Source organism: Elaeis guineensis, chromosome 3 (genome assembly GCF_000442705.2).
Source record: "Elaeis guineensis isolate ETL-2024a chromosome 3, EG11, whole genome shotgun sequence".
In the NCBI taxonomy this organism is placed as follows: domain Eukaryota; kingdom Viridiplantae; phylum Streptophyta; class Magnoliopsida; order Arecales; family Arecaceae; genus Elaeis; species Elaeis guineensis.
Window position 1 is genome coordinate 104,452,034 of NC_025995.2, and position 64,531 is coordinate 104,516,564.

General features: G+C 41.8%; 3 protein-coding genes and 1 long non-coding RNA gene across 10 annotated transcripts; 2 read left to right on the top strand and 2 right to left on the bottom strand.

Annotated features, from left to right (window-relative positions):
- Nucleotides 1-28,671: 28,671 nt before the first annotated feature.
- LOC105041263 (LEAF RUST 10 DISEASE-RESISTANCE LOCUS RECEPTOR-LIKE PROTEIN KINASE-like 1.2) lies at nt 28,672-45,143 on the top strand. 7 transcript variants are annotated; one of them, XM_073254222.1, is made up of 5 exons: nt 28,675-29,669; nt 31,409-31,604; nt 42,815-42,850; nt 43,547-43,813; nt 44,020-45,143. In XM_073254222.1, exons 1-5 carry the CDS (start codon nt 29,385-29,387, stop codon nt 44,952-44,954), a joined length of 1,719 nt encoding a protein of 572 aa, XP_073110323.1. In that variant the 5' UTR covers nt 28,675-29,384; the 3' UTR covers nt 44,955-45,143. The 7 variants fall into 7 exon arrangements, with proteins under 7 accessions (XP_010916447.1, XP_073110323.1, XP_073110324.1 ...); XM_073254223.1 differs by having other exon boundaries at nt 31,463-31,604; XM_073254220.1 differs by lacking the exons at nt 28,675-29,669; nt 31,409-31,604 and adding exons at nt 34,256-34,394; nt 37,714-38,490.
- Nucleotides 40,221-41,069, bottom strand: LOC105041262 (uncharacterized). Its single transcript, XR_831362.4, has 2 exons — nt 40,827-41,069; nt 40,221-40,729 (listed from the first exon to the last, which is right to left on the bottom strand). It is a non-coding gene; the product is annotated as an uncharacterized lncRNA (long non-coding RNA).
- Nucleotides 45,144-48,452: 3,309 nt separating the features above from the next.
- Nucleotides 48,453-48,929, top strand: LOC105041261 (uncharacterized). Its single transcript, XM_029263760.2, has one exon. The coding sequence runs from the start codon at nt 48,453-48,455 to the stop codon at nt 48,927-48,929; it is 477 nt and encodes a 158-aa protein (XP_029119593.2).
- Nucleotides 48,930-50,721: 1,792 nt separating this feature from the next.
- LOC105041260 (16.9 kDa class I heat shock protein 2) lies at nt 50,722-51,584 on the bottom strand. Its single transcript, XM_010918143.4, has one exon. It carries the CDS (start codon nt 51,385-51,387, stop codon nt 50,917-50,919), a length of 471 nt encoding a protein of 156 aa, XP_010916445.1. The 5' UTR covers nt 51,388-51,584; the 3' UTR covers nt 50,722-50,916.
- Nucleotides 51,585-64,531: the final 12,947 nt, after the last annotated feature.

Below are 64,531 nucleotides of genomic sequence, written 5' to 3' on the forward strand. Positions count from 1 at the left end.
CAAAAAATCAGATCCAAATATGATATTTTGAATAACCAAAGATCTCACCAAGATGTGCATCTCATTTTCTCATAATAAAATTTAAATATTTTATTTATTTTTTAATCTAAATTTGAGTTTCATATATGATCCTTTTATAGGTTCAACGTTCGAAAATATTTCTTTCTTGTATGATGTAATTTTTTCTTAGTCTACATCCTAACTAACTTTCTTCTGATAAATTCAAAATTTATAATGATCAGATAATTAACATCAAAATCAAAAAAATTATCATGATCTCCACCTATATAAGTTTAGTATTCTAAAATCATCGAGTATACTCAACACAATATATCAATACCTCCCACTTCATTTCAAGGTCAATACTTCTCATACTTAGGTCCATCCTACTAATTAAAATTTAAGATATAACTCATCAATTCTATTATAGACATCATATGCCACTTATACATTAAATTTCATCATAGTATCTATTGATTCAAAATTTAAATATTAAATTTTTTCTTTTATGTCTATCATGTTCTTCATGATCATAACCTCAAGTTCAAATATCACTAAAGTCACAATCTCGAGTAATTATAATCTTAAGCTTAAATACCACTTAAGTCATATTCCCTAGTGATCATATTCTAAACTCTAATATCATTCAATCACATCCTTAGTGATCATAACTTTAAGCTCTGATATCATTCTATCACACTATTGCTTGTAACCTAAAGTTTTGATATTACTTATGTCACAGTCCCTAGTGACTTTAGACCTAAGTTATGATATTGTTCTTATATCATTCTATCACATCCTATTGATTATACATGAAGTTTTGATATCGCTTCACAGTCCCTAGTGATCTTAAACTTAAGCTCTGATACTACTTTGTCATGCCCCAAACCCAACATCCAGATTGGATACGCGATGGCTGCATACTTCTTAGGGTAAGTCTTAAAGAATATACAAAGCCTAAAATAATTTATTACAATCTTAACATCTATAATATCTAATTTCAATAATAATTAATGAAATCTACATAATTACAAATAAAATTTTTTCAATCCTCTGATTAGGTACCATGACACTCTATCTATGCATCCGCTCACTCGCAAATCCATACCATAGACAATTATGAGCATCCTACAATTCTAAGAAGAAAAAGAGAAATGAAGGATTGTGAGCTTTACAATCCAGTAAGAATTCTACATATATCACACCAATATAACAGTATAATTTAAAGATAGCAATAAATATAAAATTTTATATCAAATATTTAGAATAATACAAACATCCATATAAATACATGTCAATTATCTATCTTGTCAAAAGATAAGTGTTATCATATATCAACTAGTGAAAGCCCTTTTTTTTTAGCATGAATTTTATGTCATGTCATCTATTTCTCTTAACACATATCCAATTTTCTTAATCTTTTCTTTCCGACTTTGGACTAATCAAGATTGTGCCTTAATTCTTGGTCTGATCCAAAATTCCATGTGTATGCCCGTAGAGACTATCCCAGGCATGAGCTCCTAACGGACTGTCCTAGGCATAAGTTTCTGATAGACTATCCTAGGCATAAGCTCTTAGAGATTATCCCAGACATAAACTCCTGACCAGCTATCCACACAACGAGGCTAGTCCAAACCATATCTTTTTATTTCATGTTGAATTTGTCATATCAATTTCAGTTTGAGATGTGATTAAAACAAATATATCAGATCCATATAGTCATACTGTCAATAACTGGTGCACATATATCAAATCAATACATAATATACTCATGCAAAAAATTATACATGAAACAGTTGTATTTCAAATATGACAATTCCATCCATCCAAATCTAACGATATAAATTCAACGATATAAATCCAACAGTAAAAATAACATATATAATGGTGATCATATGCTGTGATTCTTACCTCTATCAGTGATCGATCTAAATACAGAAATCAATGAGCTCCTCAATCTACGAATCTGAAATCAAGATATTTTTCTTGATACCTTCTTGTACAATAATTGCATCTCTACATGATCAAGATTAAACATAAAAAATATGTGCGATTAAGGATAAAAAAATTATAAAAATATACCTAAAGTCACAAGTTCAGGATCTCTCCTAGAAGCAACCAATATCTGGATTTGTCTAAGTATCTAAACCCTCCACTAATCAATAAGATTTCTAGAGAAAAAAAATCATGAAGATAAAAAAAAAAATTTAGAGAGAGAAAGTCATCTAGCAAGGATCAAACTAGGTCAACAAATTGCATGATTATCAAAGCAAGTCTAGATCTCTTGAAAACTTCATATCAAGTTCATAGTGGGGTACATGGATCAGATTGAGAGAGAAAGAGAGAGAGGATAAAGAGACATAAAAGAGGAGAGAGAGGTGGGAGAGAAAAAATCCTCTCTTTATTTTTCTTTCTTTCATCTTCTTCTTTTCTTTTTTTTTTTCTTTTCTTTTCTTCTTTGCTTGGCCGAATAGGAGAGGAAGGGCGGTGGTTCTTGGTGGTTGGTGGACAGAAGATCGATGATAGGTGGCGATAACAGGCTGCCAACGGCGGCGGAACAAGAAACAGTCGACGGTCAGTGGCCAGCCAACAAAAAAAAATAAAATTTTCAAAAAAATAAGGGACCTATATTTTTTTTTCGTTTCTTCGATCATCAATCGATCACTAGCAGCCATGACCTTTGAAAAAGATAGCAGGTAGGTGGGGGGTTCACGATCTAGGGGTATGGCACCATAGATGGGGGCGTCGGTGGTCGAAAAAGGAGGAGGAAGGCTCGTTCAAAATAGGAAAAAATATAGATTCTCTTTTCTTGATTTTTCAGCAAAGCAGGTGGTCGGCGACAAGGCTTGGGGCCAAGAGAAGATAGGAAAGAGAGAGAAAAGAAAAGATCGGGCCCTTATCTTGACTCTGATGAGGCCTCACAATGAGGTTTCGTTGATCTTTTTCCAATGACAATACCAAGAAGGATGCGAGATGTCCTAAACGACTCATGGTGATTGCATCAAACAATTCAAGATGAAGATCTAAGGGAGGGAATAGAGATTTTATAGATGGGATCTAGGGCTCCTGGAGTCCCAATCCTATTCTGATTCAAAGAGGGAAAACGGACTCTATCGGGAGTCCTCTTCCATTGAGTTCTTTCCTTCTTCTTTTTTTTGCTTTAAAGGTCGTGCAAGAGGAAGAAAGAAATGTCTTGGGCTAGGTTTTTACATTCTCCTCCCCCTCAAAATAATTTTATCCTCAAAATTAAGTTGTGTTGTTTGAGGTAAATACTTCAAAGTATACATTCTTCATATCATTCTCAAACTTTCAATAATGTCTTGCATATTATTTATTTCTTATGATCTTGATATAATAAAATTATTTAAAATCTCAAATTCATTCTTTTTATATTGATTTCTCAATTTTTTTGAAGAATAGTAACATTTGACCTTATATTCAAATATCGAAGTTAGTTATCCACTATATTCCACTCAAAATTTATAATTATCTCAGACTATCTATGATAGAAAATAAAGAAAGACCGAACATCGAGCACTCTTTACAATCATCGATTTTTTTTTTCTTTTGATCTTTCAATAAATTTAATAGATGGACTTTCATCTCAAAAAAATCTCAACCTTTTATGTCAATTCGAGTAACAATATTAAATTTAAAAAAAATAAGATCTGTATCAAGACATTCTAGGTTTGAACTAACAACTGAACTATCAAGCTATTAATAATAAAGTTGAGATATCTAAGATTTTTTGGCATTATCTATAATGAAATAACCTACTCGCAAAACTTACACGATTATGATTAGATTAGGTTAAAAATATTAGTAGCATCCTTTCATTATCAATAAAATCCTTCCTTATTTGCAACTAATGTATTCTATTATAATATCTTTTGATTTAAAAGATTAATATGTCTAAGTAATTTAAACTACCACACTTTTACTATGCACTCTGATCTTAATTTACCAAATTATATAAATTTATCGAGAGATAAGAATATCCTTATATGTTAGATCAATCAAAGATAGATCTAATTTTCAAATTTCATATAAAACTTAGAGCAAAACTTTAAGTTTCTTTATCTTTACTATCCCTTGGGCATAGCACATCAAAAATAAATCTTGATCCACTTTCTATATTTGAAATCATTGCATAAGCTTCATCACTCCTCAAGAATCCAACATATCCAGAATTAATTGAAGTTAACCTTGAATTTACCTTACAATCATTTAGATAATTTTCAAACCAATATTTCTTTGTAGAAGCATTAACTCCAACTTAAACAAACTAAAAAAACTTGAGTCAATATCTTTGTAAGTACAATCAACTTGGTCATTTCTTATAGAGCTCCCTTCATCACAACTCTTAGCATCAATCGATAAATCCATACAAGATCTTGTCCCCTATATGTTAAGACTTATATAAGTCATTCAAAATTTAATAATAACAAGATATCTTAGATCAGCTCAGAAATCTAAATTTTAATTTGAATAATTAATATACTCCACTATCTTCAACAATCATAAAAAAAATTAAGAAATCTAATCCAAAGATGGTAACACGAATTATTAAAAATTTCATCATAATATATATACATATTCTAACAAAATTAATTTTTTTATTCAATTTAACAACAATATTAAAACACCCTAGATCCACTTAGAAAAATAAATTTTTAACTTAAAATTTAATGCAACTTGAAAGATTAAGAAATCAGATCCAAATATGATATTTTGAATAACTAAAAATCTAACCAAGATGTGTCTCATATTCTCATAATAAAATTCAAGTATATTTTTCATCTAAATTTGAGTTTCATATATGATCTTCTCATAGGTTCAACGCTCAAAAATATTTCTCTCTCATATGATGTAGTTTCTTCTTAGCCATATCCTAACTAACTTCCTTTTGATAAATTCAAAGTTTATAATGATCAGATAATTAACATCAAAATTAAAAAAATTATCAAAATTTTTATCCATATAAGTTTAGCATTCCAAAATCATCGAGTATACTGAACACAACATATCAATACCTCCCACTTCATTCCAGGGTTAACATTTCTCATACCTAGATCAACCCCACTAATTAAAATCTAAGATATAACTTGCCAATTCTATTATAGACATTATATGCCACTTATGTATAAATTTTATTATAGTATCTATTGATTCGAAATCTAAATATTAAATTATTTCTGCTATGTCTATCATATCCCTAGTGATTATAGCCTCAAGTTTAAATATCACTAAAGTCACAATTTCGAATGATTATAACCTTAAGCTCAAATACCACTTAAATTATATTCTCTAGTAATCATAACCTAAACTCTAATATCACTCAATCACATTCTTAGTGATTATAACCTTAAGCTCTGATATCATTCTATTACACTATTGCTTGTAACCAAAAGTTTTGATATTACTTATATCATAGTCCCTAGTGACTTTAGACCTAAGTTATGATGTTATTATTATATCATTCTGTTACATCCTATTAATTATACATGAAGTTTTGATATCGCTTTACAGTCTCTAGTGATCTTAAACCTAATCTCTGATACCACTCTGTCACGCTCCGAATCCAACACTTAGATCGGATACATGATAATTGCACACTCTTTAGGACAAGTCTTAAAGAATATACAAGGCTCACTACAAGAAAAGAGAATTTTTGCGATGAATTTATTGATGACGAAAATATCTTTCATCACCAATAAAGATATTTATGATGAAAAACTAAATTCATCGCTAATAATAAATTATTTATGATAAAAATTATTTTTCATCATAAATAGATGCATATTTATGATGAAAATAAAATTTTATCATAATTACATATTATTTATGATAAAATTAATCATCATAAATAATAAAATAATTATTTTAATTTTAAATTTTTAAATATTCATGATGAAAATAGTTTCATCGTAAATAATAGAAGTATTTATGATGAAAAATTAATTTTCATCGTAAGTACCTATTATTTATGATGAAAACTTTTCGTCACTAATATTTGAAAAAAATAAAAATTTTAAAAATTTAACAATTAAAGATTATTGGCGATGAAACTTTTACGTCATAAATAATCTAGTATTGATAATGAAAATTAAATTTTCATCATAAATATTAAATTATTTATGATAAAATTTTTTATCTCTAATATGTAAAAAAATAAAAAATTTTATAAATTTAAAAATTATAAATTATTTATGATAAAAATATTATATTACAAATAACAGAGTATTGGCGACTAAAACTAAATTATTTACAATAAAAATTGTTCGTCGCTAATACATGAGAAAAAATAAAAAATTTTAAAAGTTTAAAAATTATAGATTATTTATGATAAAAATATTATGTTGTAAATAATGAGTATTGATGATAATAACTAAATTTCTGTCACAAATACTATATTATTTACGATGAACAGTTTTCATCGCTAATATATGAGAAAAAATAAAAAAATTTAAAAATTATAAATTATTTATGATAAAAATATTACATCATGAGTAATGGAGTATTGACGTCGAAACATTAATTTCCATTGTAAATACTCACAGTATTTACGATGAAAAAATTTATCACTAATATGTGAAAGAAAATAAAAAATTTTAAAAAGTTAAAAATTATAGATTATTTACGATAAAAATTTTACATTATAAATAATGAAATATTGATAATAAAAATAAAATCTCCATTCTAAATACTATATTATTTACAATAAATTTTTTTATCACTAATAAATGAGAAAAAATAAAAAAATTTAAAAATTTAAAAAATTATAAATTATTTATAATAAAAATATTACGTCACAAATAATGGAGTATTTATGATGAAACATCAATTTTCATCGTCAATAATCCACTATTGATGATGAAAAATTTTCATCACTAATATTTAAAAAAATAAAAAATTTTAAAAATTTATAAATTATAGATTATTAACGATAAAAATTTTTTTATTGAAGGATATTTAGATATATTATAGTAAATTTTTTATATTTATAAAAATAAATATTTGATAGTTTTTAAAAAATAATATGTGCACAAGAAAAATATGTAGAATATTAAGATCAATATGTAGTAATATATGAAAAAAATAAAATTTAAAAAATATTTAAAAAAATATATTTTTTAACAAAGACTTAATTGATTTCAATTTAGGATCTATTTGAATGGTTGGATCTAAAATATTATGAAACTCAAAAATTAGTCCTAGACAGTGGTAAAATAGGCCAAGCTCAACTTATAATTCTGTATATTTGGTGGTTGGCTCATGTATCTCATAAAATTTTAGGCCCAACTATCTAAACAAATGCTTAATTAGATTCAAAGTTGCAAGCCACAAGCACATGCTGGCCACTTCAAGGCCTAGATGGGATCATCCAACCCAAATGTATCCGATTATACACAATTTAAAATACTAGGGATCTAATCAAAACTTTAACCTGAAAAATTTCAAACTGATGATCTGGTTCTTTGTCTAATTCATGGTTCTGAAGCTTAGAAAAATACCTACATTAAACATAAACAACAGAACAAGCAGCCAAGCTAAACAACACTATCCCTGATAAGGTTTTAGTTAATAATAGATATTGCCGATTAAGGTGGAGCTATGTTATGGAAGACGGCAGCATCATTACCCTAAAAGAGCAACAACGTCTGAAAATTACCTTCTGCTGCCGACGTTCTTGAACAGCAAGGCTGGATGCTGGAAAAAGAGTTTTACATTTATAATTACTTTATTCTACCCATCTCCATCTTATCTATAACGTAAAATTTGGGGATCTCAAGCTGTATGCTTTAATATTATTCCTCAAAACTTTTAAATATCCTCATATCTATCGACCATTAGAACCTTTTGAAATTACCACAATATTTTTTTTAAAAAAAAAATTAACATAATTTTTTTAAAAAATGAGAATTTCTTTTTTCAGTAATTATTAGCAATGAAAAAAAAATTTTATCGCTAATAATTTAATTAATGATGAAAATTAAACTATTAGTGATGGAAAGTTTTCGTCGTTAAAAATTTATTAGCGACGATGCCCATGTTTTCATCGTAAATAATATTTTTGGAGAGAAAAATTAATTTTTTCAGTAGAATTTCTTTTGATGGAAATCATTAGTGATGAAAAATAATTATGTCATCAATAAAATTATTAGCGATGAAAAATTTTTTCATCGTAAATTATTTTTTTGTTTAAATTATTAGCAACAAAAATTTTTATTAGCAACAAAAATTTTCATCACTAATACATCGCATCCCGTCAAGTCCCATCTGAAACCTATTTTCTTCCCCGATGCCCCCCCACTATGCTTTCGCGCGCTCCCTCCCCCCCGACGTCCCCATCTCTGCTCTGCCCCTTCTCCCGACCATCGAGTTCACCACCGTCGCCGTCATGTCCGTCGATAAGGTAAGCTTTCTTTATTTTTTTGGGGGGGGTTTCCTCGAGCCACTGGTGGGCCGTCGGAAAGGGGGAGATGCCAGCGGGGATGGGGCTAGACCAACGGCACCCGCGTCTGCCACCGGTAATCCATCTTTGTTTTCTTTTAATTCTTTTGTCGGGCCATTGGGCCGGCATGGACAATGTCGGGGCCCGATCGGGCCGGCATGGATGGGTGGGCCGGGTCGGGCCGGCGTGGACGGGGTCGGAAACGACGGGCACGAGAATGGGGACGGGTGGGCCGAGGCCGGCGGGCACGGGGACGGGGATGGGTGGATCGGTGGGTCGGGGCCGGCGGGCATGGGGACGGGTGGACGTGTGGGCCGGCATGGACGGGTGGGCTGGGTCGAGCCGGGGTGGGCCGGGTCGAGGAGGCGCGGACGGGCCTGGGTCGGTGGAGACGAGGCCGTGGTAGGGATGGGGTCGGGTCGGGCCGGGCTGGGGCGGGTCGGGTCGGGTCGAGTCCGGGCCAGGTCGGTTCCTGGTCGGGCCGGGCTGGGGCGGGTCGGGTCGGGTCGAGTCCGGGCCAGGTCGGTTCCTGGTCGGGCCGGGGCCTCCGGGGATGGGTCTAGGGACGGGGCCAAGTCGGGTTGGGTCGGGTCAGGTCGGGTCGGGCCGAACCAGGCTAGGGCGGGTCGGGTCAGGTCGGGGCCTCCGAAGATGGGCCTGGGGATGGGGCTGGGTCAGGTCGGGTCGAGCCGGGCCAGGGCGGGGCGAGTCGGGCCGGGTCGGGTTCGAGCTAGGTCGATTTCGGGTCAGGCCGAGGCCTGCGGGGATGGGTCTGGGTCGGGCCGAGGCCGGTGGGGATGGGGCTAGGCCTGCGTGGATGGGGCCGAGGCCGGTGGGGATGGGGACGGGGTGGGCTGGGCCGGGTCGGGTGAGCTGGGTCGGATCGGGCCGGTGTGGAGGGAGACGCATATTATTTGATTAATTATATTTATTGCATATTATTTTTTAGTATTACTGTTGAAATTATTTAATTATTTGATTAATTATTTTTTTCACTAACACAATGCATATTACTGTTACTTATTACAATTTAATTATTTTATGTGTTGTTTTGTATGTTTCTAAAATTATAAATATAAATAAAAAATTTATTTTAAAAAAAAAATTATTAAAATTTTTGATGAAGAAATTTCAATATGAAGTTATTCTTTTTTGATAAATTAGAAATCCATCTTAGAATGTATGTTCAAAGATGATAGTTAAATTGCATTGAGCCGTAGATTTTTGTTCAAAAGTCGATCTTCATTGAGATCGAATCTTGGATGTCCCGTATTCAGATTTTTTAAAAAAGTAATAATATTATTGTTGTTAATAGTTGATATTTTATTTCATTATGTGGTATTCAGTAGTTATCTGTCCATTATTCTTCAGGTATATGGTGCATAGGGTGCGTAGGCACCATATCCACATTGTATACTTGGAGAATCATGGGGAGATGCTGTCAAAATTTTCACAAAAATGAGATAAAATATCCACTAATAACAATAATGAGATTATTACTTTTCTGAAAGGGATAGGGCCACACCTGTTAGTAATGATTTGAAATGGATAGGATTATGTATTTTTATTTCATTAAATTGATGTAACACATTTTCTGTGTTACTGTTTAGTTTGTATTTTTTAATATGTATTGTTTTGTATAAAGTGATCCGAATTTGGATCCAGATCGAGATTTTGGCTGGAATTTAGAACACGATTCAGTCCAAAATTTGGATCGGGATCCAGAATACCACAGAACTTTATTTTGGTTGTTAATGATTTTGTGTTTGTTGTTAGATGGATATCAACAAAAATTGGATGAATGCTAGAGGTATTTTTTTACCTGAATATCGAAAAAGAGTTCGAGATTTTATTGAATTTGCACGGCATAATACTGACAGTGCTAGTCGAATAAAGTATTCATGTAAGAGATGTATCAATTTGGTATATCATTACATAATACTTGTTGAGGAGCATCTGCTATAATATGGTATGGATAAGAAGTATACTTGTTGGATATGACATGGAGAGGATGATCCGAATGAAGTGGTGTGTGACGATGATGATACTGAAGATGATAGTGATGCTGGTGGACCTATCAAACATAGTGGTAAAAGAGAATTGTTAGATGATTTACATCAAGGTGCTTGTTCAAATGTACATATGAGTACTACTACATCTGAAAGCAATTCGGATCGTGAACATAATATCCGGCTTGAGGTAGAAGGGACTTTTGAACAATTTGCAAAGTTTGTAAGGGATACACGAGAGCCACTCTATCCAAATTGTATATAGTTTTTCAAATTAAAATTTTTGATAAAATTACTTCATTTTAAAATCATGAATCGATGGAGTCAGAAGTTATTTGATCAAATTTTAACATTGATTAAAGCAGCTCTTCTCGATGAAGAGAGACTTCCAAAATCATATTTTGAAGCAAAAATATACATGCGAAAAATTAGACTTGGCTATATTCCTATACATGTCTGCAAAAATGACTGTATATTATTTTATAAGAATAACAAACAAGTAACTAAATGTCTGAAATACGATGAGCCTAGATACAAAATCGATAATAGAAAAGCAAAGAAGATACCTCAAAAGATTTTGAGATATTTTTCATTGATTCCAAGACTTCAAAAATTATATATGTTCATAAAGACAGCTGAAGAAATGAGATGGCATTATGAGCAGCGGCTTTCAGAGGAGAACATACTTAGCCATCCGACCGACTCTTGAGTATGGAAAGACTTCGATGCAAAGCTTCCGTATTTTACGAGTGACCGACGCAATATCCGATTTGGTCTAGCGACAGATAGATTTAATCCCTTTGGCAATCTGAGTACCTCTTACAGTATGTGGCCTGTGATTCTAGTTGTATATAATGTGTCACCTTGGAAGTGCATGAAAGAACCATTTATTTTTATGTCACTGTTGATTTTGGGTCCGAAAGCATCAGATAATAAAATTGATGTATATCTACGATCTTTAATCGATGATCTGAAGGAGCTATGGAAAAATGGGGTATGGACATATGATTCTGTGAGTTGAAGTAATTTTAAGTTGCATGCTTCGATTCTATGGACCATAAATAATTTTTCTGCATATGGAAACTTATCTGGATGGAGCACCAAAGGATATATTGCATGTCCAATATGCAATAGGGATGCATCCTCCTTACATTTAAAGTATGGATAGAAAATATGTTTCATGGGTCATCGGTGGCTTCTTCCTGCTAATCATTTTTGGAGGATCCGTTATAACCAATATTTTGATGGTAGGTCCGACTGGCATCCGTCACCTAAGGAGTTAAGTGGAGTAAAAATTTTAGAACAACTTGAAGTCATTGAAAATATCCAATTTGAAAAAATATCGGGTACTTGCAAGCGGAAGCGTACTGAAGATGAGCTGAATTGGACGAAGCGAAGTATCTTTTTCGAACTACCGTATTGGAAGCAACTACTACTTCGTCATAATCTGGATGTAATGCATATTGAAAAGAATATTTGTGATAATATCATTAGTATTGTATTGAACATCTCAGAAAAAATAAAAGATGGTACAAAAGCTTGTCTTGATTTGCAGAAAATGAAAATCCGATCAAAGTTGCATTTAGTTCATCGAGGTGAGAGATTTTTTATGCCACCTACATGTTATTCATTGTTTGGTGAGAAAAAGAAGAATTTCTGTGGATGGTTCAAAATCGTAAAGTTTTCTGATGCATACGCTTCAAACGTATCACGGTATATTGGGAATAACGATAGTAATATCTCTGGCATGAAAAGTCATCACTCTCATGTGATAATGCAACGTTTGCTTCCTGTGGTCATGGCTATTTAGGTGGTGATGTTCAAACTGTATTGATTGAGCTGAGAGTGTTCTTTCGAGAACTGTATTGCCAAAAATTAAAGATTAATCTACTTGAGAGATTAGAGAAGGATATCGTACTCATTCTTTGTAAGTTAGAAAAAATATTTTTACCATTATTTTTTGATGTTATGGTGCATCTAGCTATTCATCTTCCAAAGGAAGCTCTTTTAGTCGGATCGATATATTATTGATGGATGTATCCTATTGAAAGGTAAAGAAATTATACATACTTTATCATATCAATTATAAGATATAAATATATTTCTAAAATTTAAATTTATTTTTATTTACAGATTCTTGTGCACCTTAAAAAAGTATGTGCGTAATAAAGCAAGGCCTAAAAGGTCTATAGCGAAAGCATATGTAGCTACTGAGTGTGTTACATTCTGCTCGATGTATCTTGACGATATCGAAACAAGATTCAATTATACAGATCGTAACACAGACCGTGAATGAGGTGACAATGAACCGATATTGTCTATATTTAAACAAACGGTTCGACCTATTGGTGCAAAGAGATATGAATTTATGGTGAACGAGCTATCCAAGGCACACTTTTACGTTCTAAATAATTGTGAAGAAATTAAAGATTTTATTGAGTAAGTACCATCTTACCATACTGTTTAATGTTTAACAAAATTTTTATATCGATGTAAAATTAAAAATCATAATTTCTTGCAGTGAGACAAGAGTATACTATGTAGAGAGAATAATACGGATATCGATGATCGACATAAGAGAAAATTTATAAAATAATTTGGTGATCTTGTAAGTTACATTAGTGATACATTATTTATTTACTTATAAATAATATTATTTAAATCAACATAATTTTTTATCTTATGATGTAGATGAAATATAAGTATTTCAATAAAGAAGTGGATGCGACCGATGAGTTGCATGATTTAGCATGTAGTCTCGATCGAAGGGTTAATCACTATGCATCTTGTATCATTGGAAGAATAAGATTTCACACAAGGAAGCTTGAGATGCAACGACGGATCCAGAATAGTAGGATTGCTACAATAGGATATGAAGGAGAAGAAGAGATTGATTATTATGATGTACTGATAGATATCATAGAACTAAAGTATGGGTCCAGTAATTCTGTATTTTTGTTTCAGTATGAATGATGGGATATTAGTAATAAAAATATTAATATTCATATCGATTCATAATTTATCAGTATAAATTTTGCACGAATATGGTATCAAAATGAGTAGTATATATTAGCAACTTAAGCGAAATAAGTAATATATTTGAAGGATCTAAAGTATCGAGGTAATTGGCATATTGTACAAAAAATAATATCTAGAGACGTATATGACATACCAACCCGATTAGAGATGGATGAAAATTCATATTTACATGAAGAGAAAGCTTTTCAGCAAGAAGAACAAATATTAGCCAAGCTTTTAGTTGATGAAGAACTTGTAACAACACCTTTAAATAGGGCTGATCTGCCGTCCAACGAAGTTGAAGCTGATTTTGTATTTAATCTTGATGAGTCAGAGGGCGACAATCAGTTCATAAATGATGATGAGATAGAAGACGACACATATCGATTATTGTGATTTGGAGGAGGATCTACACATCGAGGAAGATACGAATATTGATAAATAGATCTATATTCTTCGTTAAATCTTGCCTTGCAATAATAATATACGATATAATTATATTCATTAGAATGTTATTTGATTTTTATTATTATTATTTAATATTATATTTATTTATATCTCAATTATTACAGATATGGTACCAAGAGACAGACGACGACGTTCGCATTCACAGTCTACCTTGGAGGTTGAGGTGCCTTCACCGATCTCCATTGCCGCACCAGCTTCACTATCAGAGGATCCTAGTGAGGTGGGTCCCAGTGAGATGGATCTTAGTGATATTATTATATTTTTTATATAATAAAATTTGATTCTTTTATTTAGATCATATTAATGATTTATTTATTGTTGTTTCAGGCCAGTCTTCATTGGTAGTGAGACGAAGGTGAGGTCCATCGAATAATCTCACTCTAGAGCGTTGGAGACGCGAGCACTCGGGACAGCGTCTCCAGATCGAGATACCAACCGGCTACACCAAACCCATTAGGAGACGATGCGAGCCATGGTAGACTGAGCTGGGCATCATATGCTGCAGTTATGCCCCTGTGACGCTTTTTGATTGGCATCACATTCTATTGGCTCAGAGAGAAATTTTCTATACCTACTTATAGGTAAAATAAATTATATTATGAATATTTAATTTACATAGTATTTTTTTAATATTTATTATTGGCAAGGTGTATTCGACATCGTTGATTTTGAGGAGGATCGTGTGAGGTGAGCCGTCGACACTCATCTATCTTTGCATTTCAAGGATTATCTCCATCACATGTATCAGCATTGGTACCAGATGGTGCAGGATCATGGGGAGGAGGCAGCGCGGCAGTAGTCCTATGACAGCATCACCATGGATAATTGGATTGCCATATGTCGGCGGTACGAGGATCCAGCATATCAGGTTACACATCTAAATTTTTTTTAGAGTTTAATGACTGAATCATTTATTCTTAAATTAAATTTATTATTTACTAATTTGACTGATAATTTTACAGAGACGATGTGCTCAGAATGCGACGAATCAGGCGAGACAGACCGTGCCACATTATGGGGGTTCGAGATCATTCGCTCGTCACATGGAGCACATGGTAGGTAATTTTTTATTAGCATATAATTTTTTAGTTATTTAAAATTTTTTAATTAATTTTTAAATTACAAAGAGATGCTGAGAGTGGCGAGCTTCCTGACGGTCAGGGGAGTTGACGGAGAGTCAGAAGCTCTTTGTAAGTTTTTTCAATTATTTTTTCATTCGTAGTCTGATTTTTATTAAAAAATTAAAATAATTTTAATTTTAATTTTCAGGATCGTATGACAGACATGAGATCCCAATCTATCTCTGAGGGCTCGACCGCACCCACAGATGATATGATCTTTGATCAGGTACTCGATACAAGATCCTGTTATGTTAGGGGTTTAGGTATGGGATCACTGCTCTCTCATCCTCACGCTCATCTAGGGCTGACATCTATTCTGCATACGAGGCTCGACTAACAAAGATGCAGAGACAGACTGTCGAGGATCGACAGCAGGCTGAGCACCGAGCTCAGGAGTTGGCTGCATGCGTCGACGAGTATCAGCAGCTCCAGATCCAGATGATGGAGCGGATGACGCAGATGATACAGCTGATGAGGCAGCAGCAGGCTAGTCCGAGCTTCATCGAGCGCTCTCCGTCCCCACTTCTTTCTCCAGATGCCGATATTTGATGGTTTATTGATGTACTTTTTTTTATTCCAAATCTCTTATAATTTTAATTTAATATAATAAAATTTATTGATTAGTTTATTGTGTAAATTTTTTTATTTTTATTTTTTTAATTTATAAAAAATATTATACATATAAATTAAAAATATATATATATATAATTTTTTTTAAAAAAATATGACTAAATTATTAGCGATAGAATTATTCATGATGAATGATTCATCGTCAAAAATATTTTACTAACATAATTTAATTTTTTAAAAAATATATAATTAACAGTAACGAAAATTTTTTTATCGTAAATAATTATTAGTGACATAAATATTTATCATAAATTGAATCATTTACGATGTAATTTTTCATTGCTAATATTATTTAATTTTATTTTTTAAAATTTTTTTTATTAAATTAATAACGATGAAATTTTTTATTGTAAAAAATATTTTTTGCGACGTAAACTTTTAGTCGCTAAAACTTTGAAATTAATAGCGATGAAAATATTTTCATCACTATTAATTTTTTATTTATTAGCGACGGTATTATTCATCATAAATATTTTTTTTATGATTAAATTTTTTTATCTTTTATTTTTAATGATGAAAAATATTCATCGTAAATATATTTTATTAGCTATGAAATTTTTTTTTCATCGTAAAATATTATCAACGATGTGATTATTGACGATGAAATATTAGCGACGAAAATTACGTCGCTAATATATATTAGCGATGAAAATCGATTATTAGCGATGAAAATTTTTCATCACTAATAACCTATTTTGTTATAGTGACTTTAAAATCCAATACAACCTCAACATCCATAATGTCTAATTTTAATAATAATTAATGAAAATTATATAATTATAAATTGAATTCCTTCAATCCTCTGATCAGGTATGAATGACAATCTTGCTATGCATCCGCTTACTCACAAATTCATATCATAACCAAATATGAGCATCCTGTAACTCTAAGAAGAAAAAAAGAAATATAAGGGTATGAACTTTACAATCCAGTAAGAATTCTATATATCACGTCAATATAATAGTATAATTTAAAAAGAGTAATAAACATGAAATCTCATATCAAATATCCAAAATAATAAAAGTATCCATATAAATATGTGTCAATTATCTATCTTGTCAAAAAAAAAAGTATTATCATATATCAACCAGTGAAAGCCTTTTATTCAGCAAGAATTTTATGTCTTATCATCTGGTTCTCTTATCACATATTTAATTTTCTTAATCTTTTTTTTTCGACTTTGGACTAATCAAATCGTGCCTTAATTCTTAGTCTGACCCAAAATCTCATGCGTAAGTCCGTAGGATTATCCTAGGCATGAGCTTCTGACGGGCTGTCCCAGGCATAAGCTCTCGACGGACTGTCTCAGGCATAAGCTCCTGACAGACTATCCTAGGCATAAGCTCCTAAATGCTGTCCCAGGTATAAGTTCTTGACCGGCTATCTACATGGCGAGGCTAGTCCAAACCATATCTTTTTATTTCATGTTGAATTTGTCATATCAATTTCAGTTTGAGATGTGATTGAAACAAGTATATCAGATTCATGTAGTCATACTATCAATTACTGGTGTACATATATCTAATCAACATATAACATACTCATACTAAAAATTATACATGAAACAGCTGTATTTCAAACATGACAAATCCATCCATCCAAATCCAATGATATAAATTCAACCATACAAATCCAACAATAAAAATAACATATATAATGGTAATCATGTATAGAGATTCTTATTTTTATCAGTGATCGATCTAAATACAGAAATCGATGAGCTCGTCAATCTACGAATCTGAAATCAAGATATTTTGCTCGATACTTTCTTGTACAATAATTGCATCTCTACACGATCAGGATTAAACATAAAAATCATATGCGATTAAGGATAGAAAAATTATGAAAATATCCTTAAAGTCACAAGTTTAGGACCTCTCCTAGGATCAACCAATATCTGAATTTGTCTAAGTATCTAGATCCTCCACTAATCCATAAAATTTTTAGAGAGAGAAAATCATGAAGATAGAAAAAAAATTAGAGAGAGAAAGTCATCTAGCAAGGATCGGACTAGGTCAACGAATTACACGATTATCAAAGCGAATCCGGATCTCTTGAAAAATTTACATCAAGTTCATAGTAAGATACATGGGTCAGATTGAGAGAGAAAGAGAGAGAGGATAGAAAGACATAAAAGAGGAGAGAGAGATAGGAGAGAGAAAATCCTCTCTTTATTTTTCTTTCTTTCATCTTCTTCTTTTCTTTTCTTTTTTTCTTTTTTTCTTTTTTTTTCTTCTTTATTTGGCCGAATAGGGGAGGAGGGGCGGTAGTTCTTAGTGGTTGGTGGATGGAAGACTGGTGATAGGTGGCGATAACAAGTGGCCAACGACGGCGGAACAAAGAACAGCCGGTGGCCAGTGGCCGGCCAACAAAAGAAAATAAAATTTTTGAAAAAATAAGGGACCTCCATTTTTTCTTCGTTTCTTCGATTATCGATCGATCACTAGTGGCCATGATCTTCGGAAAAAGATAGCAGGTAGGTGGGGGGTTCACGATCTAGGGATATGGCACCATAGATGGGGGCATCGGTGGCCAGAAAAAGAAGGAGGAAGGCTTGTTCAAAATAGAAAAAAATAGGGGTTCTCTTTTCTTTATTTTTTCGACAAAGCAAGTAGTAAGAGAAAATAGGGAAGAGAGAGAGAAGGAAGGATTGAGCTCTTACCTTAGCTCTAATGAGGCCTCATGATGAGGTTCTGATGATCTTTTTCTAACAACAGCACCAAGAAAGATGCGAGATGTCCCAAATGATTCATGGTGATTTCATCAAATAATTCAAGATGGAGATCTAACAGAGGGAATGGGGATTTTATAAATGGGATCTAGGCTGGAGTCCCAAATCTATTCTGATTCAAAGAGGGAAGATGGATTCTATCGAAAGTCCTCTTTTGTTGAGTTTTTTTTTTTTTTTTTTTTTGAAGGTCATGCAAGGAGGAAAAAAAAATCTTGGACCAGATTTTTATATTATAAATTAATAAGAAAAAATTAAAATATCTAAATGGATCAAAATCCACAAACGAATTGAATCTGTACCATGGAGGCTGCGCCCCGCCGCACGATCGAAAAAATTTATTCGGATCGTCCCCTCAAAAATAGTTGGATCGGATGATAAATCAAATCACACTAAAATTCAAGCCCAGCTGGGCAATGGAAATGCCCCACAAGCTACGGATCGACTCCAGCAATGGAGGGTCGTGAACCACCCCACCGCCGTGGGACCCATCGCTGCATCACCAGATACTCTCCCCTCCAGCCCCATCCCAAGTCCCTCCGACATTCAATCCTCCTTCGCCGCCGTTTCGCTTCCCGCTGCACCACCCGCACGAATTCCCTCATGGACTCCTCGAGCGAGTGACAGGATAGCGATGCCGGAGGCGGCTGGAGGTGGCATGGTTTTGGCCGGAGACGACCAAGAGGTTTGGGATGGAGAGAGGCGGAGACGAGAGGTGGGGTCTCTCAGGTGGGATCTCGCTGCTCGAACGAAAAAGTGGTGGGGTCTCTCTGGCTGGAACCAACTGTCGACGGCCAAAGGAGGCAAGAGCTTTCGCCCGAGATAGCCTAGGATGTGGGAGGGAGGAGAGGATGCGGCGAAAGCAGCGGAGGGACTGTCCCCGAAACTATCGGAGCGGAGACTTGGTTAGCCCCGTCTAGCTTCTCGTCGTCATGCTTCGAGATTCCCATTTCTGTATATGTGGCAAACCGTGAAAGACTCGCTAAATGATGGATTAATACTGGCTCTCTCCATAGATTTTTTTCTAATTCCAGATGCGAACGCAGTTCATCGGACAAGTTGCGGTTGGCTAGACCCCATCGTGCGGCGGCGGGGCATCGATAAGAACTTGGCAAGCAAAACGTACTCTTCTGGCCCATTAAATATTTTATTTTCCACAAAAGTAACAGGAGCTAACAATTTCTTGGTATCGTGTACTTTCATTTGCTTGATAAAAGTGATCAGGTTTCCCCTGATCTTTCTCAAAATGACTGGTCTCTTTGCTAATGGCCAAAACTCAAATGCTAATCATCACCAAACTAACTTAGTCAGACGGTCTACATTTTTCATTCATGATCACTTCATCAAAAGCACGTAGATGTCAAACTGCTAACCTCTATTTTTGGGTGCGGATTTACTGATAGCTAAGGATGTAAACGAGGCAAATATGAGTGAGAATAAGCCAGCTTGAGATCAACTGGACAACCAAGTAGAATGGCTCAAGCGCAACAGAAGGTGGGAAAGGTCAGTCAAGTTCAGATTGTTTTCAATTCAAGTTAGCTCAAGCTTGATTTGATTGGCTCAATTGGGAGGCCCTTCAAGAAAGGAGATGAGGCAGAGATGGAGGCAAAATCAGGCCACAAAGATCTCAATAGATCAATAATTGGAGGGAAGCCTCATTTCCAGATTTATCATGTTGCTAGGGGAAATAAGCATGTGCAAATGAGAATAGCCTCTCCTCATTCCTTCTGCAACTATTAGAGAGAAAGAGGAACGGAAAAGGACAAATTTGTCTTTGCACAGCGGAATCATGGCTGGCAGTAGTTTCACTCCCCTTAACTCTTGTTTAAGAAGAGTCTCCACCATTCGATCTTTCAGTCCAGTGGTTACAGTAAACTTCATAAAATATAATTAATGAAATAACCAATATAGCAAGAAAATCAATAAATATTAGAATAATAAATTTTATAATTATAAGTAAATATATTTATTGAGATTTGATGTCTCGAGATTTGGTCTACATTGAGCTCACAGCGAGGTCCAGGATGACGAACGGAGTCCAACGAGCCTAAGAACGATCCGAACGAAGTCCAGACAGTGAAGATACTCGTAAAAAAAGATCGAACAAGGTGGCACGGTGCATGAGGAGGAGGCGGCTGGCAGTGGTACGGTCGGGTTCGGCGGAGACGCACGCATGCACAAGCGAGCACGGCCCAGCGCACGGGCTTGCCCAATGCGGGCATGCGTGCAGGCCGGCCCAGCACGTGCGGGCGCCCAGGCCCAGCGCCCCTGTGCGGTCCACCGTGGACCGCAGGGTGCTGGGCAGTCCATGGGACCGCATGGATCGAACATGCGATCCACACATGGTCTATGGTATTTTTGCACGATCTGACAGCTCTGGAGCAAGCTGTTCGCGATCAGACGGTTGAGGATGATTCTGGATTTAATCAGATGATTGGTGACCATGATGTGCGCGATCGGACGGCCACGGTTGGTTCTAGATTTGATTGGGACTCTGTATTCCTACTGAAATAGTATTTTTATGATTCTAAACCCTATATAGCTCCGATTGACGAGCCATTTGTAGTGTTGGATAGCTGGTGATGTCCTGGAGGTGCAGAAAGGCTTCAAGAGATATTTCAGAGAGCTTTTGTAAGGATTTTGAAGCTTTTTATAGAGAGACTCTTGTATAAAGATTGAGTGATGAGTTTTTTTTGTATTGATTTTATTTTATTCTCTCATAGGGAAGCTTGCACACCCCGTGGAGGTAGGCTTGAGGCCGATCCATGTATTTATATTGTATTTTTTGTTTTGTTTCTTCTTTTTTCCTACTACACCGTGTGATACCGAATTTTGCACAACAATTGGTATCAGAGCAAGGTGGTGCCAGAGCGTAGGTTGCAGCGATGGTGATCGAGATAGAAGATGGAGAAGACAAACACAATCAAGATGGAGATCAACGGGTTTGATGGAAAGAGCAATTTCTCCTTGTGGCAGGAAAGAGTGAAGGACGTGCTCATCCAGCAAAGGTTGATCGATGCTCTCTTGACGAGGAAAAGCTGACCACCATGGAGGTGCAGGATTGGAGGCAGCTTTAGATGCAGACGGTGAGTACGATCTACTTGTACCTAGCAGATGAGGTGGTGATCCATTTGCTTGGTGAGACTTCTTAGACGATGCTGTGGTCGAAGTTCGAGGAGTTGTACATGACAGTCTCTCACCAACACCCTCTTCCTCTGGAGATAGTTCTACCAGCTGCAGATGACTGAGGGATAAAGCATGCAGGAGCATCTAAGTCACTTCTAGAAGATCTTCATCGACTTCTTCAGCATTGGCGAGAAAGTTGAGGAGAAGACTAGGGCGCTATTCTTGTTAGCGTCACTCTCTCCTTCGTTTGAGTCTTTGGTGACTACTCTTTTAGTGGGAAAGAGCACCATCGAGATGTACGAGGTCATCTCGACGATTCTCCAGAACGAGGTTCTCAAGAGGAAGAACCCAACTTCGAGCTCAAGTGGCGGTAGCTCAGTTTTGGTGATTTTTGGAGGAGTAGAAGGTGATAGACAGAGCGACAAGAGATCGCGGCGAGGGCAGTCTAAGTCCAGGATGAAAGACTTGAGCAAGATCAGATGTTATCGGTGTGACGAGTTGGGGCATTTAGCCAGAGACTGTCCTCAACTCAGGGATCGGACGAGGACTATTGTAGCGATGGCCAGTAGCGACTCAGAAAGTGATGCCCTAGAGATATCTGACTAGGTATCTACTTTTTTTCAGCAGTGAATTTTAGATTTTGCATACATCTATCATGTATGTTGCAGAGAGGAGTAGTTTGACTCCCTGAAGAACAGTGAGGGCATTGTTTATCTGTCGGATGGATCGAGCTGTGCGATCAGAGACATCGGGATGATCAGCTGGAGGATACATGATGGTGCAGTGAGGAGATTGAGGGAGGTCCGATACATATTCGATTTTAGGTGGAATCTTATCTCACTAAGCAGACTGGATTCAAAAGGCTACAGAATGATAGTCGGTGGAGGAATCTTGAAGTTGTTGCACGGCGATAGGATTGTTCTTGAGGGAAAAAAGAGAACGAAAAGACATTACTATCTAACGGGGAGCCTAGTGCGAAGTGAAGTTTCAGGAGTCAAGAGGAGCCTAGAGTGAGATGGAGCTCTAGGTGCAGGTGGATCGAGCACTAGAGGGAGACTCGTGAGGATGAGAGGTGACATCCCAAGGTGAAATTTTTATTACCGTAGGATGATAACTCGAGCAAGTCTTTGGTCAGAGTGAACACAGCCCACGACAAAGGTGAGATCGAGCGGTCTAGCTCGACTCTCATGTTTGCCCATCCATGAGACAGCAGGCATGCCCTAGGATATGGGGGTGAGACGGATCACAGGCTCTTAGAGATAGATGGAGGCCGAATATCGAGTCGAGATGGAGATTATTGAAATTTGATATCTCGAGATTCGATCCACATTGAGTCCACAGTGAGGTCCAGGATGATGAACGGAGTTCAACAAGCTCAAGAACAGTCCAAACGAAGTCCAGACGATGAAAATACTCGTGAAAGAAGATCGAAAAAGGTGGCACGGTGCCTGAGGTGGCGGCGGGCCTGCGGTGGCCGGGCCCCATCGTGGGCGTGTGTGTGGATCGGCCTAGCGGGTGCAGGCACCCAGGCCCAATGCCCCTATGCGGTCCACCATAAATCGTGGGGTATTGGGTGGTCCATGGGGCCACGTGGACCGAACACGCAGTCCACGTACGGTCTACAGTGTTTTTCATGATCTAACGGCTCTGGAGAGAGCCATTCATGATCGGATGGTTGAAGATGATTTTGGATTTAATCAGGTGATCGATGATCCTGATGTGCACGATCGGACGGCTCTGGTGCGAGCCGATCACGATCGGACGGTCACGGATGGTTCTAAATTTGATTGAGACTCTGTATTCCTATTGAAATAGTATTTATGTGATTTTGGAGCTTATATATCTTCGATTGATGAGCCATTTATTACGTTGGAAAGCTGGTGACATCCTAAAGGTGTAGAAAGACTTCAAGAGAGGTTTCAGAGAGCTTTTGTAAGGGTTTCGAAGCTTTTTATTGAGAGACTCTTGTATTAGGGTTGAGTGGTGAGTTTCTCTTGTATTGATTTTATTTTATTCTCTTATAGTGAAGCTTACACGCACTGTGAAAGTAGGCTTGAGGCCGATCTATATATTTATATTATTTTTTTTGTTTTATTTCTTCTTTTTTCCTTCTGCACCATGTGGTATCGAATCCTGCATAATAATATTTATAATTTTTTTAATTAAGATTCTATATATATACCCATGTAAATATAAGCTATTTGATCAAGGAGGAGCACCTGTGGACCATATTAGCCACCTTGCATAGGTCTAGATAAAGGTTTGGGAACAAGATCCATCTATGACTCGATCTCAAACCCAAACTAGATAAAAACCATGAATTCCAAATTGAGAGGAGTTTAGCAACGTTGTAGAAGTCAAAGACGGTGTAAGATCAAGATCTGACTTTTATTGAATTTAAGAGATCTTTTATTTTTTTAAAAATGGCTCTAATTAGGTTAGGAATCTGACAAAAGAAAAAGCCGGCTTCACTAGCATAAATAAGAGATCTATATAGTAGTTTTATCCTTATTAACAAAAAAAAAAAAATCTAAACCCTATTTTCAAAAATTTCTCCTATTTTCTTCTATTCTTTTTAAAACGACCAAGCAGAGGCTGCAGAGCCAGTTAACTAATGTACTTTCTTCTCTCTAATTGAATCCTTGGTACAGGTATATCTCCATTATATCATTATTTGCATACATGCCCATCCAATCATCCTATTTTTGTATGATGTGTTCACAAGTGACTATTTTCTAAGTGTGAAATGGCAGTATCTATAAGCAACTAAAGTTCCGTGATTGCTGTAATTCATCTAGAAATCTACATTAATATTTGACAAATATAATTATGGGGAAGAATCTGAGTCTACGATTGGTGTTGATAAAAATATATGTGCATTTGATCTCCACCACCCATGGATTTCACCACAATGGTAGAGATAGTTTTTTCCTCTAGAGGCAACAACTAAACATTTAATATATTACTAAACCTTGAAATATACTACATTCATAACTATTTCCTAAGTTAGCTAACAAGTAGCTCAAAACCAATGATGCTGATCAATTATTTCATTGATAGGGCGTGATTTTTTTAAGAAAACAAATAATAATATCTAACATGAAAATACATAAAAATAGCATCTCCATAAAGGTAAATTTACATATATTTGACCCAATCTAGGACCACTATATATATATATATATATGTGTGTGTGTGTGTGTAATGGTAGCAGCCTTATTCAGCATGACCATTTTTCTCTAAATCTAATATGTCAAGATATTAGTAATTTAGAAAATTCTGAATGAAAGGAAACAATACAGGGGCAAGTATTCATCAATTCAATACATCAATAAACATGAAAGGAGCAATTTGTTGAAAATGAAAAGGTAAACAAGAATAAAGCCAATTCTGGTAAAAAGAAATAAAGTGATGAATAAAAATCTAAATGCAAATTTTAAGCAAAAATATACAATAACTATGAAAGATATATCCAATCAATATCCATCTATATTCTTTTCTTTGGCTATTGCTTACTTTGGAGGAGGGGAGGAGAACCTAAATTAGTTACAATTTTTTTTGTTAGTTATCATAGATTTTTAGAATCCTCTAACCAGATTTAAATATTCAAGTTTGAATGACAAGAAACTAAAAATTCTACCAAAGAGCATTTGCTTACATATCGTTTATCTTCAATCTGTTTTTTAAAAGATTTTTTGTTTGGACTTACAATCTCAAATTTCAATTAGATAATGATCCAAATATCTCTCAATAGTTCAGTCTGCTATAACCTCGCTGGCATTACTTATACAATGTCCCGTTCAATGGATTCCGAAGTCTCCATTATATCATCTTTGCTAGCTATCTCGTGAACCAAAGCCTCTAATTCATGTTCTTTATCAACCCCAATACTTCTATATGCTGGTTGACAAGTCAATTTATTAATTATAAACATAGGGTCAGTCATCTTCATCATAAAACTTGCCTAGGGTGCTATAATTTAGTACTCTCATACATTTTTGATTGACAAGCCAATTTATTTTCAACTAAGATTTGCTGTACCATGCCAAATTGGATGGTACGAAGCATATCGTACTATATCAGTCTGGTACAAATAAGTAGTATGGAGGACATATCGATATTGAATATTGTCAAATCAGACTCATTCGGATGTAGTAACACATTGGCATCAATACAGGGCTCAGTTTCGAGACAGCGAACTTTACTTTCAACTATGGAGACAAGTTTTTCAATTTATTTCACTAGCAAAACCAAAGATACTATATATCGATTCAAAAATATCCGTAGCATAGTAGTTGTTTTTTCTGTAGCTACTTTTTTGACTTTCTTTCATACTGATATGATGGCAATTATGTAGTTGGCCCACACTACGCAATATACTATTGGACATACCATAAGATTTATTGGTGCTCTTCTCAACCCATTCAGATATATTGCGAAGTCCACTAGCCAAGTCTTATCCAAATGCAATAGAGGAGATCGAGATAAACCAACATATGGTGCTGGTTGGTCTATGCATGCAAGCATACCATCAATATCGGATTACCTAAAAAGGCAATCGAAAGAAGAATAAAGAATATGCATGATCCAAGTATCTTGACCTTCAAAAACTTTCATCCTTGTCACACCATCATTTGTAAGATAAAAAATACAATACTAGCTTATGGTAAAAGATAGAATAAAATAAAGATAAGATGATAATAAATTGAATTGATTATCGAAGGATCCTTTATAAAGTATAATTTCTACTTATTTATACTGATAATTTATAATTGCACAGTCTAATGGTTGCTCTCATGTCTGACCTTTTTTTTTTTTTTTTATAGTTCTGATAACTAAGGCCGGTTATCCTCTACATTACATATTTGTCAGCACAGTTGCTCTGCAAGTATCAGACCAATAATCATGTCTTTTCATCATTGGCTTATTTAGATATCTTGCTTTGCTCCGATCTTCTATACTTGGAAATATCTTGAAGACCAATTCAATCACCTCGGCTTACTTCTACTAGCCGTTCAACTTTATACACCTCGCATAGCGATTAGTCTGTCAGCCTATTTATTAGTACCACGGCTAAATTCTACCTCTTTATTCTATACTGCCGTGTGTAAGACTTCGTATAACTGGAATTTTTTCCAACCTAGCAAGTGTCACATAATTTCCATTCATCACATATTCATGTGATGCTTGCTCATCGCGTCTAGCTAAATTATCGAAATGGGATGTAAAACGGTTATGTTATTTTCTTATCACACCGTTGATACATGTTACTACTCATTTTTAGGAGGATGGGGTGGAGTGGGGGCAGGGTGGAACGGCTAGATGCTTGCTCATATATAGAAGCAAAATATGCAAATGCAAAAGGTATGCATATGGTCCATAGCTTTATCCGATGTCTCCTAAGTCCAAAGAGACACTGCATATGGTACAAGAAGTATTCTACCGTTCACGTATCGAAGGGGCACACTTGGACCCTTAAGGCTGATTATATGAAGCCCAATGTAAGGCCTAATCAACTTCAAACTCATCTGTCCCCAGCATTTTGGAAGTTATGAAACTTAAGTACTATTAGTAGGCATTTTATATAATCAATCATCATTCTATGTTTCTTAGGAAAATCAATTTGAGTTTGCTAATGTTAATGATAATTTATAAAATGATTATTAGATATTCTCCGGTGCAGCAGTATTTTGTGATGCTTACGCATTTTTTTTTCAGGGAACAATGCTTACACGTCATAGCTCCTCTTTTTGGTCAAGAAAAACGGTGGTAAAACCAACTGTATATTTCATTAGAAATGAAATAAGTATAAAAAAGAAGCGAGAAGATGGAGAGAGAGAGAGAGAGAGAGAGACTCAAAAGATGGAAAGAAAGATAAGAGGAAAAAAAGATAAAGAGGGGGGAAAAAACAAGAAGAAGGGAAGAAGATGAAGAAGAGATAAGGCAGGGGACCCATTAACACCACACAAAAAAAAAAAAGGGGCCCCGTCCTGATACAAAGTCGACTCCGATCCAATCAACGCTGATGAAAAGCCTCTCTTAGGAATTCCATCCACTAGTTGGTGAACTTCCTAGTTCTCTCCTTGTACCTCACCATAATCAAAGCCCAAATGCTGCGACACCAGCGTATCTTCATGGCTTAGAGTCTCTTTTTTTCGTAAAGTAAACTATTATTCAGCAAACTACTAACACAACAGTATTGTTAAGCACTAGGATAGCATCCTGTATGGAGAACAAAAGCAGGAGCGCACAGTGCCAGTTACAATAGGAAATGAAGTGGAACAGAACTATGACGGTAAAGAGAATATAATACAAGATAAGAGGTAGTGGAGTACAAAAATGCAGAACATTGGACCGTAAACAACGGCAGCGTGAGTCCTGCAACTTAAGTAGAAACCCCAATATCAGTGGCGTAGAGGCGTTTGTGCTATTGCTGCATGCTAGATCCCTTCACCTACACCCTCTTGCACAATATTTAGGTCGCAATCATACATACATATTTCCTAGAGTTTTTGGATAATTCTTGATCAACTTTAACTTTAAAAATTCAACGATGTATAAGATAAATTTCAAATTCAATGCAATAAGTGGATCATTTCTGAATTTGAATAATCTTTAACCCAATTAGAATACAATAGGATTGGATGACTCTAATTTATGATTCCACATGGCCTGCTTACAACCCGAGGGAGATCTGACCTGTAGCTGGGTTTTATCATCCTTCAATTGAGAAAATAATTGTTTATAACCAATTGCCAATATTTAAAAAGTCTTCTAGAAAATCTAAAGAAACCTGCACAAATTCAGAGAGAAATATCATACTCCACAAGTCATGCTCCTAATTCATTGACTTAACAGCGACTAAATTTAAGAACCTCGAGACCTAGCATTTAACATTTTGCTCATCATTTTCATTCCTAGCATCCATATGATTTGACCAGGAGGTATCAAACAATGTTCATTTATAAGGAATTCGTGCTCTGAAATCTAGTAATATCCACCTTTGATATTACCTCAACTACCTTCTTTATGATCCCTGTCCACCCTTATCTATTCCTTCCGAGCGAACTACCTAGATTGCTCAGTCATCTCACCAAACAATGCGTCGGGTTCCTGGGAGGTCTTCGTCTTATTAAAGAGCAAGGATTCCTTCCAACTACTACTGTCCCTTCTTCTTACTTCCATCTCCTTTTCTCAACCCCCTGCATTTCGTTTCTCTGTAAGTTCATTCCCTAGATGAAGCGTGGTGGAGCCTCGACCCTCCTTTTCCTCAAAAACGATGCATCGTGGCCGTAGAACCCCTCCTCTTCCTCAATTCGCCCTCCTCTTCCTCTTCGTCCTCCTCTCCAGTATCACAACCAATGCAATCCCTCCAAACAACACCAACATCTCAAGTTGCGCGCAGTTCAGCTGCGGTGGCCAAGGCCCCGACATCCATTACCCCTTCTGGATCGCCCAGAACTCAACAACCAACACAAACACCTCCTCCTACTGTGGCTACCCAAGCTTGCAGCTGGTGTGCCGAGACCAGACCGCGGCCCTCCGCCTCCCCTCCGGGGACTATACCGTGACCGACATAAACTACTCGAGCCGCATCATCTCCCTCGCTGACCCCAGCGTCCTTCAAGGCCCTACCACCTGCCCCAGGGCCCACCAGAACGTCTCCATCTGGCCCAATTCTTCGCTCCACTTCACCTCCAATGACACCAACCTCGTCTTCTACATGAACTGCTCTTTTGTTCTGCCGATCCCTCTTCTGATTGGTTGTTTGGGGAGAGGCGCCGGGCTTTCTTTCATCTTCTGGAAGGGGTCGGAGATCCCAGTGGACCATGAATTGGTGTCGAAGTGCGAGGAGGTCGTGGTGGTGCCGGTGCTGCAGGCGGCGCTGGAGGAGAACGTGGGTGTGCTCTCGGACGCGTTTGGGCGGGTCTTGCAGAGGGGGTTCGAACTGGGCTGGGAGACGGAGGGTGGGGACGAGTGCCGAAGCTGCGAGAGGATTGGCGGCTCGTGCGGCTACAGCGAGACCGGCGCCGGAGACCGGGCTTTTGTATGCCATCACATGGATGGATCGCAGGAGGAAGAATATAGGGCAGGGGGCGAGGTCCGGAAATCCGGTACGTGACCTTTTCCCTCAAAACATCCCCTTTTTAACTAGGCAGGTGCACAGGAAGCTTCGCAGTTTTTGGCTAGTGATTTCTTCCTTTAAAAAAAAAAAACGTTTAGCAAGCTGGTTGGACTTCGAATGATCGGTCAGCAAAACTCATATTTCCATGCTAAAAAATTGGGACAAAATAACAAAAAATTTTATTATTATAGTGTTAATTTACGGTCCTTAATTGATTTGGTTGTAGATTTCGTTCAAACATGGATGTAACGTTTTATTAGAAACTAAGATGGAGTAATTGTCTAGGATTCATTTTCAGTCTCCTCGAAACAGATCACCAGTTGTGACTTCCATCCGCATCTGTATATTGTTTTTACGATAACAAGTTCAATTTCACTCGAGGACAATTTTGACATCCAAAAACTCTCCAAACACCTTTCTCAATATAGTATAAATCATACCATACTTGTAATTTTCAATACTATTAACATAAAATATTTACTTATTTATTTATTTATTTATGTCTGATGCTGTTTCAAGTTAATTTATTAGAGTCACTAATTTCGTTAGATCAATTATTAGATATCTGTGCTCCAGCTGGTCTTGTTCCTAGAGGTCCCACCTAGGTCCTTTTCTTTTTGTGCTACAAGTTTAAACCTAACTTATCCTACAATGTTGGCTATCAACTCCTATTCAATGGTAATGAAATCATAGAGCGATTACAACTCATCTAGAAGCAGCATCCAGTGTCGTCGGCAGCTAGCTAGGTGCGTGCCTATGTTGCGCATACGTGAACCGATTGACTCGGACTCAGTCGGACGGGCAATATTCCACACGACACATACGATTCAACCAGTGAGAGAAGAAATATCTGTCCCCTGCCCTGCCTTTTTATATTTGGCACCCAACCCCGCCTTGACCGGCATGCCTGCCATCTAGATGGTGGGGCTCCTCCCTTCGGATTTCGTCCTCTCTTTTTGTAATTTTCTGCTATGAGTAATTGCTTGGAGCCGCCATCTTCTGTTCCACCTTCTCTATTTTTCTCATTTAAACCATTGATAATATGCCAGATGCCAACAACATGAGAACCAATTCATCTCAGTGTCCTTCTATTTCTACTGTTCAAAGTTGCTCTGTTAGCTCCTCAAAGCTGTCGAACCAATGAGGCAAAAGGAAGACAAAATGTTTCTTCTCCTTCAACAAATGTTTCTTCTTCCCTTCCTCCCCCTTCTCTTCTTCACTTTCTCATCGCTGCTGCCTTCTTTCGCTGATGCAACCTACAAGCAATACTCGGATTGTGCTCCGACTCCCTTCACCTGCGGAGATTTGTCGATCAATGTGTCCTATCCTTTTCTTATACATGGCCGTCCCGACTATTGTGGCCACCCAGATTATAACCTCACTTGCGACGACAAGTTCATCATGATCCAAATAGACAACATAGAGTACCAAGTGAAGGGCATCGACTACTCGAACAGCCTTCTGACCATCGTAAACCAAAAATATGTTGGCCAGTCCTGCCCCAAGCCAGACGAGAACACCACCTTGGATCACCTCCTCTTCGAGTACTCAGACCGTGACCAGAACCTCACCGTGTTCCTGAACTGCAACAGCTTAATTCCTAACCTACATGATATTGGTTGCCTGAGCGTCTTTGACCACAAAACCAGGCTGTACTGGTATTATTGGTTCGACAACTATAGTTTGCCAGGCGTGTGTCAATCGTTTGTGACTCTTCCGATGAATCAGACTGTTGTGGAGCTATTGATGAGTGGTGGTATGTCCTTCGACGACGCGCTGCAGGAGGGGTTCAGCGTGAGGTGGATGGTGGGAAGCGGGTGGTGCAAAGGCTGCATGGACTCCGGTGGATTTTGTGGGTACTATTTAGACGATGATCGACCCTGCTTCTGTCCCAACGGATTGTGTAACGGCACATGTTCTAAAGGTATGTATTCGAAGTTGTTCTCTTTCAAGTAGTTACTCAATTCATTGTCGCCAGAACTTGGAGATCGAAGGCAAATCACACAGCTTTATGTTTTGAGAAACATGAGCTTTGTTATAGGTGCCATACTTATATAAAAAAGATAAAAATTTTCAGAAAAGAGCCAAGAAGCCATGGAATTTAGATATAGTACAAAGTCATGTCTGATGAATTAGGTTGATCAGAAGCGCATGACCTGTTCATCCTCAAGCGCATATATTTTTATCATCTCCACTGCTAGCTCTCAGATTTTCCCCCCATATTTCTGATTTTTAGACGTATTGCAACAAATTATTTAGATATTTATGAAATCAAAAGGACAAGATTATAAGATTTTATGTGTCCATTTCAGCTATCCTGATGTCCATGTAGTTTCCTTGCATCTTGACACGGAAGCATAGATGACTGTTTATCCAATACATAGGAGTCATAAAGAATGAAGATTAAAGAAGACGGAGATGCAAAGGTTCCACTCCTGGAGCTTATTATTTATAAAAAAGATATTGGAGTGAATCAAAAATAAATGATGAATTGCTAGGGAAAATATATTAGGGAGATCAAGTGATGATAATTAGATTCTCAAGAAGGGGTTTATGAGCATATTGCCATGAAGCAAGCAATGTTTCTGACCAAAAGGAATTATATAAAACCAATTTCATTTTTGATAGGAAAAAAATATAGTAACATTATGGACATAATGCAACATATGAAAGGAAATAAGATATAACAAAATAGAATCTTACTTAAAAAAACTAGTTGAAAGATGTTCGTTAAGTTCCTTGGCGCATGGCTAATATGGGACTAAATTTGTATTCATGCTCAAAGAAGGCGCACAGCATGTTTTATGCTATCTGCTTAGTTTTCACTTATTAAAGAGTTAAATAGGCTGCTAAGCCTCATTTTTATATACCTTTTAGGCTACACCACATCACACAGACGATGCAAATATGACTTTGAATCAGCCTAGGTGCTAGGTTAGGGATAAGGCATTAGAGAAATTATATTCTAGATTGTATATCACACTTGACCTTGCCTAACAAAACACCTAGGTAACATGGGCTAAGTTATAGTCCAATCAATTTCCAATTTGGGCCATGGACTGTGCCAAGTACGTTGCTCTAAATCAAGAAGCAGGCTTTTGCTTGCAATCCTTTCCCCTAGCACCCCTAGCAATAAAGTTGGCTAAACGGTACGCATGACATGAAAGTGGACGAAGGTTAGGGCATTGATGAGAAAAAGCATAACAGCATTTCCATGAATGAGTTTAGGATGGTCAAAAAAGTGTTGGAGGTTCATGTCACAAACCAGTCTAGAAGCGTATCATGCATGGGACGGGGTGTTGTATGGCCATGGCACGAGACGATTCTAATTTCTATCGAGGGAATCCTGCAAGTGATATGGAAGTTTCCTTCCCAACAATTAAGGGCCGAGGCCTTTGAATTTTATTCTTTTGAGAAAATCTGTCTTTCCCAACAAGGACCAAGGAATGTGAATTCCGTGAGCATCCATCTACTTGGGACCATGGTGCTCAGAAGGTCTCCATGTTTACACTTCGCTGAAGACCGAGAGCACCGCTTCTGATTTCTGGACACCCGGTTAAGGTTGCCCCAACCTGAAGCAACGCTAGGTCACCAGGCCCCCTTTACCAGGACCGGTTAAAAATTGATGGGCTTCAGTTGATGGCCCAGAATTAATACTCCTTGTGGTCCATTTGATGATTCTCCAAATCCACCCAACCAGCACATGCCAGGTGTTCTATTGGTGGCGGCTTGGAACCGGAGAGCCACACACACATCCATTTGTCAAGAAGTAGCTCTCCACAGGAACAAGAAATATCAAACGCCTCTCGTCACTCACCTGCTTTGAATGAATCAGCCTACCCGTTTTCTTTATTGGCCCTACTTCCTATCTCTTTCCTATTGACTAAGATTCTCCAACCCCATCTACTCATATAGTCGTCTCTAATGTCCATAGCTTTCTTCCCATGCCAAGGTCCCGAGCATTAGGTAACAGAAACCAGGATGTACCACTCATACTCCCTCCTCTCACCCATCCTTCTCCTCATGCTTTCTTTGCTTTCCAAAGCCGATAACGGAACCCTATTCATAGAATGCGCTTCCGCTGCTTCGTACGACTGCGGACGCAAACATTATAACATCACCTACCCATTCCGGCTACTTGACAGTCCTGAGAAGTGCGGCCTTCCAGGGTTCGAGCTCGCTTGCAACACGGATCAATCCCTTCTGACAATTAATATGGGCAAGAAGTCCTACCGAATCAAGAGCATCGATTACGCGAACAGAGTCCTCACAATCATCGACCCAGATCTCACTGGAGAAGACTGTCCTCGTTCCTTCACCGACCCCATCATCAACTCCTCCATCTTCAGCTATGCCAGGCTCGATTTCGATCTCTCCTTCTACTTCAACTGCACCTTTGACCCCTCTGTCGACGGGTTCCATCCAATCGCCTGCCCAACCGGAGGGATTCAGCCGCATTCATACTATTGTTTGCTCGAGCAGCCTCCTCTGGGGCAGTGGAACCCGTTGGGGTGTAGCTCGATGGGAATCTTTCCTATAAACCGGACGATACATGAGTTGTTGTGGTCCGGGAAGACTTTTGGGGAGGCGATGCAGGAGGGCATCAGCGTAACGTGGACGGTGGGGCAGAGAGCGTGCCAAGGCTGTCAAGATTCTGGCAAGGTCGATCCCCGAAGACCGACGGGGGCTGCCAACTGTGCTGACGCCTGTGGGGGTACGCCTTACCTTCTTCTTCCTTCTTTGTCTTTCATCGTTTCAATTAACTGGAACAAAAAACTGGTTAGGCCCGAGACGTGCCATGTTGGTTGGGTCAGTGTCCAGCCTATGTTTATGGTTTGGGCGTTGTGGAGCGTGCGGAGGGGAACCAGTGGAAGCCCGAACGCCTTGGTACCTACTTCTATGATAGGATTAGATATTTCTAATGTGTTAGATTACCTCCTTCCTAGAAATAACAGATGATGATTTTTGATAGGCTTTTAAAAGGAGCGTGAGTTTGACATAGGAGATTTTTATTGGAGCAGTTCGTTGCGGGTGACCGGTAGGAAACAAGGACATTTAAAATAGAGACCGCTGGCAGAGGCAGTTAAAAGAAAACGAAGCTTGTGGACTCCTATAATTTATTCACAACGCTATGGTAGGTGAAGTTCCAAGTATGACCAGAGCAAACGTAAGCATTTCATTTTGGTAGGTATACATAGTTTACAATCATTTTCAGAGTCCAATTTTCCAAATGGCAGTTGAAGCACTCGAAAGATAAGTTCACTAGAGAACGAAGCTGTAGGAGATATTGGGATATGAATTGGCCTTTATAAATTTTGTTTCCCCTGACGAGCAATATAAATGAAAATACAAGGGAAGAACTCCAAGTAATTATTCTTGGAAAAAAATGTACCAAAAAAATGATTCTTGGAATAAAGATATCAGTTGGGATGGAAATTCCCATAATTGTGCGGCCAAGGCTGGCCTTGGGAAGTAATAAAAGACGCACCGGCATGCTCTTATGGATGCAAAGGTACAAAAGCACATGGAATTTTTGTGCAATATCTTTATGTAGATTATCTTAAGCAGCTCTCTTTGGATTCGTCATAGGTGTCAATCTTTTTATATATATATATAGTGTTAGTTCATATTTATGGCATGACAAATTAGTATATTTACAAATTATTAAAATTATTATTAAAGGTTTTTTATAAAATGCAAGAAAGATATTGGTTCTAGTAGAAGGATGCAAATTAGTAAGTCAAGATGGATGAATAATTCCTTATTTTCATCCGTCCTTCTTAAAATTTTTTGAATCAAATACTGTATAAAAGCCATTCATCCTTCCAACTTCATCCATCTTATCTCCTGATCCCAACCAAATGTAGGATAAGACTGCTTTATTATAACATGAGTATCGTAGATCCGAGATATGAAAAAAATTTTTCTACATACATATAAGAATAAGGCTATATACATCATACTCTCTCGAGACCTCATAGTAGTAGGAGCCTCCTGCATTAGAAAGTCCTTTAATTAAGTATTCCATCATTGTTTAGAATATAATGCAACCTTGTCATTACTCTATTTCATTTACTACATATTTCTCAGTGTTATATCTGCATTTTATTTAGAGGTATTTTGACTGCAATTGATTAGTTAAAATATGCTATAATTGTTATAACCATCTTAATTATTATAAGCCGGGATGATTTTTTTCCCCCCTTACTTGAGTTATCAAACATCCAACCCATAGTTTGAAGTAAGTCATTATAATATTATTATGGCCTCCCAGTGAAATCTTAATGAGAATCAGAATAGTTATAACAACTATTATTATTTTAAGATTTTAGTATTAAAATAACTATCAATTACAATGATTGTTATAAAAGTGTTACAATGATAAAAAAAACTGATATTTCCTATTGTTTTTACTAGATAAAATAACATATATTTTGTGCCGTACAACATTTTGGGAGAAAACTTCGAGGAAAACATGGAGAAAATTAAAATTTACAATATATATTATGTTGCAGCAAAGAAAGTCCAGGTGAAAATAATAATGATTATTTATCTTATAATATAATCAAAAATAATAAAAAACAATGATTGTTATTATTTTTATATTGTTTATTACCCATGAAGCATGTTTAGCGAACCGGTGGCCAAATCCAAGCTTAGCATCAGTCACGTGAATGGCCAAACTAAAAACAATACAGAATGCGAAAGCATGAATACTTCCGTGATAATAAAGTTAGGATTGGAACCGGATTGGATCGGACCGGATTCCATCTCTGTCCAAATCCAATCTGAAATAATTTTTCAGACTTCCGATTAGGCTTAAATCTAATTTTTTGAAAAAATACAGATCCGAGTCCGAACCCGAAACCAACCCAAACCCAATCAGACCGGCCTGCATCCAAACTCAAATCAGATCCGAACCCAATCGGACCTGGACGAGCTTGTTGTGAAGCAAAGAAGGGGATGAGTGGGGGAGGGGGCGGTTAGAGGCAAGAGAGAGGAGGGAGGAGTGGAGAAGGGGGAGGTCGAGAGAGGAATGGAGGAGTACCGGAGAACACCGTCTATTAGAAGGCTCCCACTATTGTGCCACTGAACATCTCCTCCGTCAAGAGCTCTCATGGTGGGATCGCGGTCGACAACTTCGGGTCGCTGCCCAATATGTTGATGGAGCCCATCTGGGACACTGTTCGATAGGATCTGTTGCGAATCATGAGCAATCTGAAGTTGATCGTCCTTTCGAACTCCTTTCGAGAGGATCCGAACAAAGCGCTCCAGGATTGGGACCTCTAGGGCTGATGATCGGATAGCTCCGCCACCATCAAGGCCTCCGACTCTCCTTCACCACAACCGCCATCTCCCGCAGTCAAGTCCATCGCCACCTCCACCTCTGGCATCGGCACATCGTCTTTTTCCGACAGCGGCTCTCTCTGATCGAAAGAGAGATTTTTCACTCCGATCTTTTTTTATTGTACCAAAGTCCAAGCAAAGACGGAGCAAGGAGAAAGCGTCAGGCCTGACTTTGGGCTTGGGTCCGGATCGGACCAAGGTCAAAGGTCTGTCCGAACCTGATCTAAAAATAGAATAGATTCAATTTTTTTGAATTCAAATTCGATCTGAATAATTTTGAATTAAATTTAAAATCCGATCCAAAATCGGACAGGTCCGAGCTTACTTCCAACCCTAAATAAAATCTTTTTTACTGGGCAGCAACGCACCGCCTCCGTGGGAAAAAATAGGACATTCCGTCGTGCCTTGTTTGCGCTCTTATCTTCTGACCGATCCCCTGGTCCAGCTCCAGAGACTCGTCAAACCACGCATATTTATTACTTTCAAGATCCCACGGTGTGGACCTTATTTTCTTGTCTGTTTGATAATATTCCCGATAGACTTTAATGAGTTGCATCGAGAGAAACGTTTGTCAGCACTTCCATTCAACGTACGACTTTTTAGTCATCAATTTGGAAAATGAGACTTCCAAAGAAAAGTCAAAACACTCAACCATCACCCTCCTCTTAAAATTCTCTGTTCTCCAGGCCGTTTGGGCTGTCTCTCTCTACGCTGATGCCAAATGAATCCCAACCTACTGCTACAATTCAAAGGGCTCTTCTCTATCTCCTTTTTCTTCATCAACATCTACTCTTTGGAGAGAATAGCCGCAGCTGCCAATCCGAAGATAGGGGATTGCGAGCCAAAGAGCTGTGGGAGCATCGACAACATTAGCTACCCGTTTTGGATTGAAGGGCAACAACCAGACTACTGTGGCTATCCCGGTTTTAATGTGAACTGTTCTGATGGCATCCCTTATCTCCAAGTGCCCTACGGAGATTGTCGGATCCTAGACATCTTCTACAATAATGAATCCATCTGGCTTTCAGTTTCAGAAGCCAACCTCTTGGACCATGTTTGCTCGAATTCGTTTTTTATTGGCGATTCTCCCTTCGCTGGCTCATCTTTCAAAATTAGTGCGGTCAACAAGAAGCTTCTCTTCCGCAATTGCTCGAGAGAGCAGGACGGTTCCTTCAGATTACCTTGCGATCCTAGGAACATTTATGTTGCTTATATCGGCGACGATTACTACAAGCCAGACCCCCCGATATCAGGGGATTGTCAGACCACGAAATTACCAGTCTCGGGGTATGCAGGAGCAGAAAGCCGGGATTATGAGAAACTTCTGGGGTATGGATATCTGTTGGATTGGGATGCACCGAATTGCACGGCGTGCAGAGCAAGCAAAGGCCAGTGTGGATATGATCGAAGCAACAACAGCTTCATGTGTATTTGCCCCGACCGGCCCCATGGTGTACGCTGTCGTGAGTTTCTTAGACAATTTTGAGTTCTATTTAATCTCAAGCTTTTAATACCAAGATAACAACCAATTATGTTCTCGGTTTTGCCCGGTTTTGACTATTTTGTTCGCAGTTCACAATGATCACAAGCATCAAGGCCTCTCCAAATTATTCAGAATTTAGATAAAAATTAATGTTTTCAACTATGACTTGAGAGTTTCAAAAGTAAGGGGATAAGCTTTGGTCTGTGACTGATCAGCTATAACACTTAACATTTCTGCAAAATTTATGTTACATGCTACATTTATTGTTTCTCTATTTTTTAAGGGTCTGTTTGGAATATCCAGCATGATTAGGCTAGATTTCTTATTGGATTTATGGAGTGGATATCTATTTGGATAGAGCCTATATGGATATTTTCTTGTGGAAGAAAAAAGAAAATCTTTATGGATATTTTCTTCTTCCTGTAGTCACATAGGGCCACAGATGGGATTTGGACTAAGATTAGGATGGAACTTGAGGAGAATATAGACTGGGAAGACCAACAGTCTGATTTCTGTAGGAAATCCAATCCAATCCTGCTGCATTTTCCAAACAGCTCAATCTACTGCATCTTGTTTACATCTTCAGTTTGTTCTGCATGCCATCTTTTATTAGTCTATTCTTAGATCTTTCTTTTGTTTTTATTGGTTTTCTTTTTGCCGTTTGCTCAATTCAGTATGTTGTTTTCCGAGCTGCAAGCTCTGCTCCTATGAGGCATGGCAACAGGGTGATTGCTTCATGCTCTATTATGGAGCTAATCACCCCTTGTACCTTCCTAACCACTCTCTTCCCCCAATAAAATTTTTCTGGGTGGCATTTGAGGTCCCTTCATCTCACCAAAAAATATAGAAATGTTAGGATTTTTGGTGGTTAGATGAGCAAAGCACCTTTATCCTTCCATTATCTTAATGAATCGATGGTGAGCTCGCCTTATTTTGCTCAAGTAGAGCTCCTTTTGGAAGTCACTATTTTTCAGTTGATTCAATTCTTGTAGAGTCATTCTCTTTTATAGCTTTCCTTCTTATGAGGAAACAATGGCCACGTCAAGAAATAAGATGGAAAGGGTTTATTACACTGACCTTTTTTATTTTGATGAAAATTACTTTGACATTTTTGTATGGAGGAATCAACTAAGTTGATGATGAAAGGTAAATTATTGTCTTTTGGGGTTTGTATTCTTCTCTGCACAGCAACATCTTCAAAACTACTTTAACAATTAGATGATACATCTTGTCTTTGTTCTATAACTAATGTTGATAACTTTTTTACCTTTTTTTCTTGACGATAGTAAAACAACGCTGAAGAGTCCTTTAATATTTGAACCATATAAACATCTCTGTTTTACACACAGCATTGCATGCCATCAGATCCTTGCACAAAACTGTTACTTTTTTTCTTTTTCTTTGGTTTTTTCTTTTGGAGCGGCGACGTAGCCACCCCGTCAAAAAAAAAATCAAGAGAAAAGAAAGATAATTCCCTATCTCTGTCTTGCTCTCTCTTTTTATTCTCCTCCTTCACCTCTTTCACTCTCTTTTCTTTCCTGCTATTCTCTATGCTGGTCTTTCCTGCCTTATACTCTCCTATTTTCCTAACAAAAGCAGATAACGCTCATGACAACAGTTTTGGGAAAATTTTTGATAGATAGAATGATTCTTTCTTTTTTTTTTTTTTAATGAATATATATATATACACACACACATACATATAAACCATGAAAAGAAAAAGAAAAATTGAATGATTCTATATACCATGAAAAGAGAAATGATGGATAACCCAACCAACACACTGCAGGGACTTCAACTACTTAGAAGAAAACTTTCTTTCCTTTTTTTCTTTTTTCTGATGAATTGCTTAGAAGAAACCTGGCCAGGTCCACGCTACTCCTCTACATCAAGAAACAGAGGTTCATATAACTGAATCATCCCATTGATCCGAACTCCATTTGATCCGAATTCCGAAACAGAGAAACCTCCAGTTGGCCTTCCGTTTTGTGCATAGAACATTCACCCAAGACATTACCTTACATTGAACTTGAGCCTCTGGAGTACCTTTAACAAGTCGCATGAATCACAAAAGCTTGAAAGAGATCCTCATGCTTGTAAAACGTTTTTTCAATAAAATTAGGTGGCTGTTGCCTACCTATTTCTCGAAAAAAAGAGATCCTCATGCTTCTTTCCCTCCATGAAGCCCAGAACATCCCAGAAATTGCTCCATCCTACTACTGCTCAAGTACAGCTTATAATAGTTACATAATGAAAAAATTACTACAACTAGTACTACATAGCGCTAGAATTCACAAAACATTAGCAGCAACTAACCTCTGTCGTTCTTGGCGGTAAGAACAGCATCCCCAGATGACTCCTCCTTCAGATCATTCTCTCCACATCTTTTTGTCTCATGGCATCATCAAAGTCTTCAATATCACTCGTAGATTCAATGAATGGATACCCTTTTTAGGCAGAGACTCTGATTTTTAAGTGAACAATTGTTGTAGTCTAACTTTCTTGTCGCAATACATTGGGTGCAAGTTTTTCCGGTGTGGAAAATGAGGTGAGGAGACTAGGAACTTATGGACAACCACGAAGACTTTGACTCTGTTTCTCTTATGGAAACCCGGAAGACTTTGACTCAAGACTATCATGATCACCCACGGATCGCTCATGATTCTGTTTTCATTTTTTTTTTTTAATGCCTGGTTGGCCGCAAAGATATCCATCGTATCCACGCGTCCTTGGTTTACCGCCGCTTTTGCTCCATCGATGTGAAAGGCTTTGTGATTTGTGAAGACTTTTCAATTTCCCAGAAAGCTGCAGGATTTCTTTTTATTTTTTATATTCCCTTACCAAACTTCAAGATTTTTTAAAACCATTGTCGAAATTTCCAGGAAGCTCGCCTCTTCTTTTTAAATCTAAGGTGCCAAGCAAGAAAAATGTTTACACTCTCCATCAGTCCTCTTTTTTGTTCCCACTTCCCCCAGCCTCTTCGATAGGCTTGCAGAAGTCACGTCGGAGGACAATTCTTTTTTCCCCAACTTCTTCGACAGTCTTGTACTTGTAGAGGCCTAGGTACAAGGACAAACAGGATGGAAGCTCCTCTCCCACTCCCAGTTCATTACACAAAGGCGCGGTGGTGCCCAATATCTTGGTTTTGCCACGCGTCTTAGTCCTTCGGTCCAAGTCAACGGATGGTCTTGCAAGGGATGTATGAAACCGCAGACCGACAGCGATCATGGCCGTGATGTAAGATGCCTTCAAAAAAGGGCCGTGGTATAAGAGGGCTGGTTGTGGTTAGCGTGTTGTGCTGCAAAGCCCTTAGTGTTAGTTACTATGGCTCTTTCCTTTTCCTGCCTCATAGTCCCCTTCTTCATCTTCTTTGTTTTCCCCAATCTTTCTTGCTCATGCCCTGCGGCTCCTGTGTTTCCATCATGCGGCAATGGTTCTATTGAAGTAAGGTTTCCTTTCTACACAAACACCACCAAACCTGAATGCAGAGGGCATCATATGGTCTTCTGTGATGGCTCCACACCTCTCATCCGATTTCATGGGTATGAGCGCTGGTACGTCTTGAAAACAATCGACTACACTCTTCGTTTCACCATAGTTCAAGACCAAGAGTTCGGCAATTACTTGCAGATACCAGACTGCAATGTAGATTACAAATTTGATCCTCCAATTCCTCTATCCGAGAATTTGTTCCTTCCTCAGTCTGTCAGCCCGAACCAATCATTCTTCAATTGCGAGCTGAGTGGTTATAATTCTTCTGCCGACATCTTCCACGAAATCTATAATCGTAGTCTGTGCAAAGATTACCAGCTTCAATTTTCCGATAAATTAGAGGATGAAGGACCTGATCAGAAGGATTGTTGGGACAGTCCTAGCCCATCGTTTGCATGGACCCTATTATTCGGTGAAGATGGTGATGACCTTTCTCTCGTGCACGCCTTTTACTCGCATCAACAGAACTGGACTCGAAGATGCTTCGAACATGGCACTCGAAGAGATTCCATATGCCTATGCAACAACAGATGTGAAAGTAGATTTCTATAGAACTTTTGCCAATTTTCGCAATATTTTTAAGCATCGAACTATTACAGCTAACTACTTGCCCCTGATTAGCTTATGAAGTTGCATCTAGAAGTTTGGTTTACATTAGTGGCAAATATGTAGAATCTTGTAAATTTTACTAAAAGAATTTGGTTTAGTTTTGAAGGAAACAGATATTTCTGAGAGTTCTAACTTCTGACAAAACTTGCAAAATCATTTTCTTGCTGTACTAAACTCTGTTTGTAATGGATTATCTCATGCAGATGGAAAAAGCAAGACACGGAGGAATATTGCAATAGGTAACGAACACCAACCCAATCTCTTCAAATGTTTCTCAACCTTCTAAACATCATGAGAATTCATGGTTTTTTGGTACAATATTTCAAGATTTATACAGTAGTAGTTACTTTTGATAACTGGTGATTTTAGAGCACTTCACTTTGCAATCAGTTCTTCAAAACATAATCTTGGATCGGCTCACTTGGTGTCAAAATCTCTAAGTTATCTTTCGCTTTTCAAACAAAAAATCACTAATGGTACCAAACAGCCTATCAACATTCAACTCAGATGAGCGGTTCTACAAATTAATATAAATACCTGCCTAAAAATTGGATGTCATAACGAACATTTTTTGAAGCAAAAGGAGAAACCATTATACTTGCTCATATTGTATCGTTACTAATTTTATAGTGGAAAATCACTATAAACTGTTTTATAATAATCATATTGCTAAAAAACCTATCAATATTCAACTCAGCTGAGCAGTTCAATAAATTCATATAAATCCCCTGCTTATGAATTGTATGTCATAATCAACACCTTTGAAGCAAAAGGAGAAGCCATCACACCATTCTACTTGCTCATACTGGATAACCGGAATATAATTTTTTTTTTTTTTTTTAACAAAAGCTTTGAGCATTCTAAATGCTACAAAATTCTCCTATTTTTATGGAATAATCATGTAGTTATGTAGTTCCTGTTGTTATCCGGAGCAGGAGTTGGTATGGGCGTGGGAGTCATGCTCGTTGCAAGCTTAGTCTGCCTTTCCTGGCACAAGCTCAGGCAGAGGAAGCAGCGTTCAGCCTCTTCAATCCTGCTTGGCCGAACTGCCTCTTCTGAGCCATGCTTCAAGAACGACCCTGAATTGGGCAAAACAGGGTACCAGACCACCATCTTCACCTATGAGGAACTTGAGGAGGCCACTAATGGCTTTAGTGCTTCCAAAGAACTTGGTGATGGTGGCTTCGGCACCGTCTACAAAGGTACAAACAACTTGGTATCTGGCGTCAAACATTTTGGCTTCAGATGATTCTGGCCTTGCCTGCTGAGGCTAATTTAGCTGCCCTTCTTATTCAAACTAATTAATTTTTTCCCTTCCTCTGACATTCGGTCTATAAGACTATCTATTGCAGAAATGTATCCATTGATTAACTATATTAGCATAAGCTGATGCTTTGCCTTGCTGCAGGAAAGCTCCGAGATGGGCGTGTAGTTGCGGTCAAGCGACTGTATGAGCACAACTACAAGCGTGTGGAGCAGTTCATGAATGAGGTTGAAATCCTCTCCCGCCTTCACCATCAGAACCTTGTCTCCCTCTACGGCTGCACCTCACGTCACAGCCGTGAACTCCTACTTGTGTATGAGTATGTGCCCAATGGCACTGTCGCAGATCACCTCCATGGCCCTCGAGCACAGGAGGGAGCCCTTACATGGCCTATCCGGTTGAACATTGCCATCGAAACAGCTGATGCGCTTGGCTACCTCCATGCAGTTGAACCACAGATTATACACCGGGATGTCAAGACCAACAATATCTTGCTTGACAACAGCTTCCATGTGAAAGTAGCTGATTTTGGGCTGTCACGACTCTTCCCGCTTGACGCAACCCATGTATCAACTGCTCCACAAGGCACCCCCGGCTACGTTGATCCTGAGTACCACCAGTGCTACCAGCTCACTGACAAAAGTGATGTCTACAGCTTCGGAGTAGTACTAGCAGAGCTCATATCATCAAAACCGGCTGTCGATACCAATAGGACCCGTCATGAGATCAATTTGGCTAACATGACAACAAGTAAGGTCCAGAATTGCCAACTTGACCAGTTGGTGGATCCAAGTCTTGGATATCAGACAGATTGGGAGATGAAGACAATGATCACCCTGGTGGCTGAACTTGCATTCAGGTGCTTGCAACTAGAGAGGGAGATGAGACCATCCATTAAGGAGGTTCTAGAGGTGTTGAGAGAGATAGAGAGTGGACAGTACAAGACTAAGAAAGTGCTGGAGACTGATGTTCCAGTGAAGGAAGATGCCAGCTTACTGAAAAATACTCTCCCTTATTCGCCGGATTCTGTTACAGCGAGATGGGAAAGCAGGTCGACGACACCTAACACTAGCGGGTGAGGTACTATTCTCCTTCTCCCCAGATAAAACTTGGATGCTCTTCATGGTGTGTATTCTGTGTGGATCAACGTATGGAGACTTGGAGCGATTATATCCTTGCATTTAATAATTGATGAGATTGTACATAGTATATAAAGTCTTCTTATGCCATATATATATATATATACATATTTTAGTGATAGAATGTCATGAATTAGACTATTAATTTCTCTGTTCTTCATATTCCAGTATCTGTTGTGTGAAATTAAGATAATTTGGTTCTTTGTTAAATGTGATTTTATCCCTGATGTAAGTAGCATGACCTCCAAAATACAGGGCACTACAGTTTAGTTTGATTTCTGTTGCTCTAATGATGTTGATTGGAGTCAGCTTGCAGACAATTCATCTTGTTCCAACAGCTTCGGCTCTGTGGGTAACTTTATCTTAATACGAGTGCTATCTTGTTCATGGTAGATCAAGAAACAGCATCATTATCTTATAGGTAATAATGTATAGGAAACGTGAGATTAAGATAATGTTATCCACAAACAATGTGATAATTTGGTTAAAATTTCGTAAATATATTGAAACCAGGTTTTGGATAGCATTTCTCTTTTGATGACAAGGGACTGTAATGCAGCTATTGAACAAATGATACTTTACTGTGTGGATTGGAGAAAAAAAATGCAAACAAAGAGAAACCACAATGGAGTACATTTTACATGTCCAACCCAAATTGAATTGCAACTTTGTTCAATGGATGTGAAGATAATTATGATAATGAAAGCAGTAGAAAACAAACAGGTAAACAAAGTAACATGTCTCTGTAAGAAAGGACACAATTTTCTGCAATGAAAGGATGACAAGAGACTAGAAAAGAAAATTTTGATTCTGGACAAGATGGATGATTCTCATCTATTTAAGGTTTCTAGGGCACATCTAGCTAGCATGAGTCTAGGTTTCAATGGCTCTACCAGATTCTTCCTAACAGTAACTAATAATAGTACAGAATTATGCAAAACTAAACTGAAACATTGTTGTCAATTACTTCCACTTTATGAAGTTAGATTGCAAAGTCATTCTGATAAAATAAAACAAAAACCTGTAAAGTGAGGGTAGATAAAAAGAATGAAATTCTAAATCTATGGGCACATAGGAATCAATCAAATAAAATAATGATGTGTCATAAGTTTGATGTATTTGACATAATATATATATATATATATATATAAGTTATTCCGGCAACTCACTTTTTAAATAACTAACACTATAAAATCTATTCACAAACACTCTATACAATACTATAGGGTTCTCCACTTCCTTGTTCAGAGGTAACTTTCCTCTTCTGTGGCTTGGTAGCAGTCCCTTCCTCACCTTTCACCGTCTCCATTGCATGTATGAGAAGAATTCTTCTCCTTTTATCTTGATATTCTTTTCCAAGCTTTCTTGGCGGTTTTTTGTTTTCAAGGTGAATGGCATGAAGTTGGTGGTTTGCACCCTCTTGGTAAAGGGCATAGTTATATCCATCCTAATCACATCGCAACTCATAACTCCACTAAATTTAATTATTTTTCAAAAGACTTCCTTTTTTTGATGTTAACAAATCAGATCAAGTTGGATATGTCCGAGCAAGCCAGCAAAATTGGAACAACTATCTTTCATCAAAAAAGGAGGGGGGGGAGAGGGGAATTTGAAGCTACTATCATAAGGTTAAGTGGTTGGATGGAGTTCTGGATAGAGGCACAAATCAAAATAGAAAGGGACCCAGTAGGGGGAATGGTCACTCAAAACTTTTAAGATTAGTCAGAAAAATTGGTAGCTTATAGGGAGTTCAAGCCCTTGTCTTGGTTGTGGAAATATGAGGTGTGTTTCTTTTTCCCTGGGAGAAAAAACTTCTTTTTTCCTTTGATCACAAGAGTTTCAAAACTCATGTCCCAGAAGCCTAGTCTCGACCTCAAAAGTCAAAATTAAAGATCTCTTAAGGGGAAAATTTATAAATCTTAAAGAAAATGTTCTAAGAAATTTAAGAAATCTTGCACTTCTGATTTTATATTGCTAGGAACCATCAAACAGCAGAAACATGCATACAAACGCACAAACATGCACTCACACGTGCGGGCACCTGTGCATGCACACACGCGTGCTGCACAGAGAGAGTGGTGTCTGTGTATGCACTGATGTTCTGCCATTCTTCTCTGAGAACCTCATATATAATTTTGCTTCTCTCATTATTCCAAGCTTTTTTGATGAAGCTCTAATAACTTTATGCTTCAAAACTTTTTCAACATGAATGATTGAAGCTATCTGTATTTGCTTGTGACACAAGGAATATATACCCTTTGTTTGCAGCTTTCATGGTTCGTTAGCACCTCCATGCCCTTTTTATAGAATCTGTACCATGGACCTGCCTCATCTTAGCTGTTGGACTATTGTTTTCATGTGCTTCGAGACTTTGGTGCTACATAAATTTCATACTCTTCAATTTACATTTAGCCCTAAAGTATCCGCTAATTTTCTCCATCTTAATTTTTGCACCTCCTTCCCGTACAAGTACTGCTATGGTAGGCATCCACCAAATTGGTAAACATCTTTACCTACACCTCCATCTTCTATTATAGTAGAAATACTTAGAAGTGCAAATCAACACTCGAGTTTAACTCCATTTTTACAATTTCTTAAACTATTCATTGTCAAATAATAAAATTCTCAAACAACTCTCCTCCTAGGCCCTCGCATTTTTTTATTGTCATCTCATTGTTGTGAGGCTACCTCTCATGTGCACCACATTTATTTGAATCTACGAGGTAATTGCTGCAAGGAGTTAACCACTAGATCTACATGTTTCATGCATACAGCTACTCATGATCCTAAAGTTCAATTAACATTGCTTGTAACCTCAACAAAGCTGGAGGAAGTGTCTCCTGCCTCCATTACATTTCCAAAAAAAAAAAAATTACTTGTAACCATTTGATACGAAGCTTAGATATTTAACACATAGCATTTATCATGATTTGATTTCCACCTCTAACTACAAAGATTGGCCCACTGATAAAAACAACTAAAAAGACAGAAAAGTATTAACCTATTAGAAGGCTGGATGGAGCTCAACTTGAACCAAAGACCATTTTCCAGAATATGCCCCCATTTCCATCATCACCCCTGAAATCCTGAGACGGCCTGATCCTTAACAAATAACGTGAAACACTGGCCTCAACTTCTGTGTTTTCTAGCGACCCAAACGGACCCAACACTGCGACCTCACCTCCACTGCTCCTTTTAGCATCTTTCTTTCCCAAAAGCAAATCCCTCATCATGATGCCCTCCTCATGCCCACGTGGCGCAACGTCACCCCCCCGTCTCCCTAACCAGAGAAAAATTCCATTGATTAACACACAAACCTAACTATTAAAAAAAAAAAAACAACCAAAAGAGTGAAAAGGACTCCATCCACGAAAGCAAAAGACCATGTAGAGAAGAAGAAGAAGAAGAAGCAAGCTATCCAACCTTAGAAACAGAGAGATGAGAGAGATGAGAGCGCTGCGAAAATTTAGGCTGCTGGCGACGAAATGTGTGGCGGCGAGTACACCTCCCAGGAGCCCCGCCGCTGGTGGCGGCGCCGAGCGGTCATGCCACTTCCGGCGCCAGAGAACCCCGAATAAGCTCCACAAGCTCTTGTCCCTCCGCCGGTTCCTCTGCCGGGAGAATCGCTCCGGTGGGGATTCATCGGAATTGGGGGAGAAGAAGTCGCTGCTGAGCCACAGCTTGAAGGATTTATTCTCGTCGTCGCCGCCGCCGTCGGAAGGGGAAGAAGAGGTTAATTGGGGTGATGGTGGGGGAGGAGTTGAACTGGAAACGGGACGCGGCAGTTTGGCGAGGATGTGGGGGTTCGAGGGGCGGAGCGGCGGAGGCGCGAGGAGGTTCGGATCGGTGGCGCGGCTCCGAGATCGGTTGCTTAGGAAGGCTTGGCGACCCGTTCTGGTTGCCATTCCCGAGTGAGTAAAATAACCGTGGCTGGGGATGTTTTTCCTTTTTATTGAGTGTAAATATTTTTCTACCCTTTTTATTTTTCCTATCCAAGGAATTATGTTAAGAATTCCTTGCTGGAAAATTACGTTATTTATAAACTTTTCTATAAGAATATTTACTATATTAATATTTTCACTGCATTATCTAAATAAAATAATATTTTCAGTTCAAATTTCTATATCAGCTGAAAGTTATTTTTATTCGAGACTGAGACAAACCGCTGTATAAGAATCATTTCTTAAGTAAATACACGCACAGCTATTTCAGCCCTCAACCTCCCGAAAAGAACCGAAAAAAAAAACGGGGGGGTACCAACGCTAGCTCGAGAGCGGGATTCGGCGGTCCATGCATCACATCAGTATCAGGTGACGCGCTATTTTGCTTTTATTTTTTCAGAGAGAAGCTCAGATCATAAAGGGTAGGTGGTTTTCACTTCAATCCATCTTTTGTGGCCGTCCATCTCATGATGCTATAGATTCTAATGTATCAAGTGTCACATTCTAAGCAAAAGTATTAGCTGGAGCTCTAATTTTGATAATATCAGAATGTCAAAGACACATAGAATCATTATTTGGGAGTAGCAGTTACTTAGCTTTTCAGCATCCAAATCATCCAAAATTAATATTTTCTAAATTTATTTTTTTTTATCATTTGGATAAGTCACATCACAACATAATCAACTAACGCCACCTTTTTCTTTCATTATTTTCTATCATTGTGACCAATATGACTACTGTAGCAGTTATTGTTTTGTTCTAAAGAGTTCAATCAAATACTTGACAAGCGGAGGGGGGCAATATTAGTGATGAAAGCGAGATCAAGCCCTCTATATCACACCATTGTCAGCTGGTGCACGCAGAATGGGAGCCTCACTCTTTTGTTCCTTCTCTTTTCAACGTGGAAGTCTAACACATGAACGATACCGGAGTTCACTTCTTCAAGCAATCTATTGCAGCCGTCCACCTAATGATGCGATATTGCTATCGTATCAACCACCATGCTCTTTAGCCGTTCTTTTAGACGGTAGGCATCATCCAGCCAAAATGGAAATCAACGAATAAAACAAAATACCACCATCCTTGCGACTAAAAAGTTGCTGCTTATGCTGCACGAATCAGCATGCAGCCAGTCGCCGGCATCTATGATTCATTGAACGATTATTAGCAGTATGTACGGTCACACATGGGCAGTAATTTCTCCCTTGTTGCTGATGAATGTACCAGATGCTGGTACATGACCCAAAAAGAATTTCCATTTCTGTACCAATCCTATTGGAACATGCGGTTGCCTTTTAACTTCAGTGACACATTTCACAAAAAAAATAAAAAATAAATTGAGCCACAAAAAATTCTCCGTGCGAATAAAAGATTCTACCTGGCATCATAAAATCGCCAATTCCAGAGCACCATCTCAGTGCTTTGTTAGGTTTATTAATTCACACCTCAGCCATTTCGCAAAGAAAAATATTTTGTTGGGGAAAGTAGAATCATTATTCTTTTCGGCACAAATAAACCTTTCGCTAGGAACCCATTTTGTTTTAGGTACATGATGAGAAACAGAGCAAACAGAGAAGCGTCGTCAAAGTTACTTCAACCGATCCTCTTTCTAGGACATTTTAGCTCTGGTCGAGCAATAACTGAAAATTCATTATTTATTACCTTGAGAGTGGATCGAACAAATCTTGTTGGAAAAACAAAACTCGCCATTGATCCAAAAGATATATCTTTTCATTTAAAAAGAGGAAGATAAATATCCAACAAAATTCACAAAAAGCGCATTTATTTCATTGGAAAGAGGCAAACAACTACATTAGATTTGTTCAGACAAACGTTCACAGACAAGAATACGCACAAACCCATGCAAACACTTATACGACGACACATTCTCGTTACTCCATTGAAACAGACTTTTGCATCACCTATGAACGCCTCTAGGACGGACCGCACCTTGTTTGAATTCAACCAGAGATTTCGATGCTTTTCACCTCGGCCTTCTTCACCTCTTCTTTCGGCACGGTCACAGTCAGCACCCCGTTCTCCATCGTTGCCTTCACCTGCTCCACCTTAGCATTCTCCGGCAGCCGAAACCGCCGGAGGAATTTGCCGCTGCTCCTCTCGACGCGGTGCCACTTGTCGTTCTTCTCCTCTTTCTCCTTGCTGCGCTCGCCACTGATCTGGAGGACCTTACCCTCCTCTACCTCCACGTTCACCTCCTCTTTCTTAACCCCGGGGAGGTCGGCTTTGAAGATGTGGGCCTCGGGGGTCTCCTTCCAGTCGATGCGGGTGTTGGCGAAGGCGGAAGTCTCGCTGACGAAGCTGGGGCGGGACTCGGCGAGGGAGCGGAAGTTGTCGAAGGGGGAGCCGTGGAAGGGGTCCCAGACGTCGAGGGAGAAGGGATCGAAGATGTTGCTCCGCCTCATGATCGACATTTGGCTTGGATTGCGCTCGTTGAGAGTGGGAAATTAGGTCGAGATTTTAAAAGCTTTCTCAATGCAACCACTGCTTCTCGGCGTGATAGCCCGCCACCGGTCTTGGTTATTTATGCGTGCGGGATGGATTGCTCTGGAAGTCTCCGGACTCCATGGTGCAGACCCATCTCTCTCTTTCCATCACTACGGCAGGGGTGGTCGATGACTCTGGAATGCTCGATAACTTGCGGTAGCATTCTGGAAGCCTCCCCCCATTTCCAGAATTTTACCCAAAAAAAAACTTTCTAGAAGTCTCTACCACGCCACTAGCCCCGTTGTTGCCCATGGGCCTGCCGTGGAATGGCCGGAAAAGGGCCCAAAATGTGCTACCGTTTATGACAAATATTTTTTTTTATTTGTTTCCAGGCCTTGATACTCTCACTGACCTGTGAATTTCATTCGTCCCGGGACTCAATCTTAGGTCCTTGAATCCATTCGTCGTAGGCTCGAAACATGAATTAATATATACCAACATGGCAAGATGAGCGAGCATAAGAGGGTATGAATCTCACAATCACAAAACAGGACATGACGCAAGCACCGACACTTCCACTTCACAGCAAACCTTTTCAGTTCTGTCAGACGACTTGAATACATTGTAGATTCTTAGCAATTAATGCTTTCTAAGATGAAAGTGCAATGAAGTATCCAAAGGAGTAGCATGATTTTGTTGATTGAATTAGGTATAGCACTGAAGTCCCAATTTTTCCAGCATTATTATCTTCTGCACTTTAAAAGGAAATCTGGCCATGAGGAGAGTTTTGGAGTGCTCGCATTGTTCCCTCCCTGACCATGAGTGGGTTCAGGAGCTGCTATCTGATCAATCCCACCGAAAGTTATCAGCACCTGCCTAGAGACATCAGTATCTTCCCATCTCTTGCTATATTAGTCCTTCAGACATCAGTACCTGTGGGGGTTCCGGGCATCAAATAAATACCCTCGTGGCCTAACTACGTTAGATGTTATTACAACCGTCACCTATTGCCTTGCTTCTAAACTTCATCTAGACTTCCTCCGCTTGCGGTTCATGCACGCTTGCCGTAAAAAATATTTAATTTGTGACAAAAACTTTGATAATTTGGAACCGTTATTACGAAACCTAATGCAAATCAGCTTTCTTTAATAATATTTTGTTATATAAAGAGATTCCCGTTTGAGTGATGTAATTTCCGGGCTATCATGCCTCTAATGGGAAACAGCAAGTAATCAATAACGCGAGACTGAGTCTATCAGAGGAAATAAGAAACAAATAAGACAAAAAAGGAATTTTCTAGCTACAATTTTATTTTCGTTTTGCTTTCGTATCTGAAAGAATTATATAGAAAGATATTGAGTATTTTTCATGTGGGCGCAATGGTGTACAATCTTAGTCTCCTGCCACAGCTATAACGTCAATCATCTCACCTTCTCAATGCGTTAACACCTTTCTCCACAGCATTACACATTTTGTTACAATGATCGGGCCCAAAATTGTAAACCTGGCAGGCCGGGCCAGCTCTAAAAAATAAGCTCTGTTGCGGCCAATCGCCTCGTCGTCCGATCGCCGGGAAGCGTGCACCTGCAAAAGGAAGTCCGTACTGACCGGAGGCGGCTCCGGTGGGGACCCTCCGACGGTCAAGTCAGAGAGGTGACTGGGCAACAGTGAAATGCAGACAGAGAGCTCTGAGAGGGAGAGAGAGAGAGAGAGAGGGGCGAGCCTGCGTATGTGGGAGAGACGGGCGGATCGATCCCTTGCACTGTTGCCTTCCCCGGTATATATAGTGGAGCACGGTATGGCGCCATCATTAATGGCGCGGACAAGTGAGGAACTGTCAACTCACTGTAGGCTGTCAGAGCCGCCGTGAAAATGTCACGTCGCCGTGTAGCCGTCTAATCACCAGGGTTGACCCGGTTCTCGGCGGGACAATGCCCCTAGGTAACTGTGCCGCATGTCCGTGTCAGAGCTGACAACGTCTGGCGGCCGTACGGCGGTTGGTGGAGTCGGCCGACCCAGGGTCGGTGGCCAGCAGAGTGGGGTCGGACTCCTCCGTCGGTCGGCGAGCTTCATGTGGGTCGGCTAACGGACCTCTGGGTTTAGTCGGTCGGGAATGGACCGTGGAATGGCCGCAGTTAGCCGCAGATGGCGTCCGTCGGGTCGTCGGTTAGTCGGCCGGGCTGCCAGGTCGGGCCCTCCGATAGTACGTCGGTCGGGTTGCCAGACGGTCGGGCCCTCCGACAGACGGTCGGTCGGTCGGTGGGTATCCCCCAACAGTTGCCCCCCTCCACTCCCAAGTCGGGTGGAGAGCTGGTCGATGCCTTCATTCGGGTAGCAAGGCCGGACGACTGGGAGTGGATTTGTCGCATGTGCAGATCCGACCGTACCGCCGGCTGATCCGTTGTCAGACATCTCACGAATCCCTGTGATCCGAACGTCTAGTCGATGCCGGAAGTCGCGCCGGCGTCAGGTGTCAGACGCCACGTCTTGTCGTTGTCGGCCATCACGTCGGTGCCAGAAGATCGGGTGCCGGACGATACCGCATCAGTCGATCGGATATTCGGCGCCGATCGTGGATGAGGCGTCCCATCGGGAACGCGGACCGGCGCGGGCGGCCGACGGCGGAGCCAACCCCCGCGCGCCGCGTGTCAAGGTGGTTGGCCGGCGCCGCTCCGGCATTTAATGCAGGCGGTGCGGGCGTCCCGGGGCGAAGCGCGCCGAATCCTTAGCCAACCGGCGGGCGCCACGCGTCGCGCATCTGGGGGACCTTGGTCGGCGCGGGAGCATCTCGGCCGTCGGTCGGCCCTATATATATAGGACCTCCCGGACCCTGACCCACATTTGCCATTTGCTGGGGAAACTCTGTCCGGGCGATTTTTCGGTCGTCGCGGGCAGAGCTCTTCTCTACTTCCGGAGGGTCCATCGGGTTCGTGGTCCTCCTTCCCCTTCTTGCTTTCTTCCCTTCTTTCCTTTCTTTCGGTTCCTGCACAATGACCAGGAAACCGACTCAGGGAGCTCGGTCGGGGAACCCGACCGACGACACCCGATCGGCTCCGGAAGATGAGGCCTCCTCGCTTTCGGGGCCGAACGTCGATCAGCTTCGGGAGCACTATCGCATCCCGGAGCAGTTTCGGCTCTATGCTCCAGGGGCCGGCGGTCGGGTCAACAACCCTCCGCCCGGCGACCTGGGGCTGTACGTTGAGGACCTTCGTGCGGGTCTTCGACTTCCGATTCCGGAGTTCGTCCGGAATCTGCTTGATTACTACGGACTCTGTCCGGCGCAACTGGCGCCGAACTCTGTCCGGCTAATCATTTCTTTCGCGCTGTTGTGTCAGCTCTTGCCGACCAACCCCCGCGTTTCCCTCTTCCGGGCCTTCTTCGTGCTCCGACCCCACCCTAAGGCCCGAGGGTGGTGGCTCTTCAACCCCCGGAAGGGTCTTGCCTTCATAACCGGTCTTCCATCGTCCATTCATGGATGGAAGAACCAGTTTTTCTTTGTTTCCTCTTCCTCCCCTTGGGGCTTTCCTTCTCGCTGGGGTGTACCCCGAACTGAGGCCAACGACAACAGTCGGGTCGACGTGGACGACCGGGAGGACTTCCACCGACTCAAAGACATGTTGGTCCCGAAGCAGAGGGAGCTTGTTACCGAGCAAGCTCTCTATGATGCCGGCCTGAGTCTGGTCCCCCGAATAGGTATCGCCCAATTCCTCAGCTTTTCTTTTTGTTCGGCTTTAGGGTAGTTCCGGTCCGGCCTTTAACAGTGGTCGGTTTTGCAGGGACACCGCCGAGGATGAGGCCGACCGACGCCGAAATTCGTCAGTTTGCCGCCGCGAGGAAGAGGCCAGCGTCGGGGGCAGGCCCTTCGCGCCCTTCCAAGAGACCAGCCCCAGTCCCGCCAACCGTGGAAGCGTCGGCGACCGAGAGGTCGGAGCCGATTATAGCCCTCGCGGCTCCGACCGTCCGAGTCGAGGAGAGGCCGACCGAGGAAGTGGCCGAAGGAGTGTCGGCGGTTTCGCCGCCGCGGGTGGAGCCGGATGTCGTTCGGGAAGACGAACATCGTCCGGAGGCGTCCGCTGGCGCAACGGGGCGCGCCGGGTCGAACTCCAGCGTCCCATCGCTGCCAGCCCCGTCGGTCGGGGCAGCTGATCGGGGGAAAGCCCCGATGGAGCCCTCGGAGGAGGAGAGATCAATGCCCCAAAGCGCATACTACCCCGAGGGTGCATCGGCCTTGGCCGATCACAACCTCGCGAGGAGGTTGTGCCAGGGGATCCTCCTCCCTACCGACGTTCAGTCGTTGCGATCTCGGCAGGTGACCGAGATGCTGTCGCGGTTCTACCCGTCGATGGTGGAGGTAAGCTTCGCGTCCCCTTTTCCCTTAAAAGTTTTTGCTCGCCACATAATTCTGACAGAGCTTTTTTCCGTCGGCAGCTGATCTTCACCATGTCCGAGTTGGAGGCCGGATACCGAAGGTTCGGCGACGTTCGGGCAGCCTTCAAGGAAAGGTCAGCGGCGGCCGAGGCCGAAAGAACGATGCTAGTCGACCAGCTACAGGAGTCGGTCGACCGGGAGGCCAAGTTGACGGACGAGGTCTCCCGGCTTATGGCCGAACTGAAGTCGGCCAAGAAGGAGGCCAAGCACAAAGGCCGGGTCGTGCGTCGTCTTCGACGCGAACGGGACAGTGCCACCTCCGAACTCCAAGGGGAACGCGAGCAACTTCGGGTCAGCCTGGGGAAGCTCGCGGAAACCGAAGAGGACTTGTCCATCGCCCAAATCGACGCCGAAATTGCCAGGGCCGAGGCGGAGTTGGCGAAGGAGGAGCTGGCCCACGTTGAGGACGAGGCACGGTCGGCGAGGGAGTCGGCCGATCGTGCGGTTGAGGACTTCCGGGCCTCCGACCGGTTCAAGGAGGAGATGCTCGAATCGGGCTTCGCCTCCTACCGGGTCGGGTTCGAAGATGGTCGGGATGCCGTCCATGCCTTGTACCCGGAGGTGGACGTCAGCCGAGTCGCGCCGCTACTCGCCGAAGAGGACGGAACCGAAGAGGAGGCCGACCATCAGTCGGGAGACATCATCCCAACGGAGGAAGCCGTCCCGGAGCAGGAGCCGACCGGAGGTCCCTTGCCGACTGAAGGACATCCTTCCGCCGCCGACCCAGCGCCGCTTATGGTCGAGACGCCGGTTCTTCCCGATCCTCCGTCGGTCGAAGAGATTATCCAGGACGAATGATCGGTCCAGCCGACTGTCTTCCTTTTGTTTCTTTTTGAAAACACATGTAATCGGCTTCGGCCCGACTTTGTAATTTCTTTTAATCAATGAATGAAATTGTATTCTCTTTTGCTTCTCGTTTGTAATGCTTCTTATCGCTGTAATGTCGAACCCTAGTCGCCAACTTAGAGAAGTCGCCAACTCGGGTAAGTCGGTAAGACTCAACCGGCTTGCACAGCTCCGATGTAGTCGCTATTCGGGCGCATCTGTTAAGTCGGGATCCGATCGAACCTGGTAAGGTTCGGTAGTCGGACTTCCGTAGATGCGTCTACTCGAACATCGACCGGCGCAGTGTCGGGGGAGCGATAGTAAGTCGGATCCCCAAGCACTTGCGTCGGGTTCTCATGTCCTTCGACAGACGGTGGCGAACCGAGTGTCGTTCAGCCGGCCGCAGGTCGTGTCATGTGATAGACGGTGGTAAGCCGAATATCCCTCGACCGGCCGTAGCCTGGTCGGAATGTCGCGGCAACAGCCGCGTGGGCTTTTAGCCTTTCTTCGGTCGGGGCCCGATCGATCAGTCGGCCGATGGATTCTGCCCGAAAATTCGACCGTAGAAGGAGTACAAACTCCCGTCATCGTAGATGCATCGGTCCGAGTAAGGGGCCGATGTGTCGTCGGTTCCAAGTCCGTGTCGATGCGTCGGGGCTGAGCGCCGATCAGTAGTCGAAGAGTTAGAACTCTGATTTTTTCAAACTGAACTTGTATTCCGATGATTGAATTACAGAATTCACTGGTAATACAGCTTCAAGTTGTCGGCGTTCCAAGTCCGGGGAATGGTTTTTCCCTCAAGGGTTTCCAGCCGATAGGCTCTCGGCCCGAAGGTGTCAGCAACCTTGTAGGGTCCTTCCCAGTTGGGAGCCATCTTCCCTTGGTCCAAGGGCTTCGACACCTCCGCCTTCCTCAAGACTAGGTCGCCAGGTTTAAAGAGCTTTGGTCTGACCTTGGCGTTGTAGTACCGGGCGACCCTCTGTCGGTATGAGGCCATTCGGATTTGAGCCTCATCTCGCAGTTCGGGGAGGAGGTCTAGGTCGGCCCTCCGGCTTTCGGAGTTGTCCGGCTCGCGGTACCGCTCGACCCTTGAAGATGGCAGGCCAATCTCGAGCGGGATCATAGCTTCTGTCCCGTAGGCCAAACTGAACGGCGACTCCCCGGTCGGGATACGGGGGGTCGTTCGGTAAGCCCATAGGACAGAGCCCAGCTCGTCGACCCAGAGACCTTTGGCTTCGTTCAGTCGGGTCTTGAGTCCATGGAGCAAGGTTCGGTTCGTCACCTCGACCTCCCCATTGGACTGTGGGTGCCCGACTGAAGTTAGTCGATGACGGATGTGGAACCTGGCGCAGAAGTCCTTGAAGTCTTGGTTGTCGAATTGCCGCCCGTTGTCGGTGATGACGGTGTGCGGCAATCCGAACCTGAAGATGATGGACTTTTGGACGAAGTCCTCCATCTTCCGCTCGGTGATCTGCGCCAAGGGCTCAGCCTCGACCCACTTCGTGAAGTAGTCGATGGCGACAACGATGAACTTCCTTTGGCCCGACGCCGGTGGGAAGGGGCCGAGAATATCGACTCCCCACTGAGCGAAAGGCCACGGAGCGACAATGGGGGTGATTTGGCTGGCCGGTTGGCGCTGAATATTGGCATACTTCTGACATGGCTCGCACCTTCGGACCAACTCTGCCGCATCCTTCCTCATGGTCGGCCAGTAGTAGCCCTGTCGTAGGACCTTGAAGGCTAAGGACTTGCCCCCCAAGTGATTCCCACAAATTCCTTCGTGAACCTCTCGGAGGGCGTAGTCAGCGTCGGTCGGACCCAAGCACCTGAGCAGAGGGAGGGAGAACGACCTCTTGTAGAGTCGGCCGTCCATGATCACATATTGTGACGCCGACCATCGGAGTCGCTTGGCCTCCGCGGGATCTTTGGGACTGGTCCCGTCGGACAAGTACCGGACGATCGGGTCCATCCAACTTGGTTCGGACGTTAGCTGCTGCACTTCTTCGACCCGATCAATGCTCGGCTGTTGGAGGTTTTCGACAAACGTCTGACCCAAAGAATCATAGGCCGACGTTGCCAATCTGGAGAGAGCATCGGCACGAGCGTTCTCCGTCCTGGGGATGTGGGAGATCTCGAAATACTCGAGGCGGGCCACGAGATCCTTTACCTTCTGAAGATACTGGATCATGGTCGGATCTCGCGCCTCGAAGTCGCCCTTGACCTGCCCCACGATCAGCTGAGAGTCGGAGAATGCCCGGAGGCTGTCGACGCCCAATTCCTTCGCCATCCTCAAGCCCGCGAGGAGTGCCTCGTATTCGGCCTGATTGTTGGAGGCCTTGAAGTCGAACCGGAGGGCGTATTCGGTGACTACCCCATCCGAGTTCGTGAGCAAAAGCCCGGCCCCGCTTCCCTGAGCGTTGGAGGCTCCGTCGATGTGAAGTACCCAGGTGGAGATCGGGTCCCGTCCAGAGACCGAATCTCGTCCCGGGCCTTCAGCTCCCGACCCTTTGTCGGTCGTCGGGCATTCGGCGATGAAGTCGGCCAAGACCTGAGCCTTCAAGGCAGGCCTTGGTCGGTACTGAATGTCGAACTCGCTAAGCTTCATTGCCCACTTAGCGAGACGTCCGGATGTGTCGGGTCGGCGCAGTACGGTCCTCAGGGGCTGGTTGGTGAGTACCACGATGGCGTGGGCCTGGAAGTATGGGCGGAGCCGTTGCGCGGAGACGGTCAGGGCGAAGACCATCTTTTCCGTCTCCGAGTATCTGGCTTCGGCGCCGTGGAGCACTTTGCTGATGTAGTAGATGGGCTGATGGGCTCGGCATTCGTTTTCCCGAACGAGCACCGAACTGATCGCCTCAGAAGATGTAGCCAAGTAGAGATACAAGGTCTCCCCGATCTGCGGCTTTACGAGCAGCGGCGGGGAAGCCAGGTACTTTTTCAGGTCTTCGAAGGCCTGTTCGCACTCATCCGACCAAGAGAAACCGTTCGCCTGGCGCAGGGTCTTGAAGAACGGGAGGCACCTTTCAGCTGATCGGGAAATGAATCGGCTAAGAGCGACGATTCTCCCGTTCAGCTGCTGGACCTCCTTCTTGGTGTTCGGATGACGCATGTCGAGGATCGCCTTTATCTTCTCAGGGTTGGCCTCGATCCCTCTCTGAGAAACGAGGAATCCGAGGAACTTCCCCGAGGTCACCCCGAAGGCACATTTGGTCGGGTTGAGCTTCATTCGGTGTCGTCGAAGGGTGCGGAAGGTCTCCTCGAGATCCTGAACATGGTCCGGGATCTGCGTGCTCTTTACCAGCATGTCGTCCACATACACTTCCATGTTGCGGCCGATCTGGTCTTTGAAGACCTTATTGACGAGTCGCTGGTAGGTGGCACCGGCGTTCTTCAATCCGAAGGGCATCACCCTGTAACAGTAGAGGCCCTTGGGGGTCACGAACGCGGTGTGCTCCTCGTCTTCAGGCGCCATCCGGATCTGATTGTACCCGGCGAAGGCGTCCATGAAGCTGAGCAGTCGAAATCCGGACGTCGCATCCACCAGCTGGTCGATCTTTGGGAGTGGAAAGCTATCCTTCGGGCATGCTCGGTTGAGGTCGGTGTAATCGATACAGATCCTCCACTTCCGTTGGCTTTCTTGACCATGACGACATTGGCGAGCCAATCGGGATACGTGGATTCGCGAATGAAGCCCGCTTCGAGCAGCTTGTCCACTTCTTCGTCAATGGCCTTCTGCCTTTCTGGGGCGAAGGACCTTTTCTTCTGCCTCACCGGTTTCATCGTCGGATCGATGTTGAGTCGGTGAGTCATTGTTTCCGGAGGGATGCCCGACATATCAGCTGCCGACCATGCGAATATGTCGGCGTTGGCCGTCAGGAGCTCCGCCAGTCGGTGGCGTTCGGCGTCGGGCAATTGAGACCCGACCCAAACTTTTCTGTCGGGATTTTCTCCTATCGGGATCGCCTCGAGCTGCTCGGCCGGCGAACCCCGCTCTTCCTCCTCCCGTTGATCCAGTTTGTCGATTGTCAGGGGATCCTTTGTCTCGTTGCTTTGGGCGGAGATTTGAAAGCATCGTCGGGCGAGCTGTTGATCTCCGCGCATCTCCCCGACTCCGTTTCTGGTCGGGAATCGAACAAGGAGATGGTACGTCGAGACGATCGCCCTGAGAGCGTTCAGTCCGGGTCGCCCGAGTATGGCATTGTAGGCCGAAGGGACTTGGACGACCGCGAAGATGAGGGAGACCGTGCTTTGCCGTGGTTCGGTACCGACCGTCACGGGCAGGGTGATTTCTCCTTCTGTCGTGACGGTGTCTCCGGCAAAGCCGATCAAGGGCGTGGAGACCCCACTAAGTCGATCCGTCGGTAGTCGCATTCGGGAGAAGGTCGAGTAAAACAAAACATTCGTCGAACTTCCATTATCAACAAAGATTCGTTTTACATCATAATTGGCTATTGTCGCCGACACAACAACAGCGTCGTCGTGGGGAGTCTGGATGCCCCGAACGTCGTCTTCCGAGAAGGTAATCACGTCGTCCGGGCGCGGCCTTTTCGTCGGCTCCCCCCTGTAGATGTCCCCGATCCCAGCCGCTTGGAGATCATATTGATGACTCCAGCCGTCGGCTGGTTAGTCGGCGCCTCTTCAGTCGGCTGGGGGCGTCGATCGGCAGTCGGTTGGGCCGGTGGTCCCTTTCGAAACTTGCCGAGATACCCCCGGCGGATGAGATTTTCGATCTCATCCTTCAACTGGATGCATCGCTCGGTGTCGTGGCCGTGGCTCCGATGGAACCGGCAGTACTTCCGATGGTCGAGGCCCTTTGCCTTCAGAGGCGGAGGCCGTCGCAGGTATTCTTTCCCTTCGATCTCCATCAAGATCTGCGCACGAGGAGCGGAGAGAGGAGTGTAGGAGTCATACCTGGGACGCACCGACCTCGGAGTCTGTCGGCCGGGTGATTTTTGGATCTGTCGAGGTGGAGAAAGCCGACTACCGGCCGGGGGCCTGCTTGGTTCGGCGGGCTCCCGACCTTTTCTTCGTTTCTCCTTCGGACCCCTGGGCTCGACCAAGCGTCGGTCGGACGCTCCTTCGTCCGCGCGCATATACTTGTATGCGCGCTCCAATAGCTCGGCGTATGTTCGGGGGAGGGTCTTGTCCAGAGAATAGGTAAATCGGGACGACCTCAGGCCCCTCTTCATGGCTGAAACCGCCATGTCTTCGTTGAGGTCCCGGACCTCGAGCGTGGCAGCGTTGAATCGCGCCACGAAGTGTCGGAGCGTCTCGTTTTCCCCCTGCTTGAGGGAGAAAAGGCTATCCGACGTTCGCGGCGGCTTTCGGCTGGTGCTGAAATGGGCCACGAACGAGTGCTCGAGCTGCGCGAAGGAATGGATACTGCCCGATCGAAGACCGGAGTACCAAGCCCTGGCAGCCTTGCGAAGTGTGGCGGGGAAACCGATGCAAAAAAGAGCGTCGGTTGCCCCTTGAATTGTCATGAGAGCTTTATAGCTCTCGAGGTGGTCGACCGGGTCGGTGGAGCCATCGTATGGCTCCACGTTCGGCATTTTGAACCGACTGGGAATCGGCTCATCGAGGACCAGTCGAGAGAGAGGCTGGGCGGTCTGGAAGTCGACGTCGTTCGAAGACTTCTGGCCGTCCATCTGCAGTTGGGCGAGTCGGCGGTCGATCTCCTCGAACCGTCGCTCGTAGTCGTCCGCTCGTCGATGCTGGGAGACCCCGGGAGTGGAGCCTCCGGAAGACTCTGAAGGAGAGGCCGACGGTGTGCGCGGCCGCTTTTCCTTCCTCGCCCGTTCCAACGGGGAAGGAGAGGGCCGCTGGGACCGTCGGTCGTCGCGCCGAGGTCGACCCTCCTCCTCCCCGTGGGAGCGCTGTTGGGAGTGCTCGCCTGGAGGCGGCAGGGGTCGGCGCGACCGTCGGCGGCTGCTCCTGGAAGGCATAGGTCGGGCCGCCGGTTGTTGCTGGAGGCTTTTGACTGCGTCGGTCAGCACGGTCATCTGCCGCACGATGGCCGCAATCTGGGCCTCCGTGGTTACTGCGGGGTGCGGAGAGCTAGGCTCCGCCGCCGGTGGGGGCGGGGAGGCTTCTTCCCGGCGGGAAGAACGCCTTGCCGACCCAGTGATTCTCGATCGTTGAGCTCTTGTCTTTGTCATGCTGTCCCCTACCTGGCGCGCCAATCTGTTGCGGCCAATCGCCTCGTCGCCCGATCGCCGGGAAGCGTGCACCTGCAAAAGGAAGTCCGCACTGACCGGAGGCGGCTCCGGTGGGGACCCTCCGACGGTCAAGTCAGAGAGGTGACTGGGCAACAGTGAAATGCAGACAGAGAGCTCTGAGAGGGAGAGAGAGAGAGAGGGGCGAGCCTGCGTATGTGGGAGAGACGGGCGGATCGATCCCTTGCACTGTTGCCTTCCCCGGTATATATAGTGGAGCACGGTATGGCGCCATCATTAATGGCGCGGACAAGTGAGGAACTGTCAACTCACTGTAGGCTGTCAGAGCCGCCGTGAAAATGTCACGTCGCCGTGTAGCCGTCTAATCACCAGGGTTGACCCGGTTCTCGGCGGGACAATGCCCCTAGGTAACTGTGCCGCATGTCCGTGTCAGAGCTGACAACGTCTGGCGGCCGTACGGCGGTTGGTGGAGTCGGCCGACCCAGGGTCGGTGGCCAGCAGAGTGGGGTCGGACTCCTCCGTCGGTCGGCGAGCTTCATGTGGGTCGGCTAACGGACCTCTGGGTTTAGTCGGTCGGGAATGGACCGTGGAATGGCCGCAGTTAGCCGCTGATGGCGTCCGTCGGCCTGTCGCCCGACTTATGATCGGCCAGGCAGAGTCGTCCGTCGGGTCGGTTAGTCGGCCGGGCTGCCAGGTCGGGCCCTCCGATAGTCGGTCGGTCGGGTTGCCAGACGGTCGGGCCCTCCGACAGACGGTCGGTCGGTCGGTGGGTATCCCACTTTTCAATGCTTCAAGTAGCACTCTTTCTATAATTTAAGTGAAGTAGGAACCCTTGGCTTGGATGATCATGGCGATTCATGCTTTACTACGTACAGTTTTTTCCTTGACCTTTTTTTTTTGTCCAAAATTGCATTTAGAAGTCCGAAAAACCATCTGAATGTGCTTTCACAACACTTTCTGGAACTTAGTAGCAACTTAAATTTATTAAAACAAATGCAAATTGGGATGTGCCTTGTCATTTTGACAGTATTTGAACTGCTTGCTTGTATTCGATATTATCAGCTCTTAGATATTAATGCTGACATTTCATAAACAGGACCTCTCTCTCTCTCTCTCCTCTCTCTCTCTCTCTCTCTGTGTGTGTGTGTTTGTGTGTCCCTCTGATTTTGGCCATTCTTTTTGACCGTTGTTGAGGACTTAGATTCCTGCTTTATTTAGTGTGAAGTATGTATTATGGGTCTTTCATATTGAGACAAGATAACAAGAAAATGGAAAGAAAATGTCTTGCTATTTCTGCAATCATGGAAATTGTGATATACAGCACTACTGGGGACCATGATTCACATGTCATTCTATTTATTTGAAAGGGATGATGATTGCACCTACCGGGGAATGGCCATACATAGCAATAAAACCACACCAGCATCTGTTGGGTCATATGACTCATATCCAGGACTCCAGAGTGTAGTTGTATTTAAGGGAATTCACACCACTGATGTGAGCGAGTATATCCGAGGAGTCAAATATATCTTCTTCCTTTACACCACCTGCAAATTGCACTAACAATAATGTCATTAAAAAAAAGAAAGATATGCTTAATTTGAGGTAAACTAAAGCTGTCTTCTTTCTTATTGAAGTTAAGATACCGAGACCTGTTGTACTAAAGCTTGTAGCTTTTGTTGAGATCTGACTGGTAGCTCAG

Bases quoted from the DNA above. Each gene is read 5' to 3' on its own strand.
- LOC105041260 (XM_010918143.4), bottom strand. From the start codon at position 51,387: ATGTCGATCATGAGGCGGAGCAACATCTTCGATCCCTTCTCCCTCGAC.
- LOC105041261 (XM_029263760.2), top strand. From the start codon at position 48,453: ATGAGAGAGATGAGAGCGCTGCGAAAATTTAGGCTGCTGGCGACGAAA.
- LOC105041263 (XM_010918145.4), top strand. From the start codon at position 28,835: ATGCATCGTGGCCGTAGAACCCCTCCTCTTCCTCAATTCGCCCTCCTC. The intron at 29,670-42,814 runs GTACGTGACCTT...TATCTCATGCAG, and splicing joins GGGCGAGGTCCGGAAATCCG to ATGGAAAAAGCAAGACACGG. The intron at 42,851-43,546 runs GTAACGAACACC...TATCCGGAGCAG, and splicing joins ACGGAGGAATATTGCAATAG to GAGTTGGTATGGGCGTGGGA.